Source organism: Physella acuta, unplaced genomic scaffold, assembly GCF_028476545.2.
Source record: "Physella acuta isolate Inbredline_101_S28 unplaced genomic scaffold, ASM2847654v3 ptg000688l, whole genome shotgun sequence".
Classification (NCBI taxonomy): Eukaryota; Metazoa; Mollusca; class Gastropoda; family Physidae; genus Physella; species Physella acuta.
Genome location: NW_026732207.1, coordinates 1 through 61,098, shown reverse-complemented (window position 1 = coordinate 61,098; position 61,098 = coordinate 1). Strand labels below are relative to the sequence as shown.

The 61,098-nt window shown below is 34.9% G+C and overlaps 6 protein-coding genes across 11 annotated transcripts; 3 read left to right on the top strand and 3 right to left on the bottom strand.

Moving 5' to 3' along the window:
• Positions 1-3,373: 3,373 nt before the first annotated feature.
• On the bottom strand, positions 3,374-7,702 carry LOC131949310 (cytochrome c oxidase subunit 6B1). The gene is made up of 4 exons (XM_059311128.1): positions 7,588-7,702; positions 4,103-4,177; positions 3,673-3,787; positions 3,374-3,542 (listed from the first exon to the last, which is right to left on the bottom strand). Coding segments are annotated over exons 1-4 (246 nt in total). The 5' UTR covers positions 7,590-7,702; the 3' UTR covers positions 3,374-3,488.
• Positions 7,703-12,753: 5,051 nt separating this feature from the next.
• On the top strand, positions 12,754-17,281 carry LOC131949315 (uncharacterized). The gene is made up of 4 exons (XM_059311142.1): positions 12,754-13,025; positions 15,870-15,968; positions 16,353-16,467; positions 17,139-17,281. The coding sequence occupies exons 1-4, from the start codon at positions 12,907-12,909 to the stop codon at positions 17,196-17,198; spliced, it is 393 nt and encodes a 130-aa protein (XP_059167125.1). The 5' UTR covers positions 12,754-12,906; the 3' UTR covers positions 17,199-17,281.
• LOC131949313 (folliculin-interacting protein 2) lies at positions 17,278-33,038 on the bottom strand. Of its 2 annotated transcripts, none has more exons than XM_059311137.1 (20): positions 32,900-33,038; positions 30,145-30,268; positions 29,329-29,433; positions 29,039-29,139; positions 28,822-28,887; positions 28,586-28,683; positions 28,398-28,478; positions 27,394-27,545; positions 27,158-27,240; positions 26,928-27,048; positions 26,549-26,721; positions 26,171-26,288; positions 25,903-25,955; positions 24,691-25,728; positions 24,218-24,328; positions 19,855-20,023; positions 19,676-19,737; positions 19,436-19,571; positions 19,012-19,124; positions 17,278-18,847 (listed from the first exon to the last, which is right to left on the bottom strand). In XM_059311137.1, exons 1-20 carry the CDS (start codon positions 32,983-32,985, stop codon positions 18,772-18,774), a joined length of 3,066 nt encoding a protein of 1,021 aa, XP_059167120.1. In that variant the 5' UTR covers positions 32,986-33,038; the 3' UTR covers positions 17,278-18,771. The 2 variants fall into 2 exon arrangements, with proteins under 2 accessions (XP_059167120.1, XP_059167121.1); XM_059311138.1 differs by lacking the exon at positions 32,900-33,038 and adding an exon at positions 31,677-31,965.
• Positions 33,039-33,158: 120 nt separating this feature from the next.
• On the top strand, positions 33,159-39,703 carry LOC131949314 (uncharacterized). 2 transcript variants are annotated; one of them, XM_059311140.1, is made up of 4 exons: positions 33,159-33,306; positions 35,070-35,453; positions 35,655-35,837; positions 36,230-39,703. In XM_059311140.1, exons 2-4 carry the CDS (start codon positions 35,231-35,233, stop codon positions 36,502-36,504), a joined length of 681 nt encoding a protein of 226 aa, XP_059167123.1. In that variant the 5' UTR covers positions 33,159-33,306; positions 35,070-35,230; the 3' UTR covers positions 36,505-39,703. The 2 variants fall into 2 exon arrangements, with proteins under 2 accessions (XP_059167123.1, XP_059167124.1); XM_059311141.1 differs by lacking the exon at positions 33,159-33,306 and adding an exon at positions 34,429-34,457.
• Positions 39,704-40,086: 383 nt separating this feature from the next.
• LOC131949312 (galectin-3) lies at positions 40,087-44,664 on the bottom strand. 4 transcript variants are annotated; one of them, XM_059311133.1, is made up of 6 exons: positions 44,511-44,664; positions 42,104-42,226; positions 41,899-41,925; positions 41,313-41,688; positions 41,046-41,108; positions 40,087-40,943 (listed from the first exon to the last, which is right to left on the bottom strand). In XM_059311133.1, the coding sequence occupies exons 2-6, from the start codon at positions 42,215-42,217 to the stop codon at positions 40,930-40,932; spliced, it is 594 nt and encodes a 197-aa protein (XP_059167116.1). In that variant the 5' UTR covers positions 42,218-42,226; positions 44,511-44,664; the 3' UTR covers positions 40,087-40,929. The 4 variants fall into 4 exon arrangements, with proteins under 4 accessions (XP_059167116.1, XP_059167117.1, XP_059167119.1 ...); XM_059311134.1 differs by having other exon boundaries at positions 44,423-44,641; XM_059311136.1 differs by having other exon boundaries at positions 44,428-44,641.
• An 8,469-nt stretch (positions 44,665-53,133) lies between these two features.
• LOC131949318 (proton-coupled amino acid transporter 1-like) lies at positions 53,134-60,390 on the top strand (the record flags this gene model as incomplete). The annotated part of the gene is made up of 3 exons (XM_059311146.1): positions 53,134-53,238; positions 57,749-57,860; positions 59,787-60,390. Coding segments are annotated over exons 1-3 (787 nt in total), but the record flags the coding sequence as incomplete, so codon positions are not given.
• Between the last annotated feature and the right edge of the window lie 708 nt (positions 60,391-61,098).

Genomic DNA, 61,098 nt, shown 5'->3' with positions numbered 1-61,098 from the left:
ACAGGAAAAAAGTCACGGGAAAAAAAATCACAAATGTGTACAGAGTTTCTTCCAGGCATCTCTTCGGGGGGGCGAAGCCCCCCCGAAAATTTTTTACCGCCCCCCCGAACGAAATGAAATTTATATAATTTATATAGAAAATATATACTTTTAACAGTGTCCGCCCCCCCGAAGAAAGTTTACCGCCCCCCCGAAAATTTCAAGTGCCCCCCCGGAGAAAAAAGTCTGGAAGAAACACTGAATGTGTATTTGCGTGGAATTTGTTAATACTTTTATGTTTCAGATTTTAATTGTAATATACAATAGAATTAAGTAGATTGTTCCAACCGACTCAGTTTTGATATTGTTTTTCAAATACAAAGTTAGAATCAGCGTGAAATATACCAGTAATACATGATTTGTTGTCCACAACTCGTCGCAGCAATAGTTCAGCCACCTTTACTGCCCATATTTACCGCCCTCATTACATCACAAAGCATAAGATCAAGCCGACACGGTGCAAAGGCCATCATTGAAGAAAAAAAAACGTCAACAAAACGTTAACGGTAAAAAAAACAATTAAAACAATTAAAAGCCACAAAACACAACGATGTGTCTACATTTCTTTAATACTTAGGTTTTCTAATATGTATTTAAATAAATATGTAACAAAATTTGAGGTGTAAATCATCTTTTGTAGTTTGACTTATTATGAAGATCAAAGTTTAATTATCATTAAAAACCATAATGTTTTACAGTTTATAAATATATTACTAAATACACCACCCATACTTATACACAGCCAAAGTTTTACAATTCTCAACAAATAAATAAAAAAATTTCTTAATAAACATTTATGAATTTCTGTGAATTTTTTCTTTGACTTTTTTTCCTAACAAAACATGTGACTTTTTTCCGTTCACCGTCGTGTGACCTATGGCTCCTATAATTCGTTTTAATTGGCGCCATACACTAGATATAAGAAGGATAAAATAGGTGCCTCAGTCGTGTACAGTTAAGCGCCCCGAGTTTCTCAGTGACTACCTGCGTTCATTGGGTCTGCTGATTGGGGCGTTCTTCAGGGCCATGAGTACAACTTGATTCAATTGTCAGACTGCAACAGTGGAACCCGGGCGGTCGGGTGACATGAAGCGCTCCCATATGAGGACCATGACACTACATTCGTTTGAAAATGCATCCTACACAAAGTGGGTCATTATATGGTCTGTATGTGTGTGTTTTGTGCATCAATACATCATTAATCCGCTCATTATGAAATGTAAGTCATTTAGATCTATTCGTCAGGCTAAACGTCGCTAAAGTCTCAACGCAATAGTGCCAGTTTTGATTTTTTAATTACGCGGTATCTCTCTCTTTAACATTAGCCTAATGACAAATGACGTCACGTGCGCCGCGAACTTGGTGACGTTGTGCTTAGTGGGGGGATGAAAAGCGGGGTTGAGAAAAATGACGTTTTTTTTTAACAGACGAATAAGTGATAGATTCTAATTTTCCTACGAACTATAGGTTGATCTAGTTTTAGAACAGTTTCTATAATAGTAGGCCAATATTGCAATTTTGAATTATCAGTTAGGTTGAACAAAGTAATAATCAGTGCAATATACTTATTTTCTTCTCTCTTAAAATTTTGGCAAAGAGTGTCTCTTCCCATCCACCCGCTCCGACAGTCTATTTTACTGATCGGATAGCGATACAAGAATCCATCTATATATATAATTCTCTTATGGGAGACGTTAGAAAACAAGCTGCAAGCGCGCCTTGCAGTCCCCTCTCTTCCTCTCTATCGTTACCATCCCCCCTCTCACATATTCTGGTGAGCTGTGGTTCACGCTCAATGTTTACAAACCGTAGAGACGGGTTTAGTGACGGCTATTAGGAACAGATAATTTAGTTTGAAACGATTTTAAACTTAAGGGAGGTAACTAAGAGGAGGCTGCTTTCACGAGGGGGTGGGGCAGGGGTTGGGGGAAAGGAGGGTTTTAGTGTTTTATAGCAAATATTTTCAGTGGCAGCATTGGTACTGTCGAATTCACAAATTATAAATTACTGAAAAGTAGAAAAAACAACTAAATAGCGGCGTATGATACGCCGCGGGTCGGCTCGTTATATTTATTTCTCTTTAATGCAGTGATCCAGGCAAGATGTAATGCAATCAAGTAAAGTATCTGATCTCTCACGATAAAGTTGAGAGAATCGTAAGAATCGTACAAAGAACTAGTCGCGTTATTACTGAACAAAACTGGGTAGTGAAATCGTACATTAAGTGTTAATACAATTGATTTCTTTTCTAAGTGTTAAAAGAGTTATCTAGCAGCCGATCCAGTACAAATCCTGCGGTTTTTGGTTGGTGAAAAAGCCCCCCCCCCCCCCCTCCTACCATCTTGGACAAAAATGGTAGAGCGGATTTTAAACGTCACTAACTCTTTTTATGTTACACAATCGTAAAATACGCTTTAGTTTAATGTGTTTCTTTTCTGACTGATATCGGTTATTTATTCCTTAATCCGGTGTGAATTTTTCCGATTTTAGTCTTCGGAAAAGCGCCCCCCCCCCCCTCCAGGAAAGCGGTTTTTCCGGTCACGGTTTCTTGAAGATATACGTTTTACAGTTGGAACCTTGGAATAATATCTAAATAACGTCTTAGACTTAGAAGGATAGTAAGTTTTGTAATTTGAAACTAAAAAGATGATTCAAATGATGTAATAATTATTATAATCTTGTTATCTATTAATTATACATTATATTTAAATTATAATAAAGTTCATTCTGTTGAGTTGGCATTTTTTTCGTCAATACTAATCAACAGTTCTTAAATCAGTGTGTTCTAGAATTAGTACCCATCCTACATTTTTTATTTTGTGCATTAAAATCAATGAGAGCTTATTGTAGTTTACAAACTTTTCTCACCAGATATAGCAGCATATCCTAGCAGTGTCAATGTTTTAGCAATCAGCAATGATGCCAGGAGTTACAGAAACCAGTAAACTCATTGCCTACTGACTGTTAAGTACAAAAGGGTAGCTAACTCAAAATAATTTTGAAAATATTTTCAATAAAGTAGCTTCACAAGTTAATGGAGAAGTTTAGGCAATTTCTAGAGTATTCTTCGTACACAGTCAAAAATTGCTTTTTAAAATTCAGACTAAGCTTGCTGGTAGGAAAATATATTCATTTTTTTTTAAATATTTCTTACATTTTTAATGCACAATAAAAGGAGCTGTGTGCATACAATTTAGGAAGTTTCAACCACATTGTCATAGGCACTCACTGGTGGACCCATCTTACTGCTATACTCTTACAAAGTACATGAAAAAAATTACTTCTTTACTCATATTCATTTCACACTTCAGTAAGCAGGTAACAACAAATTGAAAACTTAACAAAAAAATTTATTCACTTATCCTGAAGACAATCATACATAAATTCTGTACTAACAGTATGCTGCTGATCAGACTATACACCAAACTTGAAAGGAATACAGTATGTTGTTAAATTTTGCCAGCAAAAGTACCACTTGCACGTTGATCATCCCATTGTTCTACCTAAATATTGAAATAGAAAATTTTAATTACAAGTCAAATAAAAGAAATACAACATAATCAGATATTTTACTTCCAACAATATAAAATATATACTACAAAAGATAATCTAGCTAACTTTAAAATATCTTACCCAGAAAGAAGGACATAGATGTGAATATACTTTTTTAAAGTATTCACAAGGGGCATAGTCTTCACCTTTTATTTTCTGACAACGGAAGTAATCAACATAGTTTTGCCAGCAGTTTCTGCAACACACAATTGAAAAGACATGTACACATAAATTTTAAAATACTGACATCTTGGGGCAGATGAAGTAGAAACCTCAGCATATGAAGGGATAGTGTGGTCAGCACTATGCCCAGCTACCTTTATTTCCCTAATGTAAGTTAGGTACCCATCAGAGCTAGGTGGATTCAGGGACGTTACACTGAATAGAACCCAGATTCAAACTGGAGACTCTCAGGTTAGCAGTCTAGCACTAGGCCACGCCATCATTTAAAATATTAACATACTTAGATAAAATTATCTAATAAAACTGTAAGCACAATAATAAAACCAACCTTGTCTGATTTTGATTAGGGAATCTAGCATCAAAAGGGGGTGACCAAGGCTTATTTTTCAACTCAACTTCTGACCTGAAAATAAATAAGTGGCTTTAAAATGTGTGACATTTCAATCAATGGAACTTTATAATACCTTCAAAGTTTACAAATATAACACAAGATAAAATAAACTAAGATGGAATTCACTAAACAAACCTAACATGTCTTATAAATATTTTATTATTATATTAAGCAGAAATGAAGTTATATTGTTGAACAAGGGAAAAAATTATAAAATCAAGACTTAGGATGTCTAACAAGAAAATCTACAGAAATAACCAAATAACCAGACATTTTTTATTTTAATTAAGAAACTTGTTTTCAAGGACAGTAGCCTACCTCTTTATGAGTCAGATAATAGAGTGAACAAATGTTAGTGCTAAACCAAATATCTTCTAAACGAGGGTCTTAATCTGTAGTTAGGGTATGTAAGGCTGGCTAGGCTTAATGTTGACCACATCCTTTATATGCCTAGGTCACAGAAATAGGTGAAATCTACTTCATCTGCCCCATGGAAACCAGGTTCTAAAACTTTTTTGAAATTGTGCTACATGCGCAAAACAATTTGGAGATAAATATAGTTACTTTGTTATTCAGAGTTTAGCTAGGCCTTAATGAGATATTTGTATAGTTTCTGAGAAGACTATTAATTGGGCCTTCAGAACTTTGATATTGGTGTCATTGATATCGGAAAATACTCTCCCATAAATAGGAGTGTTAGGTTTTTTTAGATCTATTGTGATTTCAGGTTTGGCGTTAGGGTCAGATATAAGGGTTAGCACTATGGTAAGACGTGTTAGGTTTAGTGTTGACATTAACAAGTCATATTTGTATTTACAAAATACAGAAAATATCACTTGCTAATGATTTTTTTAAAAGAAAACTCAATTTTTCGTTAAGCCTATTGATTTTATAATTACACTGTCATACTCGGGGGGGGGGGGGGGGAGGGGGGGGGCAGAGAACAGGTACAAACACAATTCCTGTTGCAAAAGTCTGTCAGTTTAGTAGCATAGATTTTTGTCTTAGATTAGATCTAGACTAGGCAGTTATTCTAGAGATTGTAGGCCTATTAACTTACTATTAAGTATTAGATCTAATAAATTACTAATAATTCATTTTGACTTAGGGGCCTACACAAAAGTAATACATTATAGCGAGGCTCACTAACTTGAAAGCGTCTCTGGTTGCTAACAACAACATGGCGTCCTACACCGGACGCTTAGTTTCGGACATTTTTCTTGTCTGCCCAAGTGACTTTCTAGGAATTCGTTTTTAAAATGTTTACCTCGTGAAAAATGGCGGTTTTTTTCACATAATGTAAACAAACTATAAATGGCAGTGCTAAATATGCCAGAGAAACGCTATAAATTGCTTTGGATAATGAAGACCGAAGCTCAAAAAGTGGTGCCGACAAACATTCGTAGATCTTTTTAAATATTAGCTTCTACGATGTAGATCGGAAACCGAAAGTACATCAATATTAGATTTAGCAGTCTGTGTAAAAATAAATCGAATATTACATGCGCTAATTTTTAAAAAAATTCTCCAAAACGGTCACCACCAAAAGTAAAAATTCCATAACCCACGTGACCGCTATTGGGCGGGAGACGTTTGCCTAGGTGGCTCTATCGACTCTTTACTACGTTTGTGTTGTTATTTATGTTGACAAGCGTTAAGTGAATATTTTCCAATTTTGATTTTTACATTGGTGGACAAATTAATTAAGTATTTCGATCTGAACATGGGAAGATAGGAATTAGTTGGTATTTCTGTAAAAGCCCGTAAACCGGTGATCTCGTGGTGAAACGCGATCTCGATACGTCTAGTAAAGTCTAGGTGCTAAATTATTTACTTGATTTTATTATTACTAATTACGACTTGATCGAATTATAGTTAATATTATTTTCATTTGCTTTCATTTTTTATATAATTGATTATTATGATTTAGATCCAGAAGGACTAGGCTAATAAATTATAATAATCATATTAGAGGACAGCCTGCATAAACAAAAGTTGATCTAGATCTAGTTGACACAGTACTTGGACTTGCGCACACGCTCGCGTGACGAAAGAACGCAAGCGGGCTCGTGACGAATTTGCATAATTTTTCACTCACAAGTGATCAACGTTAATGTGATAGGCGTAGCCTAACAATCTTTAAATAGATCTATCTAGATCTACACACCAGCTCTAGATACAAATTTAAGTATTAAAACTCCACCTGGATCTAGCTTCGGACGGGCGATGTTTCTCTCGTTGACAAAACAACGCGAGCGAGCCGTCACTACGCACAGCCTATGAGTGGCGATGTTTGGAATGCATTTCTCGCTCACATGTGATGAAATTTAATGCAACGACAGTTTTAAAAATAAAAACAGATATTTTATTATGTCTATATAGATCTACTTTTTTTTAATATTTAAAACTCAGCCTGGACAAAGCTTCCATGCTGGATAAGGGAGGAGGGTTAGATTCCGCCGTTAACTCAATCTATTATTATTAGGCCTAATTGTCCTAATTAAACATTCCTATTTACACTGATTAATCAAGACTGAATAAAAGTGAAAATGAATACCTTTAAAAAGTTTAGATCTATATATTTTTAAACATTTATACGTGATTTTTTTGGTTCATTCCTTTGGCGTTTACTAGAAATACAGTAAATAGATTACATAACCAAGTTACGAGTATCCTTTCGATTTCGTTTTATTGCAGCATACCTCCACTTCCCCCTCCCCACACATGATCCTTACGAACCTCCTTGGTCGTTTTCAGGTCAACTTTAGGAACCAGATCTTTGAATGGTTGTCATGGAAAAATCTTTCCCAGCTAAGCTGTATGGCACCAATAATTAAAATCATGTATTTTAGTTCAAAATGAGCTAAAATCATCAAATGTAGTGCCTGGTTAGTTAGAGAAATATCTCTAGCTTTTATTGGTATTGGTTAAAAAAATAAATAATTAAAATTAAGATTTAGTGAGCCTCGCTATAATACAATAGTTAACAATAGTAATAGATAAATAGAGTAATAGACTTAGGCAGTACTAGTACTAAGTACTGAGTAGTACTAGTAACAAACTAGATAGTAGGCCTAGGCTACATTTTCACAGAATTTAAAGTTAAAACAGATTTAGACTACCTTGAACTAACACCAAACTAAGTAAACTTCAATATATTACACAAATATTACCTAACTAGACCTGCACTCAAATTTTTTTAAGTTTACGTGACTCGAGTCGAGACTCGTGTCCTTCCATTTATTAGATTTTAGATTGTTATTTTACCGAGGCCACGGAGGGCTAATTTCTAGAATCTATAAAACGTAGATTCTAAAAATTTTGCCAGATTATTTAGATACCTCCATTTGTTACTTAAAAAGGAAAGATAAAATATCAAACTGAAAATAGATTGATGAGGAAATCATTTTATGAGAGCTTACATTTTCAGCTTGACCTTGCAACAGGATAAAATGGGTGAAACTTATCTTATAGCTAAAGATCACTCCAAATATCAGAAGTTGAGTGTCACGAGTTTATTTTACGGAACACATCCTAGGCTTTTAGTTGGTTTTTTTTTCTTAATCAAGATGCAGACAAAATGCAATAAATGTATAAAATTGAATTTTTACGATTATGTTTAAAATTTAGCTTTACCACTATTATTTTGTATATGCCTAGACGACTAGCATACCCGTTGCGCGTTGCTGCTATCTAAGATTAAAGGAAAATTCATTTTAATATTCAATAGATTTCAAAGTGATGATAATGCTAGTGTCGTTTTAATTCAATTCGCGTGCTCATCTATAAAATTAGTTTATTTCCGGCATCTCTTCCTGAGACACTGCCCCCCCCCCATGATCGAAGGTTGAAATAAAAACGTAGTAAACTTATTAAAACTATAGGCCTATAGAACCCATAGGAAATATGTATACTTTTACAATTGTTCACCCGCACAACCCACCCTCCTCCTCGACTGTTTTCATTTGATTATCGAATGTAGTAGCTCACTGTGTACCAAGTGTGGGGTGCTCTTTAAATGAACGGAGGCGCCAAAGTGTTCAGGGGGTTGTCCGGGAAGTTCCAGGTTATACAACTTGAGGGTGCCCCCTTTAAAAAGTTTCAAAGTTGATTCAAGAAGAACTCATGACCCCTCTGTGCAGGACTACCAAACAATGGACCTCGGATCTTGGGTAACGGCGGGGGAACTCGGGTGCCTAACTATACACTACCGTCGGGATTACGTTCCTCTGATATTTATGTAAAAAAATATATTGCCAGAAAACTTTGCGGTGTTGTACTCAACAACTTTCCAAAGTTTAATAACGATCGGCTGAATGCCAGAAACCCTCGCGAAAGTAAGGCCTATATGATAAAAAGGCATGTTGTTTTCGAACGGAAACAATCTATATTTTAGGCAAAATCATCTAAACTTGAGAACTCGAAAATATTTTGAGGACCAGGAGTTGGCTATATGAACCCTAGCTGGAGGGCCGATTATTTTTTCAAAAAAGTATTCCAAATACATTCGGGGACTGTACTTCAAAATTTCATAATGAGCGGATGAATGACGTATTGACACACAAAACACAGACATACAGACCATATAATGACCCACTTTTCGTAGGATGTATTTTCAAACGAATGTAGTGTCATGGTCCTCATATGGGAGCCCAATTGAGCTTCATGTCACCCGACCGCCCGGGTTCCACTGTTGCAGTCTGACAGTTGAATCAAGTTGTACTCATGGCCCTGAAGAACGCCCCAATCAGCAGTCCCCATGAACGCAGGTAGCCACTGGGAAACTCGGGGCGCTTAACTGTACACTACCTATTTTATCCTTCTTATATCTAGTGTATGGCGCCTATTAAAACAAATATAGGAGTCATATGTCACACGACGGTGAACAGGAAAAAAAAACAGAAAAAAGTCACATGTTTTGTTAGAAAAAAAAGTCAAAGAAAAAAGTCACAACGGAAAAACGTTATCAGAAAAAAAGTCACAAAGAATTCATAAATGTTTATTAAGAAATTTTTTGATTTATTTGTTGAGAATTGTAAAACTTTGGGTGTGTAAGTATGGGTGGTGTATTAAGTAATATATTTATAAACTGTAAAACATTATTTTTGTATGGTTTTTAATGATAATTAAACTTTGATCTTCACAATAAGTAAAAGTACAAAAGATAATTTACACCTCAAATTTTGTTACATACTTATTTAAATACCTACTAGAAAACCTAAGTATTAAAGAAATGTAGCAACATCGTTGTGTTTTGTAGCTTTTAAATGTTTTTTTTTAAGCGTAGAGCTTTTGTCTGTTAGCCTAGTCTTCCACATTGTGTAGTATTGACGTTTTTTAGCGCAATTTCCATACGGACAATTGCGATTATTAACTCGTCATTTCTGGATGTATGGATGTGTGTCCGCAGCTTTAAGTGGTATCTCCTCCTCAACGAAGCAATATCGAGGACTAGTTCCAAAAGCAAATATGTTACGCAAGTTCCGAGGATGATTGTGGGCCAAAAATTTCCCGGAATTCCTTCCTAGATTTCCCGGAAAAGCCAAAACAACTCGAAAAATGCAGTTTTTGGCCCATATCTCGGCAACCAGACCACTTAGCGACTTGAAACATTTACCAATCGATTTCTGTTATAATTTTGAACAATATTGCCGAAGAAAGTTTTCCAAAAATATCCTTTCGTTCGGTCACAAAAAATTAATAACTACTTTTTTTAAACTGAGCATCGTGTAGGCCTACTCGTTAAAATAAAACTATTTCCGTTGTTTAAAAACAAACTTGATCACTATCTATTTTTAGATAACATAAGGAAATTGCGCTTAAATTGTCACTAGACTTTTTATTAACTTGTTTTTTCTTCAATGATGGCCTTTGCACCGTGTCGGCTTGATCCTATGCTTTGTGATGTAATGAGGGCGGTAAATATGGACAGTAAAGGTGGCTGAACTATTGCTGCGACGAGTTGTGGACAACAAATCATGTATTACTGCTATTTCACGCTGATTCTAACTTTGTATTTTAAAAACAATATCTAAACTGAGTCGGTTAGAACATTCTACTTAATATTACAATTAGAATCTAAAAACTTCAAACTAGATATTTTCACGTGTGGTACCATAAAAATACAACCTACACACAAATATATAAAATGTTTGCACTACATTTAATTATTCGTATGTTGATTAGCACTATCTGATAATATAAAATTTTTAACAAATTCCACGCAAATACACATTTGTGTTTTTTTTTTCCTGTGTTTTTTGTTCCTATGACTTTTTTCTAACAATCCACGCGACAGCCGGGATGCCGACTGATGCGCTTGGTGTAGTTTGACCGTAGTACCCCTTACCAGATGTTCAAGACGCTCAGTCAAAGATCTCAGGTGCTAAGATATCCGCTAGAAAACTCTGGGTGGCGAATTGCACCCTACCCCCGGGGGTACCGCCTTCCGAAATAAATAAAATAGGTAATGGCAGAAATCTTCCCAGGAGTCACATTTTAAAGGCATCTCTTGCCCCCCCCCCCCCAGAGAAAAATGTCTATGATAAAAAAAACACTGTCAGGAGAATTCTCAACATTTTTTTTTCCCAAAGTGTTGTGGCGATCGGACAGCCAAAAAAAAAAAAGTTATATTGTAAGCAGCGTCACAATTAAAGACAAATTTGATCAACACACACACACACACACAACCATTGACACGTTTTCGACTTAGCTTTATGCTAAACGGCTTGCCCGAGAATACCTGCAGATTAGATTTAGAGCTAGATTCTATATCTAAATATTAAATAAATAGGACCTATTCCAATTAAATTTTATTATTACTTTTGACTTTCGTCTATTGCTATTAATATCTGCCACTTCGAGTATCACAACCTTTCACAGTACGGATCGTCATTTTAAATGCGGACCTGTACACCGCGATGGTCATATGCAAAGATTATACGATGATACGGATAGGACTGTGCAGCCCACACCATTCTCTACATGCTACAGCCTTTACACTATTGAAGGACTGGGGGCCCTTTATGGATTTTAAAATATTTTTTACAGCAGAAAAGACACTGGATTTCAATATTTAAAATACAATATTTTAAATAAAACGAATTTCAAATTTCCAATTTTAAATTTTTCAAAGAGAAGATGGCCTTTAATTTTATCCGCTCTATTTTCATTGGGTCCTTATGCCTTGCTTATGATTGCTATGCGGTAGCTACGCTGCCGCTGTCTACAGCCATTGGGCGCTTTAGAGATGCTTCACCATTTTCTTTTTTTTTTCTATTTTGTCAAATAAACCGGGAGTGATCTCCCCTAAACTTTCTCGAATATTCTTATATAAAATAACAGGGGATGGGAACTCGTGCTATAGACATGATTTTTAATCCATTTTAAATACTTAAAGTTTTAAAAATAGAATAAAATCTCGTAGACAAATTAATTGCACACCAAGTGAACGCCAAATAAAAAAGCGCATAATGGTGCGCAATATTATTATTACTTTTAAAATTTACATTAGTTTTTTGAGAAATCGGAAGTAGCGTAAAGTACTACTTCCAGTCAACGGAAATGACTCAAAATTTGATAGAAGGTAGAGAATTAGATCTTTTACTTACATATGAAATTTCATTTATCTATCTGAAATAGTACTCAAGTTATAGGCTTATGAAAAATTCAAAGTAGGAAAAGTACCACTTCCGGTTATCGGAAATCGCTCAAAAGTTGATACGGATCTACGATTTTGATAAAATACTTATATATGAAATTTCATCAACCTAGCTGTAACGGTTCTCAAGTTATCGTGTTTACACACGGACAGACAGACACACAGACACACAGACACACAGACAGACACACAGACATACGGACAAGATTGCAAAATTATGTTTTTCCGTATCAGTGAGGTGTGAAACGTCGAGATTTGTAAAAATCTCGATTTTTTTTTTTGCACGATTACAAGACTTTCTCTATACTTCGTATATACGAGAAAGTAAAAAAGGAGCGGGTGTTTGACATGCCACGAAGGAGTGCTCTTCCACGTATTAATTATTATTATCGTCGATACTAAATTGACTAAATGAGTTCTGAGTAGACGTAACAGACGATCCCTGTTTCTTCCAGAACTTTTTTTATTCGGGGGGAGAGGGGGGGCACTTGACGTTTTCGATTTTCGAGGGGGGGGGGGACTAAATGTTTCCGGAGGGGACGGACATTGGTAAAAGTGTATATTTTCTATATAAATTACATTTCGTTGAGGGGGGGGGGGCATTAGAAGTTTTTAGGGGGGGGGGGGAGGTTGGTCGGAGCTCCCCGAAGAGATGACTAGAAGAAACACTGCTTAGGCCTACTTTGTCAAGTTAAAATGGTGTGTGTACTGCCAGAAAGAATAAAATGCAATTAATTTAATAGAAAATACTTAATAGTTGTGACAGTACATACGTGTGAGATATATAACGCTAATAATCTGAACATAAGCCATCGCAAAAGAAAAATCCAGCTAACCCTAAGCCCTAATGGCGTAAGTAATTACTAAGCATATGCGTTACATTTTAAAATATGCATTAAAATATTGGCTAATCTTTTTTTGATCTGCATTTTTACCTTGCACCTGGCCATAGCAACTTATTTAGCGGTTTACTTTCAAGCCGTAATTAATATTTGATGTTGATGATCACAGGAGTTCCGAACTAGACTAAAGATCTAGAATCTAGATTTACTTAGCCCAGTGAAAGTTTGATAAACAAAATATGGCAGAAAATTCGAATAGAAACGCCGCTTGTAAGCCTCAATTTGAAAACCCCTGCCCTCCCAACATAAAAAAAGCTTGTCCTGCACAGAATGAGAAAGAAACAAAAACTGAGACCGAGTAAGTTACTAATACTAAGATTAAGAAGTTTGCTTAGTTATTTTATTTAGTTAAGTTTAGTTTAAGTAAGTTCTAGATCGGTAATCTATCGTTTTGGGTACGTAAAATCGCCCGCGACTAGTAATGTGAAAAACAGGTGACTCCTTACATTTTAATAATTATTTCACATTTTGAGGTGGATTTATGTTTTAAAAATACAAAAATGTTTCCTTGTTTCATTTATGTACCTGTTTTTAAACAATTGAATTAAAACTTTTCAGTAATAAATGAAGACTAGCGATGTTTCCAACAGATGCAACCATGCTCATTTACTATAGCAGCCATCTCTTGTTAAAGTTTTATTTTTATAGACTTAAAGCGCAAGATTCAGGCGGAAGTCACTCTATTTTACAAATGGCTGCTGTTTATATAGCAAACCTTGCTTGTAGACACTGCTGTTTAAAGTTAATTTCTGGCCTATATTGATATATTTAGCCATTGATTTAGGTTTATTATTCATTTATCTAGTTTTATTTGACACAAACATATCACAATATACTTCTATTACAGCCTTGACAATGAGGTAACGTTTTCGTACATTAATAGCCGCGGGCGATTTTACGTACCCAAAACGATAGATTACCTCTAGATCTAATCTAAGTAACTTAGCATCTGAGCTAAGTTCAACAAGTTGTTGGTTCAGTTGTATGTTAGATAAAAATTGGTTAGAATCTAAAATTAGGGGAGAGTGCGTGCGTGAGTTGAGTTTACCCTAGAAGAGCCCTAGCTTAGCTAGTAGCTAGCTGCTAGAGTTTTGTTAACCCCGGTGTGTTTATGTATTGTTATCCCAAGGACGAATGAGGTATAAAAGCTGGAGTGAATGACTGTCAGGGGTTAGTTGATTGCGGGTAGGACGAGGGCTACTCTGGAATGTTCTAGACTAGTATATATTTGAGACGGAATAAAAGTAGCGAACGTAGTCACGAAGCGATGTTGTTTATCTGAAACTAACCTGGACCTAACAGGTAATCTATCGTTTTAGGTACTTAAAATCGCCTGCGGCTAGTAATGTACGAAAAAGTTACCTCATTGTCAAGGCTTTAATAGAAGTATATTGAATTGTGATTTATTTGTGTCAAATATAGATAAATGAATAATAAACCTAAATCTGTAAAATCACGATATAGCGTCTGTTATTATTCCGGAATTGTACAGCAGTAAAAAACAGTAAGACCATGGCGTAGTCTGTAGAGCCGTTCCGGAAACAACCGGAAATACTGTAAACCATCATTTATTTTCTGCCATATTATTTTTAATACATAATTTTTAAAATGTGCAAGGATTGATTTTATTTGCATTTTAAATACTGTTTTGCTAATTATTTTGTATTTCTAATTATTTTAAGTGTATGTGCTAATTATTGATGCTACTAAACATTTTTCTAGTTCTTCTTACTACTTTTAACTTAAGTAAATCAGTAAATCTAATCATCTTATTTTACTAACAGAACTAGAGCTAGTAGTCACAAATCTTCTGCAGGTTTTTTCTGTGTTTCTTAAAAAAACATTAATTACTACTCGACTTTATTAATAATATTTAGATTTACTAATTGTTGCTAATTTTCTGTCAATTAAACATCAAATTAAGTTAAAACATTAATTTAATGCACTTGACTCTATTTTTATTTCAACGGTCAAATAAACTATGGTTTAACGAATGTTACAGAAACTCAACAAACATTACCAGATATCGTGATTTTACCCTAAATCAATGGCTAAATATATCAATATAGGCCAGAAATTAACTTTAAACAGTAGTGTTTGCGAGCTATATAATATATAAACAGCAGCCATTTGTAAAATAGAGTGGCTTCCCCTTAAATCTCGCGCTATAAGTTTACAAAAAAAATTTTAAACAAGATAGCTGCTATAGTAAATGTGCATGGTTGCATCTGTTGAATACATCGCTAGTCTTCATTTATTACTGACAAGTTTAAATTCAATTGTTTAAAAACAGGTGCATAAATGAAACAAGGAAACATTTTTGTATTTTTCAAAACATAAATCCTCCTCAAAATGTGAAATAATTATTAAAATTTAAGGAGTCTCCTGTTTTTCACATTACTAGTTGCTGGCGTTTTTACGTACCTAAAATGATAGATTACCGAACAATGTTAGGTATTAAAATTATTAATTAATTGTTAGTATTAGGTAAGTATTTAGTAAGGCTTAGACTTAGTAAAGGCTAAGGCATTCTAATTCTAAGGTTAATTAATTAAATAATTGATACAAATTACATTTAAGTACAAATATCTTTAGTTTAGAGTTTAGAATCTTTATTAAAAGTTTTAATACATATTACTATGATATTACATTACTCATGATTACATTTAACCGATAGGCGAGGCGAGGGCGGGTAGTGTCAACCGCACTGGGTGACACCATTTATGAGAATGACACCAAGGCAAAAAAATTTCAAGATATATAAAATAAATATTTTTCTTGCCAGTTCAATGAATGGTTAATTAGAGTTAAAAATTATTTAAAGTTCATGAGATGATCCAGACTAAGGGGGTGGTTACACCATGTGGTAAACATGTTATTGTTATTGTTGTTCTGTAACCGCAGTGTAACCCCTTAGCCTTTATGCCTGATATTATTATATTATTATATATAGGCTTAACCCTATTCATGTATTGTTCATTTCCACTTTTTTGACTTTATCTCATTTTTATAAAGTTAAACCTCTGCTCTGACATCTAATGGCAGACTAATGGTAAATTAATTGTACAGTCCAGATTTCAATTAACATCAATCATCAATGCAGATGAAATGAGGTTGTAAAATCACATTATATTCCCCACAGGTCCTGTCCTAAAACGGAAGATAAGACAGAAGTCAAAGAAAAAAAATGTAGATTCAACCCTGGTTTTGATGCTAGATTTCCTAATACAAATCAGACCAGGTAATTTGATATTACCAAGTGAATCATTGTGTAACTTGCAATGATTTTGCTGTATGTTGAAAACAAATTATTAACACATACATAATTTACCACATTAAAAAGGCTTGTCTTTGGAATAAGAAACATTGACCTGTACTGAACAACATGTAATTGTTTTAAAACTTTAAGATAGTGGGTTTTTCCGATTAAAAGAAAATGCTGTCACCTTCTGTTTAAAGTTCTTGAACTTGTATTGATTCTGTTAGCCTGATTTTCCAAACAAATGCATGCTTTATGATACAGTGCAGTTTAGCACAATTGCATGAAACCAAACATGTTTTTTTAGTGAAAATAATTTATTTTAGGATGATCAGTTCTTTGTTCTAAATGTCACGCCCTTTTTAGGAGATGTTGGCAGAACTATGTTGACTACTTTCGCTGTCATGAAAGGTATGGAGAAGAACATGAGCCATGTGAATATTTCAAAAAAGTTTATAAAACTTTATGCCCAGACTTTTGGGTAAGATTTATTTGATCTATTACTCTATTTTACTGTCATATGAATAATTTGATTGATGTACAAGTAAGCCTCATATTTTTTGTTACTTGTGGTAACAAGCTTCAGTTGTTTCTATTTAAAGTTAATTTCTGTTGTGCTGGGCCAATATATTTTATATTGGTCTCTAGTAAAAAACTATCTAGTATAATAATCTGTTTTCTTAAATAAAAGTATGCTAATATGCATTCACCATATACTTTAGGTACCTGGTTTAAAAACAAACAAATGAGTATGTTTTTAAGATGTACCTATGACCCTCCATGACAAAATACAACTTGAGTAATTTGAGGCTAGAGTTAACAGGGAGGGGGGGGGGGGGCGCTATATGTCACACATGTGCACATATTGGTGCAATAGGCTAATATAAATTATCGCTAATTTAAAAAAAATAATCTTTCAATTTCTATTTAATAAGCTTAAAAAAAATATAAAGCTAGTCAGAAAATAAGCTTTTTCTAAGAATCACATATTGTACTGAAATTATCGACATCTTTTGAAATATTTTTCACTAGTAAAAGTCTAAGATCTTAATGAAAAACAGTATTGCCATACAGTGAAGCAGCTATCATGGAGGTTCATACATAAATTTAAATTTTGTATCAACAAATGAAGTTTTCATTTATTATCTTTAGAATGAACAGTGGGATGATCAGAGAGAGAACAATACTTTTCCATGGCCACACAGGAGGTAGAGAGTAACAGAAAGAACCAGCAAGTTTTCACAATTTCAATTACTTTTTAACTTTTTTCAGATTGAATAAAGACAAAATATTTTCAATTGACTTTATTAAATATTTTCCTACCCACATGTAAGAAAGTTGATTTGATCATTTACCATTACACCATTGTACTCTAACTCTCTAAACTGTTGAGCCAAAAATTCTGATTTCTCATGTCTTATAAATCAAGGCCATGAATCTATGTACAAGTAAGATTGGTATTGTTTCATTTGTTTTCAGAAAATTTGACCACTGTTCAGAGTAATTAGAGTTACAACATTGATGATAAACAATAGACCGGTACATGAAAGAATTCAACATAAACATTATAGAACATTATTTACATTAAGTTATCACATGGGATTTGAAACAATTGCACCACTCCCTCAATTAAAAGGTTATATTTGTGGGTAAATACTATTAAAACATTTGTTTCAATAAACCAAGTTGAAGAGGACAAGATAAATACACTACAATCATTCTTTTCATCACACAGACACATTTTCCTGAATGTTAAGGATATTTGTAAAAGTCTATAATAAATTAGCTGCATTACTATTATTAATAGTGGACATTTTCAAGAAGCTCTAATTAAAGGGTATGTTATGTTGATCATTTAATTCCTTAAAACAGGAACTATATTTTAACACCATTAGGCACAATAAAAAAAATGTAAATTTAAGCATAAATCTAACTGCACATGAGCTATTTCTTTTAAATTATCTATGTAGATTTGTAAATTTCCAATCTGAATTTTAATCCCTACAAATATTCAAAATATACATTGAATTCTTTAGTAGGTGTTTATCACACTGTGAATCACTATGAAACTAATGCTTCTATAAATTATAAGTTTGTTCCATTTCTTAAGATTAGTTTAGATATCTGCTATCAAAACCAAATGTTTGTTATCATCAAGCAATAGCAGGAAATATTTCACCCATACACTTTAAAATAGTGTTAGTTCACACTTCATGACTATGACTGCAACAGATAATTTATAATAAATATAAGTTGAGATGGGGATAGAAAAACATCTTTTTTAATGTCGGTTTTTCCTATGGACTAACATGTATGACTGATGGTGTATGCAATGTCAAACCTAGCTATATACAAAAATCACAGCCATGAGCTTTGACCATAATGCACATTTACAATTTCTTGGTGAACTGCTTTAAGTTGGCAACCGAGCAGTCAAAATGTGCTGACAGCATCAAAATATACATATTGATGAGCACCTTGTAGCATGAAGCATCATATACTTCGTGAAGCAGGATTGTGAAGATTATCAGAATGCATTCATATCAGGAAGCATATTGTGTGAAGGATCTTGTATTAAGCACTTAGAATAAAGAAGAATCCTGTATCACAAAATAATATTATACCATGGATAATCTTGAACGATGATAAATATCTTGAACCATGGATCATCTTGAATGATGATAAATATCTTGTACCATGGATCATCTTGAATGATGATAAATATCTTGTACCATGGATCATCTTGAATGATTTTGTATCATGAGAGCATTTTGTATCAAGTGTCCTATGAACTTGACAACAGGTTTGGATTGTGCGTCCCAGCAATGGCCAATAATAAAGGCATATCACTGCTTTCAAACCTGCATTTAAGAAAGTAAATTTTAAGAACAGTCAGTAAAAATTTTCTTTAAAAAAACGTCACATTAAATTATGTTTTTTTAATTGTAATTTTGGCACTAACAAGCAAGATTCTCTTATACACTAGCTTGGATGTGAGCCGGGAATAAAATGGATTCTGCCTTACCCGAGCATTGATGTAAGCTCTCTCTGGTTGTATGGTGCACCTTGTAGATACTCAGACAGCATCGAGCTTTTAAAATAAATTTCTTGTAGTCTGTCCTCTAAATGCATCAGGCACTTAAAAGAAAAACAATCATCACCAGTGAATCTTTATGTTTTAACAATATCTTTAAAGACAATAAAATGTTTGCAGCTTAAAAGCTAATAATAAGATCCTATGAAATTACCATGAGAGTGACTATTATATGCATAAAGTTTCACATGTGTGAATACCTTGACTTAAAAGAAACTGTCATAAACACCTCTGTCATTAAAGCTTACTAAAAATAGAGACGAGGGCGGTGGTCTGGTACAACTTGTGACACATGGGGAGGGTGTGTAATTAACAACTTATTGTACATAGAGTAATGGGAAGAAAAAAAACTCACAAATTCTGCACTCATTTTGAGCTTGGAAATTTCAACAACAGACTCAATCATATCAGCTACTAGTTTAGATGCTGTCCAAGGGGTGCAACCTGAGGGGGACATTCCCATCACCTTGCTACTAGCCACTTCAACAGTCCTGTTTAAAATAGTAGCATTCTTAACAATAACATGAAGCATGAGGGAAATTTAATTACTAGAGTGTGGGGGGGAAAATGTGTTGTGTTTACACATAAGCCTTACCAGTGATCTGTATCTGCAATGACACACACAGCTTCATCAATTGGTTCATCTAAAATTGAGTGCTGAAAAAGTAAAATTTTATTTTATTGCCAACTGGTCAAGAAAAGCATGAGGTGTAAGTAAAAAATCCAAAGAACAAGAAGAATATGAGATGGTAGAGATAAATATGAGATCCAAACCTTAACAGTCATTTGTAGGTCATTGAGCAAACGAGTTTTATACTCAGTATCTGAAGTTCCATGCAGGACAAAGTCTGACATGTAATGGTCAGTGTAGCTGGCAAGCAAAGATCTGCCAAAGTTGCGATCAAATGCCTTAATCTGCCACTGACCACAATCTGTGAGTGCACTGCAGGGAAAGAAAAAGAATTAATTAACAAACAGGAGCATTATGTATGTATGGTCTGACTGTAAGTCAGACTATAGTAGTTAGTTGCACGCAATTTTTCAATTGATGAAAATGACAAAAATAACGACAGGGTTGTATAAAGGGGACTAAATGCTGCAAAACAATACCAAACTTATGTTTATTGGATAAACGGTTCTCTAGATATGACGGTTTTAGTGTAAAAATTGCGGGGACAACTAAGCCTATGGAGAATGAAACCAAAAGTTGGTCACGTCGAGAGTACGAAAAAAGCGAATGGGAAAATCTTCTAATAAAAGGCATAATTATAATTTCTCAAAATTATTACATTATCGCAGTTTAACTTTGCGCGCGTCTAGTCTAGAGCGAAGAGAGTAGGTTACGTAAGACTAAATAAATTGTAATAAAATGTTTTTAAACAATCTAGTTTATTAGCTTTAAATATATTTACGCTTAAGGAAATACCAAAGCTAGATTAAACTGTCAATGAAAGCTTAATAATAAAAAAGCCTAAAATTAAGTAGGTTTACCGTTTAACATTAGATTCTAATTACTAATAAGACAAAATGTAAAGTAAATACTAAGTAAATAGATCTAGATCTAGATATCTAGATCTAGATCTAGTACTAAATTCTAAATAGCTAGACTCTACCCTAGAATCTAGACCTAGACTCAACCCCCATCGCCATCATATGTCTAAACTCTAAAGTTTAACTAGAGATCTAGATCTAGATTTAAATGAAATTCACGATTATTGAATTTTTTACGGACACCTGTAGTGTGCATGGTGCATTAAAATTAAATTAATTAAAAACAACAAAGATCTAGATCTAGCTCTACTCCAAAATTCAACCCTGATTGTTCATGATCTACGATGAGCCCTGGCCTTACGCGAAATCTATTACGGGTTGGTGGAATGCAACCAGCATCGATGTTTTAAGGGCGCGTTCTAGATCTAGATCTATTGAGTATTGAGAGACATTTAAAAAAAATATGCATCATGACAAAACTTGATTAATTAAAAATAGGCCTAAACAAGTAAACATGGATATTATTATTAATGGTTTAAATCATGGCTCAATAAAGAGTAGTTTAAAATGTTAAGAAACAGAACAAGTTACAGTATTTATTATAGCAAATTATAGCATACATGGAAACTTATGCCTACATTAAAAAATAGAATAAAACAAATTCACAAACAGAGTGTGTCTGTTTATTTTATTAAATATAAAGGAAAGTCCCAAAGTTTACAAGCTTTTAATTTTAAGAGTCACGTGTTAATAGAAGCAATAATCTGGCTAGTTTTGTGTACAGTGTAGGATGTGTAGTCTCAAAGTCAAATTAATAAGCTAAAGGCTGATTATTTATGAATATATTAATACATTTAATACATGCATCTGATTTGCAGGAATAATCAGATATATCATAACTACATATCTGGTCAGTCCTGCTAATCAGATGCATATATTATTATTAGATTTATAGTTATGATTTTGACAAATATGAACTTAGAATTTTATTTTGTTGAACAAGGAGCAGTCACAAAAATGTATATATAAATTGTTTTATAAAGAGACTAACTTTGTGCAGTGCAATGGATATAGCTTTAATTTATTTTAAAAATTTTACAATATAACTTCTAAAGGAGCATTGCAATGGATATAGCTTTAGTTTATTAAAAATTATACAATATAACTTCTAAAGGAACTTGTAAATTAAAACTCAAACAACAGATGCTTACTGATCATATCAGTTATTAAAGTAGCTACATTGAGTTCTGAGTCTTCACTATTTTCCTCATCAATTGACCAATAACTTTCAATAAGCAATTACAAATCTATCAAGTTTTGTCTCACTAGCTGAGAGTCTTAAGACTATTCTACCAAAAAACAAGGTGTCATTTTCATTTATACATTCCCACTTAGCAGTTGGCCAGTCATATCTTCTCCATTGATAATTTTAGCTAACACTTGTTTTTGTCTGGTCTCCACATTGCAGAATATTTTATCATTAATAAATAACTGACCTTTTGCCAACTTATCAACATCTATCTTTAACTTCTTTCTTTATTTTCTTTCTTTTTAATTGATTCTTCTCCTCTTTGTATGATTTCACTTTCAATTTCTCGCTTTTGGGTTTTGTGTGATCTTCGCCTGCGAGCACCTTCAGTTATAGCAAAATCAATTAGCTGATTTTGTTCATTGATACTTTTTGCATCAAGCCACACCATTAATTTATTTAATTTAGCTTTAACCTTTTCTCACAGATAGTAGTGTTGCCTGTGTGTTTATTCCTAAATAAGGTTCATTGAAATAACTAACCAGCTGTTGCCAATTTCTTTCAGGGTTTGATTTTAATAGCATGAATTTTTTTATGATTCTGTTTACAGAGTTTCTGTTAGCAAAATAATTTTTTGTTGTTTTTATATGTCTGTTTCTATCTAATAGCTCATCAAGTACCTTGGAGATATTTTTATTTTTTATATAGTACAAATAAACTACATTGCCTATTCACACTTCACCACTTACACCAGAATACCTTTGATAGAGATTGACTACATTCAAGGCATTCTTCTTCCCCATTCTGTCTTGCCTATAAATAATGAAATCATAAGTAGTTAATTATAGTTATATTATTTAATTTTTGACAATGGATAGCTAAAAAAAAATTAATAGTTCTACTTATAATATATTTTATTATTTAAAAAAAAAATACACGGACCTTTTGAAGAAGGGCATCGATACCACTAATTAAAAGAGTGACTGGTTTTTGTGTTTTGTAAAGTCCGCAAAAAATATGTTACTACTAATATATCAAGTTATAGGCTTAATAAAGTTAATTAAACTTTAATAATATTAAACATATTAATATATTTATTACAGTTATTAGTTAAACAAAAGCTAGTGTGTTTGTGAGTGCTTAAAAAAACAACTGAGTAGTAATAATCTAGTAAGTCGAAAACAACGATATGCCTATTTTAAAATATATAGATCTAGTATATTTAATAGGCCTACTTAATAGGTTGACAGACATTGCAATATGGTGTTTTATTAACAAGAACCTTACAGTTTAAACAATAATTGAATAGCTTATTTTAATTTTATAAATATTAATCATATATAAAGCCTTTAGAGCTAATTAATTAACTAGTAAGTTCGGGGCTTAAAAACTAGATTTAAGGCTGAACGGAGATGCGTGTTAAGCGGTATCGATATTACTAGTATTGGTCTACTTTGTGAGACCATTTTCAATATTTTCTACATTGCTAATAATTAACAAAAAGAAGTCTACTAGTGCATTTAATTAAATAGATAAATATATTACACTCGATCCATGTTTAGTTTAAGTGTGTATCTTTTTACAGTATTTTATTTTAATAGCTCGATTCCCAGTTCGATCATGATTACAGCGAATTAGTTACAACTAGAGCGGGCCTTCAAAACGTTACATAAATGTGTTTTGTATTAACATTTAACACAAGATAATTACGTTAGCAACATTTAAACTCCAATTTTGTAAGTATTCTTTTTTTTTTAAAAGCGTCAATGTCATAAAATTTATTATATTTTACAATCAATCAATCGGCGCGGAAAGGGGTTTAAAAAGTATCGATACCGTTTAAATAGTGTCATTCGGAGGATTGCTTTGTGAGACGAAGTTCGTAGTCTGCTAAAGCGTAAAATATTACAAAAAATTAGACTTAAGCAGAAAAATGGATTATTAAAATAATCCTAACAAATACAGAGCTAGTCCGAGTGTTAAAATATTTTAATACAATTTTTGAAAACTTACCTTTTTAAGTGGCTTTTGTTTTGACATATAGAAAAGGGGTCTTGAAGAAAAAATTAATCTGCCGTAAGCGGCCGCATCAAGTCGTTCCGACTAAAGTTAAAACGGGTTACGGAATCACGTGATATCTATTTTAAAGCCGTTTGATGCGCTATGCGTAGACGGCTGTAGACGTAATTATTTTCTTTGTAAACGAAAGGTTTTGAGACTGTGACGTCATATTTTCTTGGTTTGTGCAACTAACTAGACTATAGAGTGTTGTGTAAGTAGGTCTAACAGTAGAGTGTTGTATCTGTAGAGTGTTGGTATGTAGGTCCAACAGTGGGGTCTTATATGCAAGCCTAACATTTGGACGCTGGAGATGTTGGTTTGAACCTCATGTCTCACCTAGGTAATTTAATTTCTGTACAGTGTATCTCTGGGTCAAAGGCCTCATAATCAATGCTGCTATTAGAAGACAAATGGCGCCTCCTACTCAGCTCTGTAGGAGTTATAGACCTGTTGAAAATATGTGTATCTTATTTTAAAAGTGTACAAAAGTTACTCTTAAAATACATTAACTAAATTGTTATATGATTATGACAGAACATATGGAGCTTTGGTAGAGTTTAGTATGTTAGGCATGCTTGAAAAAAGAAAGAATTCATTTCACTTAACCAGTTATGAACCCAAAAGTTAGTAACACATAAGAACGCACAAACTCTCATAAATCTCATCCTGAGCATTCCAATGATATACTGCTCGAGAACAACAATTTATCATGGTTTGGGATGATAGCATGACAGAAGTAAAAAAAAAGTGTTAAGTATAGCTTTAGGTTCCCAATCTTTAATGAAAAGTAGAAAATGAAACAATCATACCTGCCCCTTGTTAAAGTGGTCGGTCGAGGTGGTTTATGGTCTTGACTTGTCTGTCTGCTGATGCTCAGCTTTGCTAGAGGTTCATTTTCTTTTCTGCTTTCATTAGACAGCCAAGATGAGTTGGATCCTAAAGAGAATTCAGCTTCACTGGAGGTAACTTTTGTTTCAGCGTCCTCATTCAAACAGCTGTGAGGGCTGTCCGTCACTGTTGTTCGCGTGTCAGCTGAGCTCTCAAGTTGTTGGCTCAAGCGAGATTTGCGAGTTGACTTGCCCTCCGAGAAAGACTCTGCCCTCACAAAGCTATGCTCTGATGAGAAATCTATTGGACTGCGAGGGGCCTTTGAAACATTGATAACTTTTTCTATTCTGGGAGATTCAACAATTTTGGCAGATGTTATGCTGCAGACAGGGAGGGAATTTGGAGTGTACGTGTGTAGCTCACTAATACCAACATTAGCATTACTCACAACGCCATTTGGGTTGGCCCATTCAGGTCTTTGTACCGCCTCATCTGACGGACTAATTAATTTATTGCTGCCAAAAGCCTCATTTTTTTGATTCAGCACTGAACAAAAAGAAGAGCTACTAAAAGAGTCAAACTCTCCAGCACTGGTAATTAACCTATTAACACTATTCCTGTCCTGGAAAGAATCACTATGTTTCTCTTCACAGTTGTAGCCTGGAGATGTTAAGAGTTCACTGTTTGCCTGGTTCCCGCTTTCACAGTTACCCCAGGTGAAAGTTTTATCTGTTGGTTTGATTTGTCCGCTGCTTGTTTGCCTGAAGTAATGAGTACCAGCTGGGCTAATTTCTTGGCCGTCTAATGTCTTTTCGCTACTGGTAGGAGAGAGTGAGACGCCAAACTGGGGGTCATTGACAATCTTACTCAGGCACTGGGGATCGGAGTTCTCATGGACTTCACTACAGCGAATAAAATAACTTAAAACATACAGGAAGCGTTTTACAATGTCAGCTTTCCTCCCAACTACAAGAGTTCTTGAAATTTTTAGTGGAAGGCCAATAGCACCAAATAAATCTCTAGATGAAAAAAGTAAGACCAAATTAATATTTGAATAACAGAAAGTATAATACTTCTTTAAAAAAATTTCAACACAATTGTTTTATATAATTTTCTGCTTCTTAATGCAAATTTTTAATTTAAACTGATTATTAAAGAAATAAACAATGTTGAGTAATAAAATGGAATAATACCCCAGTTGAGCCCAGAGTGGATTATATGGATGTGCTTTAGCTAATGTATCAACCTAAAAGGAAGAAAATGTCCTCAATAGCTACATCAAATAAAAACAAACAAATATAACATTGTAAGTGAAATAAAAAACTAATGCACAGCTAGTTTTATAACAAGAAAACAGCAGAAATTAGTTTTTCTTCTTTCATTTATGATAAGAGATAAACGAGTGCCTGTATTAAAATTAAGAAGAGTATCTAATTATTTAAAAAAGACTTCTCAGCCTACCCATTTGGCAGTGTGTTTGTCTAGGTAGGTACGCGAGGGTGTTCCCCCAGCAGGTGTAACCGTGGCAACCCAAGCCAAGTGCTGAGTCAACACAGCAGACAGCAGTGTACTCACAAAACTATGGAGGAGAAAAAATGCTAAGGTTATATGGGTTTATCATGTATTACAATGGTTCAAAATTCTACAAAGAATGTAGCTCTATTGTATAAAGTAAATAAAGTGCAACAGAAAATGTAATAATAAAACGTTTTTTATTAAGTAGTTTCATATTTTATTATTGATTTTCTTAACTAATAAAAAGAAACTGAACAGGTTTAAAATATTTAAATAAACAAAGTTAATTGGTAAAAATTAGTTATACTTTATAATTTAACTTACAATTTACAATTTTTGTTATCAAACTTTGTCACAAGCCCCACAAATGTATCCATGAACTTCTCACACAATTTTGTCTTGTATGTGGTTGTAGACATCATAGTAAGCCATACGGGCTCAGTCAGCCGAGGGGCCATGTACAGATCGTAGATGGAGTCACGGAAATTTTCCAGAGCCTTGAATATAGCGCAAGTGGAATTACTTTAAGCCTATCAAATTTGTGATTCAATAATACCACGTAATTAAGAAACTAGCTTTTCAGTTTTTGAGTGGAAATTCTCTTAATCTGTACATACTGTGAATTTATGATAAATAAATAATTTTGGGACAAATTTTTAAATTGAATTTTATCTCTGTAGAAGAATACACAACACAAACCTACCTCCATTGTTGTGGGTATGAAATTTCTAGTATTGAAATATGCCTTCTCCACAACAGAACGGAGTTTTTCCACATGACTTTCAATGAGCGCAAAGTGCGAGAAGAAAAAACTCTGGAACAGGCTACAGATAAAAAAAATATATTTAAATTAAAATCTTAAAGAATAAATTCACCAGAAAGTGTGATAATCCTATAAAGGTGAGTAATTTTTGTTAGAACAATCTTCCTTACTTGTTGCTTTCCTCATCATTCTCATCATTTCCAAACAGAATTCCAATAGCTAACTTGCTCCTGCTTGGCCTACTCAATGAGTTCTGAAAAGGATAAAGAAATTGTTAACAGACTTCATTTTTAGTTGAAAACAACCATTACACATTCAATCCAAACAGCCTAAGTATATTATAAGTTATAATCTCATAGGTTTAAAAGATATAAAAGCTCCTTGCTACAGCCATAAAGTGACTTACATCAGAGGACTGAGAACTTTGATTCAACCGCTTGTGATGGTGTCCATCCAGTGATGTGGTTTGGGCTCTCATCCATCTGCGATGTAGACTGTTGTAGCTGCTGTTGTTACTGGGAGAGGGGAATGATGTTCTGAGACTACCGCTTGATGTAACTGAGAAAAATATATATCATAACAACTGATTAAAACCAAAGAAATGATACATTTTAAGAAAAAAGCCCTTAAAGACATTTTACAAATACTAATAGGTCGGCATTGTTGAGTAGTAGAGCATAAGATTGTTAAGAGGAAAGTGTTGGGTGCTGCAACTGGGCTCAATGTCCTCCCTGCTGGGTATCTGTCAGCAAAGTAATGACAGCTGGGCCTTGTGCTGAATACAATCCCTAAATATGCCTTGGTATAAAAAACAGATGAGGTTGCGTGGTTAGATCAGTTAAGCTTATGCTTGCTGAACCAAGAAGTCCAGAGTTTGAACCCCCTGGCAGATGGGGCTTGATAGCTGCTGACAGCAACTCATCTAGGAGAGACAACTCCATAATCAAATAACTGCTGCCTTCTGGTTTGTTTTTGGTTGGACAAAGGCTATGGAATCAAAATCCAAAAAGAAAAGCAGGCTGAAATCTGAGTTAACTGTCTATTTGGGGCTTGACAAGTTGACACGTAATACTTAATTGTGTTGGAAGGAATCCCTTCCAACAGTAGAATTAAGGAAAAAGAAAAAAAGGAACAGATATTCCTATTTCATCTTGCCCTGTAGTATTTTTAAGGTACTTTTCCTTTTTTAAAATAACTACCATGCAGCCACAAGGCCATCTCTTACATTTATTCATCTGGTTTGGCAAGCAAGTTTTAGTTTTGTGTGTGTGCAGGAATAAGCCTGGTCCTACCAGAATAAACCAAACTCAAATATGACAAAATAATTGCTTAAGGACAGACTCATTCAAATTTTTGTAACTTTACTGTAACATTAAGATGAAAGATAGTAAAACAAAAGGTTTAGCTCACATGAAGCTAGTCCACTGTCATCATCAGTGCTGTAATCAGAGAGTAATTCTTTGCTTGGGACATCTACAGGGATGCTCTTCACTTTTGAAAAATAAAAACAATTTTAAACTCAGCACATTTTCCCCCAAGTCTTTTGCAAATCAAAATAAAAATAAAACTAAAAACAAATCTGCCCCAACTTTACTAACCATATTTTTCTTTTGTCTTTCGAATTGGTAGTGAAAATTCTCCAGAGGAAAAATCAGCAGAAGATCCAGGTAAACTACTGTTGTCTGATTCTAATTCTCTGAGGAAAATAAAATCATGTCCCAAGTTAGTAGATTTCAATTTACACCAAAAAAACAACAAAGTCTTCATAACAGGGTTTTAAACACAAAACTGATTATATTATTTCTTTTAAAAAAATATACTGATTTTTTTTTACCCAAAACTATCTCGACAGGGCTTCTCTGGAATAAACACTTTTGAGACCATCAATTTTGGGGGAGATCTGAAGATGTGTACAATTTTCAAATTTATCTACAACATATACTAACTTAATATTTTAAAGTCATTTGATTACCTATTGGTTTAACAAAATATAAGTAATCCATCAAACTCAATTAACATTATACTGGTTAAGAAAAAGACACTGAACTCACCTTAGTACATGTACTTTGAGAGTTGAGCCCTTAAATGCCATGGCAGCAGTTCCAAACATCATTTCTTCCAGAACTTTAACATCACTTCCAAGTCGACTAAACTACAAAGTTTTAAAAAGTAATTAATTCTCAAACTAATTCTTTTTTAAAACGTCATGAAACAAATATTTTAAAAAATAAGCATTACATGTTCAACCTTTGAATGGTGACTTTCATAACTTATTCATTTTTCTGGTTATTAGTTTGACATAATGGCCACATATATTGTGGTTGTCAAAACTTTGACTCACATGATATTTTGGTAGTGGTTTCTGTGGTGGTAATGATGATTCTTTTTGTGAAGAGTAGTTTAACCCTTTAGCTCGCAATGTCTTTGGTGCTGATTTCATTATGTTCTAAAAAAAAATGTAAATACTTATAGAATGAGATTCTGTTAACTTTAAATAAAGAAAATTATTCTTTTATGTCATCAGTGTCTGTTGATAACCAAAGAGTATGAGCCAAACTTAGCAAGCACAAGGAAGATGCCAGAAGAGGCACTATATTACTACTTCCATGAGACCATAACAACAGAGGCGTAGCGACCCTTCCCGGCACCCGCGGACAAACTTTCGATTTGCACCCCGCCCTCAAACTTTTGATTTGCCCCCCCCCCCCCCCCTTCAAACTTTCAATTACTTTTTCCAACCCATTTTGGTGCCCCTAAGGTTGGCGCACGGGGACATATGTCCCCCCTGACCCCCCCCCCCCCCGCTTTGCCTCTGCATAACAATAAGACTTAGACCTGACACCCCCCCCTCCCAACCACTCAATGTATTAAAAAAAATTAGAAATCCCAAATAAAACCTAACAATGTCTATCTCATGATCACTCTAGCATGTCAAATCACTAAACATCTAGAGCTAAAATGCACTAAATGTTATATGTACAAGGAGAAAATTATAAAATTATTTTTTAAGCCAAATACCCCACTCTAACCCCAGACAATGATCAAGATTTACTGTAGATATCATCCTATACATTTCTAAAAGCAATAATACAAAATTGTTACAATACCAAAATGAATTTGAAACTTAAAACAAAAATTTCATAGAAACTTTTTTTACCTTATCAGTGTCTTCCATTGGTCGAATGGCATCGGAATCATAATATGGTGTTCTACCTCGATCGGAATCAGAATATATAACCAATCGTATCTTTGATTTGTCCAACTTTGGTGGGACAGTTTTTCTAAATTTGGAAAAGATTCATCCACATTAGTAATAGGCAGAATCGAAAAAAAAATCTGGCATGCTTGTGCAACCATGGAGATAATCCCACATTGAAGCTATCTACACAACTATTGCCATGCTATTAGATCCATTATTATTTAATCACCATTTACAATTATTGATACAAGCACTTCCTAATGAAAATAAAAACAATAACTGTTTTAAATGAAGGGGTAATTTCCTATATGCAATCAAAAATCAAGCTTTGATCATTTATTGGGAATAATTTTAGCAAAAGAAATATTTAGGCTATATAATTTTATTAATTTTTATGTAATTAATAATTATCTCTGATGATTCTACTCCATCCTAATTTACTAGATGAGAAGTTACAAAAGCAGCCAGGAACATGACTAAGATATGGCAGAAGGTCTAAGATAGTACATAAAAAATTATAATCAATCTTCAATTTTACCTTTTATCTGGCGCATGAATGGATTTACAATTAGTCCTTTCATGTGAACAGTTACAAACCATAATTGTTTTAAAAAAATGTTGACTAACTTGAATTCAAATATATTGTCAGATAAACAAAAAAAGGCTAAGTTAAATCCAACTAAGATAAGGTGAATTATAATCCAGTAGCTGTAACTAGGTGTAGACAAATGTAAATGAAAAGCTAATTCAAAAGTTAAAACATCTTAGACAGTGAATGAAAAATGTAATCATACCCTTTAAGTGTAAAAGTCATTTTTTTTTTATTAGGCACATGGTAATCATATGATGATAAGTGAGCATGTGATCACATATCTCAGGTGAAAACATGACAGTTATTTATCAGTTTTCTATGGATTAATAAGGGCATTGCAATTTTTATCTCTTTCTTTTTGGTTTCATCAGAAGGGGCATAAAGTCTATTGTAATAATTTTTACCAAACAATAAATAAATGCAATGTTGATAAGAGAGAAAAGAACATAATCTTTAAGTATACCAAGAGGAGAGGTTGAATTATAATTTAAAGGTACACAGTAAAACAGATCATAGAATGTCTGTAAGTGTAAACCAAATAATTTCTTTACTACCAAAAAAATATCTCACAGCAGCAAAAAAGCCTATTGTAAACTTATCTCCACTTTATAAAATTTGACTCTAAATTTCTCAAGTTATTTGATTGTATTTCCAGTTAACACTGATTTTTTAAATTTTTACATGTTCAGAAAAAACAACAACACAACACTTGCCTAAAAACATTACTCACTCTGTTTATAAGATTTGATAAAATGAATTGAATGAACTAAAATGAATAAATAAAAACACAAAATTTGAAAATATGATTATGAAATAAATGTGCAATTACGTATTTTGGCCTACACAAATTGAGAGGATCAACTGAATAAATTCATGCACCAATTAAAATTAAAATTACCTGTATTTGATGGTGATGAAAGAGGCATATCCATTTTTAAGCAAGGCATTTATATCAAGTACCATGGTTAAATTTTATCTGATAGAGGACAGGTTTTAATACCTATCTGAAAATACTATAATCTATTCTAGAATATTGGTGTTCCATCTATCCTATACTGCTCATAATAAAATACTAAAGTAGGTCTAGCTTACTACTCTACTACTACAGAACTTTACTTTAGAAGAACTGAACAATTAACTAATTATTAGGCCTACTGTTACTAATCCATTCACTTATCACTGATCAGTTATCAATTACTTATCATATCTAAATTTAAAAAATCTAGATTTGTATAAAATCTATTAATCTAATAACCAACTAATTAGTTAGATCTATTCTAATTAGATTAATTAATTAGTGAACTTATTTAAACTAAGACAATAACTGTAACAAATAAAAATGTCTAGTCTCTCTAGTTAACTCTAGACACTCTAGTAGTACTACTTCGATTTTAGTTTTTAGATCTTATCACTATGATGAGAAGTGCTCTAGTCTAGTTACTCTAGTAACTTAACTGCCTTAACTTTAACTATATTTATTTATTATTTATAACTAATTATAACTAAACTAGTTCTAATCTAAATCTAATTCTAAGTGTTAGATCTCAGCCTAGTTACTTTGTCTTTATTTAAAATAGTTAGGCCCTAATGAGTTAATGCCCTCACTATAAATAAAAAGTCACTAGCCTAGGCCCTAGTCTAGAATTTAGATTCTTAATAATTCTGCAGGTTAATTAAAAAATTGTTAGGCCTATTAAAAAAATATTTAAATAATAATAATTCTAGATCTAGATCTAACTTTTAAACTTAAACAAAAGCCTTTAACTAATATTATAATAATAACTAAATTTAAAGAAGTTGAAGTCTTAAGATTTGTACTGTACTAGTTAGCTAGAATATCTAGAATCCAGATCTATATGACTATATGTCATATGATTTATCATAATATTCTAATAATCCTATATGCATAAGCGTTTAATTTCTTGGCCCATCATACAAAAGATAAGTGCGTGTTAGTGTTTGTTTACATCAAGCACATGACAGTCATTCATCGTCATGTGATAGAGAGCATTGTCTATTTTTTTTAAGGACAATGTCCTCTCCTAAAAATGTGTGTAGGCGATACTTTTTCTGATAGTGTTATAAATCGAGACACGTGTTATGATTTATATGTAATCTTACTGTAATTGGTCATTTCTGCGATTTCCTCCATTATTCAATACATTTCTTTGAGTTTTTTTAGAAAAAAAACGTTGAATCAAGGCCATGTCAAATTGTGTGACTTGTATAGATCGCCATCACATGATGTTAAGTGTTATGGAAGAAAAAGACAATTTGATTGGTTGCTCTTAAAAGAATATAAGACACGAGCTGTTATTGGTTAAGCCAAGGTCCTAAATTCTTGGAATAGTAAAACTAGGTCACAGTTGAGGTAGTTAGCCTAAAATATTTAATTTGTTCTGAATATTGCCCAGCCAATTAATAGATCTAGATCTAGACTAGATCTAGAGAATGTTTTATTTTTAGACTGGCCGTCTGGTATTACTTTATGGACGTCGACATTATTTTGAAGAATGGGTACTTCAGAAGTGTGTGTATAGGCTATGAATATAGATTAATTTACTATACTATAAAACTATATATAGTTACTATTAAAAGACTGAGTAGGCCTATATTTAATTACTGAAGTGGCTATTTAATTATATAACTATGCAATGGAATTTAATAATAACTTTAATTAATAATTAATAACAAGAAATAGAAAACAATTTTTTTCCTTTCGAACGGTTAAAAAAAAAATCCTGCTGCTGTTTAAATTTCGTATGGTAATGATTGTTATTTACTTATTATTTATTTGTCAATTGTATTTTATTAGTAAAATGCTTTTATATAGACATAGTTAAGACGAAAGACAAGCATATGACTATGATACAATTAATAGTTTATAGTAGAAGCAAAGTACGAATGGGATGGAAACGGGTTCTTTAGCTGATTACAAGCTTTTATTAACTGTACGGAGAATTCCGTTAAGGGCGTCATGCCACAGTAATGGAACCTTTTCAAAAGGAAGTGTTACGTTACTGATATTGGGTTCTGTTCAGTTTATGGTAACCTGTATCCAGTAGCGTAGCGGGGGGGGGGGGAGGCATATGTCCCCGGGCGCCGACCTTAGGGGGCGCCAAAATGGGTTGGAAAAATAAATTGAAAGGTTGAGGGGGGGGGTGCAAATCGAAAGTTTGAGGGGGGTGCAAATCGAAATCTTGAGGGGGGGGGGTGCAAATCGAAAAGTTTGTACCCGGGCGCCGGGAAGGGTCGCTACGCCTCTGCCTGTATCTTCAAGTCACAAAAATAAAGTTTTTAACTTTTCAAACAAATCCCATCATGAACTTAAGCGAATAAATGGCTTACCCTTGCTGGCAAAAACTAGAACAAGATCAAGATTGTCATAAGTCAATAGTCTTGATAAATAAATAGGTCCAATGATAATATTAAAATCAACCGCATAGACATGGAAAGGAGGGGGGAGAGGAGGGGGAGGTCCGCCGTCAAAACCTCATTTCACAATTTTTCTGCATTTACATCTGGCAAATCGAGGATTTTCATGACGTACTAAAACAAATTGACTCTAGATCTATAAATAGATTCTAGAAAGTCTAGAAACTAGAAGCCAAGATTCTAGACCCTATAAACTATAAACTTACAAAGCAGCCTCGTATAATATACTACTTTTGTTTAAAACGTAAGGACTGATTGTTCATATTGTGATAACATAAAATTAATAAATAAGTTATTAAAAATTAACTCAGTGCCTGCAGGTAACAAACCAAAACAACGACACTCATTCTTTAATTCTTAAATTTCTTTTTCGGTAATCTAAGACTTAAGTATTATTAAGTAAGTATTAGTATTAAGTATTACTATTAAGTAAGAGTCTAAGTGACCAAGTCTCTAGAATGTAGAAGTATCTAGATCTAGATAGTAGATCTAGATACTACTAGTTAGATGCTCATCAAAAATAGTCTAAATTCTAAATCAAAGATTTTTTTTTTAGTTTTCTGGGATGATTGAAGATACCAATGTCCACTAATAATTAAATAGACTCTTCCAAAAATAGGGTTGTTAAGTTGTAACTAGATCTATATTAACTTTTACTAGTACTGAGATCTAGTACTACTAGTCCTAGTGACAAGCAGTAGTACTTGTAGTAGTTAAGCCTACTATAACTTATAACTTATAACTATTTAGATCTAAGATCTAAGTAATACTAGACTAGTAGTTAAGAAGTGTATTTATAAATTTAGTTAACCATTCCTTTTTACAATATTAAACTAACCTCTTGTATTATATATAGGCCGTAATTAACATTATTGGTAGCTGCTTTCCTACAAGACCAAGGTCCAAGAGGTAACCTGAATTTTAAAATTGCCTGGATGACAATTACTGACAAGCTGAAGCTGCGCTAAAAACACCTTTTTGTCCTTCTGAATATGCAAGTTCTTTTATCCTGTAAAGATGGATAGAAATTGGAGTCAGCGACGTGTGCCATATAAGGCGTGTCTGATCTCTTTGATCATTGGCGTCTGTCCATTTTTGATTGGATTTGTTGCTCCTGACTGGTTGTGGTTTAGTCGGAGAGAGAACCAAACAGATGTTGATGGCTCTTTTGGGTTATGGGAAATTTGCAAGGATTATAAATGTTCGAGCAATGATGTACTTGGGAATGACATTGTAGAAGGTAGTAGTTTTATACCTGTTAACATATTTATACTGTAGTCAGTTTTAACTTTTTATTATATAAAATTAAAATCACAATTTTAATGTTAGCCCATATAGTTAAAGTTTAATAAAACATCAAACACAAAGTTATTTCTGTGTTGTTAAAATGAACACAAAAAAAGCAAACCTTATTTTTTTTTAAAAATGTCTTATCTTCTAGATTGGTTTTTAGCTGTTGTTGTATTTCAAACCCTGGCACTACCATTCTACATTATATCTTTGGCAATGGCTATCCTGCAAAACTTTACTCCTAGAAGATGGATACGTACACTTCATATTCCCACACTCCGCCATTTACTACATAAAGACAGTGAGACTCCAGAAGATCTTGCTTTTATTGCAGGTAGAAAGAGTTTCTGTATACTTAGAAAATTAATTTCTTGTTTATTGTGTGTTAGTTGTTTATTCTTGCACTATTTAATCTTGTAATTTCAGCAAATTTAACTTAAAATAGAGTTATAATTCTTAAAATCACTAGTTGGTTTTTAAACATTTCTAAATAAAAATTTTGTTTGAATGACCATACTTGTAAAAAAAAAAGAAGGAAAGAAAAGAACAAGATAAAAAGAAGCATATAGCATTTTTTTTAAGCTTTCATAAGCAATTTTAAATATCAACTACATATGGATTAAATTATTATAATTTTAGTTAGATTCAGCCAGAACCGTAATAGCTTGTTTCCATAAAAATTAACTTTTACCATTGATTTAAACAATTTTTTTATTTATATTCCAGGTTTTCTGAGTTTTTTAGCTATCATCATCTTCATGGTGATGACTGCTGATTTAGTGGCGAAAGGTGCATACTACTCATGGGGTTTCGCCATGTCATTTACTGGCGCCAGCATCCCAGTCATTGCTGGAGTGCTGATGTGTAAGGCTCATACACCAACCATCATCCCTCCTATTCACCCACCTGAACCCCGTGTGATACACACATTGTCTCACTCATCTAGCCGCAGGACTGAGAGGAGACCACAGAGACAGCATGAAAGACAATCCAGAAGATAAATATTCTATGTGTGAAATGCTGCTGTTCACTTTTCCCCCCACAACTACTGTACTGCTTTCAATCAATTTGTAAAATGATTAGTCACATTTAAAAATCTGTATGGTTGGAAAACAAATCTTTACTTTTTGAATTTTTTTTTGTAATATTTTGACATGAAGATGAAAAAGAATCAAAAACTCTATTCCTTTAGTGATGATAAATATCTAACAAAACTTATTACAAAGTAATTTGCCTTTAATCAGAATTCATTTTTAAATGTTGCTTAAAAAACTGGTGGTATAAATTCTAGCTGCAGATTTGAGTATCATAACTAGTATTTCATGTAGGTATGCTGTGTTAAAAAAGACATTCGATAAATAAATCATACATTTGTTAATTTTAATATGAATCATAATAATACAAGTTTTAGATGGCATGTAGCCATGCAAAATTAGTCAAGTGGCATATATATATATATATATATATATATATATATATATATATATATATATATATATGTGTGTGTGTGTGTGTGTGTGCTTCTTTGTGGATACTTTGTTATGATTCTCATAATAAATTACTATCACTTGTTTACTGACATGTTAGGAGTAGTCTGTGCCTTGTTATGTTTTATGTCATAATAAATTACAACTGCTGCAATTATTAGCCTTTATACTAATACATACCAACAACTCCTCTAATAATAGACTTTTGCCCAACCAACAACCTATCTGTCATCCTTGACATAAGTGCCTCTTGTTATTAATGTATTTTATTAAACTTTTATTTTTGTTGTACAAAGAAAGCTTACATTATTAATTAACTGTTTTGAGATGGAGGCCTATCTATAAATAATAACCTCAAAAGGCATGTCCTTTTTCTGGAGATAGATCAGTGAGATAATAACTAAAGTAAATTAATTGGTTGTGTGTAAGATTGTTTTTTTTTTTGTTTCAAAACTTAAATGTTAATAGATTTTACAAGTAGTTTGTTGTTCTTAACATTGTCAGTTTCATTTAACTTGCATTTACTATATAATTCATAAATGGTTTATATATTGAAACTGAAATATTGTATTTAGTCACTTGTTGTGTCTATATATTTATTGATATATAATTTTTTATTAGATGGAGTTCTATATTATGGAATGTATTCTGTATTTTACAATTGATTTTAATTTTGTAGATTATAACAGTCCATCAAACAAACAACTTGAAAAAATAATTTCTTACACTTGTTATGAATTGAAAGCTTAAAATTCTTCAATTATTTTAATTTAAAATACCTTTTTATTTTTTTAATTGAATATCCATATATAAGTTTAATAAATGATAAGCAGAAAAGTAGGCACTGATAATTTTCTTATACATTCAAATCACATAATATCTGGACAGATTTAGGACATGAAAATACAGTTGTATTTAATACAGATTCACTTTGCCAGTAGTTGCAAGACTTTTGATAAATCACTACTTCATGTTGCTGTTCAGGGTCTCCGTATGCAATTTCCTTGAAAATAATTACATATATTTTAAGTATGTAAATATAGTAGTTTTTGACACTTGAACATATGAAACGGGAAATGAGGTTTCTTTTAATGTTTGCCCTTTCAACATGTTGGCCATGTCAGTCTTTAAGAACTTACATAAATTGTCTTTCTATGTTTGATTCAGATCACAGTGTACTGCTGTTTGCAGTTTCTGGCCAGTTCATGGTCAACATGTACATTGTAAATAACTTACATAGCATCTGGGTCACAAATAAATTAAACAATTCGGCTATTAATTCAGAATATGGTTGTTTTACTAACCAAACTTATTAAATTCAGTTTTTGGGTGTTCAGTATTTGATAGTAAATTAAAATTAAATTATACACTATTATTACAATTTAATTTTGAAACATTTCTATTTTTAAAATCAAAGAGAAATTTATATATTTTTTTTCTGGAGTTGAGAAAATATTTAATGTGATAAAAAATATGAAATCTAAATTATGGTTTATATAATTACAAAAAATTTGTGTACTTTTTAAATTTAAGTAGTAGATCATCTTTATTAAGATTTTTATATATAAAATGATCCTAAAACTTGTCAGTTAATAACTTGTATAGTATTAAAAAGTCTTGTTAGTTTAGTAATATTCTTTTGGCATTATTTAGAATAAGAAGTGGTAAAGCATTCCATAAAAGATTGTAATGTCTGTTAATGTTTGAGTAAATAACAATGTAAGAAAACTGAAAAACATAAAGCAGTGTTTTTATAGCAAGTTTTATTAAATATCTATTGAACTATGTGATTTTTTGTAACTGATAATCTTATACCTTTATATTAAATAACAATATATTTTTTAAAGTTGATTTTTGATTAAGTAAATTGATCTGAAGTGTAAATAATGTCATTTTTCAAAAATTGTAATGAAATGTCTTTTTTCCCCACATCAATGAAATGTTATTTATCTAATTTTGTTTTGAAAAAAAAATTGTCTTCTATTGAAAAATAAATTCAACTTTTGTTGCTAAAAACCATTTCTGGTTAAGAAAACTTAAATAATCTGTAATACCACTGTCAAACCTGAAACATAATTTCCATGGTAGCTCTATATATTCCCCCTGTACCACTGTTATTTAATAACTAGCCAGCAAAAACATTTGCAAGTAATACTAGCTTTTTCTAACACTTTGTGCTGTAACCCTGTAAGAATGGGTGTGTTGTGGGCTAGCCAAAGTTTATGTCAGGTTCTGCCTGTTATTAGCACCAGTGTTCTTCTTTTCTCTCTCCTACATGTTCCCAATTGCCTCTTTTGTTTTCCAGGTGAAGTCTCATTGCCATGTTTAGGGCCTTTTTCTAGACATTTGCATGACATAATGATTTAAGCAGCCAGGTCATTTACTGTTACATGTTACTGGCCCAGTGCTAGTCTAATAAAACCTGCCTGTTTCTGTAATTAGCATATGAAGGTGTAAACCCTTGCATACCTCTGGTAATAATATTACAAGTGTAAGCTACAGAGGTGTTAGCTGCTCTCTCCACTCTAGCACTTACAGTTTGAAGGCTTCCCAAGCAGCTTAACAAGTTGTGAGTCTAGAGGTTTCTTCTATAGTTTAACTCAAAAAAAATATGTATAGAAGTTTCTTGTATTACTTAATGTTTTCTCTATCATTTAACTTAAAATGAAGTCCCAACATTTCTTCTATCATTAAACTTTAGTAAGTTTAGAGGGTTTTTCTATGTTATATCTTTTTTCTTCAAGTACTGATTGACTGTTTAATCAATGATTAAAGCCTAAACAAATATTGTTACTGGTAGACTAACGAGTAAAGTAAATATAGAATGGTAATAAAACAGACTATTTATTAAAATAATATATTTTATTAAGGTTAAAATACTTCAACCACTATATAATAAATGTTATTGTTCTAATTTTGAACATATTACATACAGTAAATTAATATGAATAGTAATAAGAAAACCCAATAAATGGAATAATTGATCATAACACAGAAATTGTTTTGAAAAACAAAACAGTACAGCGTAAATAAAATCTTAAGCTTCTGCAAGCATGAGTATCTTTACCTATACTCCAACTAGAAACACATCTCTCAGAAGAACAATGCAACAGAATTTGCAGCCTTGGGACATTTAAAATATAAACATACTTGTTTTCAAATCCATTGTTTTAATTAAGACAAACACAGTACATTTATTTATCTTAATTTTATTAAATTCTTATTTCTTAGCAGCATATAAAAAATAATATAAAATTAAGCAATAAAAAGTAAAACTGTCAAAGATTGGCTTGTCATTTACAATGTCAAAATATCACAGCAAATTAATTTAAAACCAGACATGTTAATTTTCCTTCATAATACGAGCAAATATAAGATACTGGCACAATCATTAGTTTAAACCATGATAATCACTAACTACCAGTATTTCAATTTGGTGTAAAAATATTGCTCATAAAGATGTTTAACTTTATTTGACTAATCAATGCTATTGCTAATTGATGTTTAACAAGTGAAAATGGCATCCATTCTTACTCCATGAACAAACATACAGAACAATAAGTGAAGTTGTTTCATAATGTAAAAAAAATAATGAAAGGTAAAATTCTAGATAATAACATAACATCAGCAAGCTGTATTTGAAATAGAATTGTTTAGTTTACATAAATAGTTATGATAAACAACAAGTTTGCATCAAATTTGCAAGTGTCTGTCTATAACAGAAAATAAATTGTATAACAATATACATCATCTGAGAATCAAAACAGAAATTACGAGTGAAATACACAGTATCATACCAGAAAGAGCACATCTTTCAATCTTTAAGGAGGTGAGGCTTAATTTAAATGTTACAATAGAAACCCCAGATTAAAACAAAACAATAGGATAATCACTTGAAATAGAAGGCTAAAACCTGGATGTGCATCTCTTTGGGATCATCTAACGTGGATACTCTGTAAACAATTAAAAATTAATTAGCTTAAGAATGTGCTGAATACAGGGTTAAAATACAGAACAAAGAGAAAGAGTCAATTAAAAATGTATGTTATACGTACGTTGTGGGTAGCCTCCACCCTGTGGGTAACCTCCACCTTGTGGGTAACCACTGCCAGGTGGTGCTGGAATATTTTAAAAAATGGTCTTCAAGCAGATATATATACAAGTAAGAACTAATACATACAGACAAATGTCATCAGTACTGCTAAAGAAACAGTAGCATATTGGCTAAAAATATGAAGCTAGTGGTAATGGAAAACTGATTTGATTTAGTTTCAATTTGATTTTTAAAAAATGAATTTTTAATAAGAGCGCAAGAGACTTACCTTGAAATGGTCCTGAGGGAGCAACTCCATGGCCATATGGGGCACCGCCTGCAGGGTACTGACCAGGGGCTCCGGGATAGCCTGGTGCAGGGTAGGAAGGATTAGGGGGTGGGACGTGACCCCCAGCAGGATAGCCACCTGGGGGGTAGGCAGGGTTGCCTGGGTAGTGCCCACCTGCAGGGTAGTGACCCCCAGGAGCAGGATAACCTCCGGGCATTCCACCGGCAGGGTAGGCACCTGGCATCCCCCCAGCAGGGTAACCGCCATGCATGCCACCGCCATGCATGCCACCACCAGGGTAGGCACCGTGTCCATGCTTGTTCTTTTTACCATGTTTTCCATGGGGTGGACACCAAGCAGGACCCCCTTGCCAGGGCTGTGAACAAAAAAGTTTTTTTTTAAATTATTATTGTAATTAATTATCAAAATTAGTTAATGGGGTGACATAAAATAAACACTTGTACAAACAAAGTTCTTCAAAACTCAACATTAATAAACTCTAAAAAGCTGCCCAATTTGTTGCACATTATTTTAACTACATCTTGAAATAGCTTGAAATAGATAATATAATCATATTATTACTTACTGGCAAGGATCCATGAGGAATCATCCCCTGAAATAGAGTGACAACACATTAATTTTTTTAAATTAACCACGTAGCTTCATTTCATAACTTAAGACTAAGAGCAACAACAATATAATATCTGTCAGCGAAATCGTGATTAACTGTTATTATATTTTAAAACACCAACATTTACATAGTAGACTATTCAACTTAAAATTCTAGTAACCTTTCTGTGATGCTTCTTCCATTTCTTTCTTAGCTTCTTTTCATGCTTAGGCAAGTGGCGCCATTCATCATCAGAAGAGCCACTGGATGAGCTGCTTGACGAAGATTTACCCATTTGTTTTTACTGCATAAAAGAGTTCAAATAAATGTTTTTAAAATTTAAAAAAAATTTCTTAGAAATTATTTCCTTAAAAAGATAAATAAAAAAAAAATCAAAACCAAACAAGATAAATGAGCAAGTTTTTAAGTTACCATAGGCCTATATACATTTTTTAAAAAGCCTACCCTTTCTTTCACACATGATCAGTTTACATGTTTTTAGCTACCTTTATTACTTAAACCAACATATTTATATATTTTAAAATTGTCATGATTTTCCAAAATAAGCCCCATTGTTTTTAGATTGATGATGTCATATTTATAATCACTATCATGTATGTATATTGTTTACTAAGCAAATTTTAAAATAAATAATTTTATGCTGAAACAAATTTGGGATAAAACAAACACAGGAAACTACAAAAAAATATATAATACGAGCCGGCCCGCGGCATAACATACGCCGCTATTTAGTTGTTGTTTTTTCTACTTTTCAGTAATTCATAGTTTGTGAATTCGACAGTACCAACGCTGCCACTGAACATATTTCTTTAAAACACTATAAGTAGCTCTTTAAGGACCATACCCCCTTTCCTCCCCCCCCATACGTTTAAAATCGTTTCAAACTAAATTATCTGCCCCTAATAGTCGTCACTAAACCCGGCTCTGCTTGTAAACATTTAGAATTTAGAGTGAACACAGCTCACTAAGACCATGTAGGGGTGGGGTGGTAGGGAGCGCGTTTACAGCTTGTTTTCTAGCGTCTCCCAGAAGAGAATTATATATATAGATTTTTAATATGTATGTAGGCCTATATAGGCCTATATTTGATTATATATTAAATCACACACCAATACTTACTTCAGTCTGTTCAGTCCAACAGTTCAGCACTAATTAATTTAGAATTTTACTTAAATTTGGCCTACTAGATCTAGATCTCATCTAGATCCAGATCCATTCTTATAAATAATTCTAGACTCAGTGACTAATGTGTGATTAGTCAGGTGTGAGTCAGATGTCCTGAGTACAGTACTGGTCACTACAGTAACAGTTCACTACACACAATCACTACTGACAGACTATAGGCCTAACTGTACTGTATAACTCATAACTGTATAACATTGATTAGAACAGTGATGTATATTAATATTATTACATGGCACACACAGTCACACAGAGTTAAACGCAATGGACACCAGCCAGTTGACAAGATTCCCTCCGTAATATTGTTGACATGGAATAAAAATGTGCTTTTTTAGATTTAGGACCATAAAACTAATAAAAGATAAAATTTTATTAAAAACTTAAGCCTAAAATTAATTTAGAAATGTAATAGTTTTAGAATCAATGCTATACAAGTTGCAGATCCAGAGAACTTGAAAATAATTTGTTGAGTTTAAGGCTACATTTCTATTTATTTTCATCAAGCCTAAGTTATAACCCGATGTTTCACTTTCGTAAGACAAACAGTGATTGGCTGTAAAGGAACTCCGTGATCGATTTCTGACAGCCCCACTTTATAGTTATTTTGTTTACAAAACTTTGCAGATCAAATTTTTAAATAACTATGCAAATTTAAACACCATGACCTATTGTTTCTATTTTTAGCTTACAATGTGTACAATAAAATTTATTTCGGCCATTGTTTATGTCGCCATTACACGTGAAAACCAAATTGTTTTTTCTTTTTTTTTAATTTTTATTTAGTTACCGAAAATATTAAAAACATCAAATATATCCAATCTTTAGTAAAGTCCGAAAAAAACCAGACAGACAGGATTTTATAACCATATTAATTGTAACTACGCCGTGCAAGATTTTTAAATGAATTTATACACCTCTCAAATACCTTTGAGACTTTTCTCGCTGGTGTCCATTAAACTTGTAAGTAAGTTCTAGTAAGTTGCCCTTACTTAAGTATTAAGTAGGCTATAGGCCCTTCTTATTCTAGCTAGAATGCCCTAGACGGCCTAGATCTAGAATTACAAGATCTAGAGTCTAGATCTATTCTAGGACTCTAGATCTAGATCTATCTTCTAGACTAGTACTAGAATAACTAGATTCTAGAAGTTACTTTAGGCCTTAGTTTAGGTTTAGGCTAAGCCACTACCTAGACACTACTTTACTAGAGTCTACTTACTGTACTTACTACTTAGTTAAAAAAACTTATTAAATTAATAAATTATTAGAATCTAGAGTCTAGACTAGTAAATTCTCGCACCTTACGTACAGAAATGGTCTGCTATACGACAAAATATCTTGGGCTACCGGTTATTTTCGCCCCAACCTGTTATCTGAGTGCGACTTACCACAATTCCGGTTTCCGCTAGATATAAATTTGCACAATACTGTAGAGTGAAATGAAATACAGACTAAAGTTCGACTAATGTTGATGACGCTGGTATATTTTGCTTAGCGTTTCCTCTTTCCGGTAAATGCCAGGTGAAAGCTAGTTATACAAATGAAAAACCCATTCAAACCTATTAGAAAATGTAGATCTAGAATCTAGATCTATTAAATAAGCAAAAAAAAAAAAAAACAATTAAAAAAAATATCGTGGTTTGATTAAAGTATTAAGTGCAATGTAGATTAGTTTTAACGCTATGAGTTATTTCCCCACCTGCAGAAAATAGGTGCCCCAATTCCCTAAAAATTATTAATTGTATTATTAATACTGGACTAGCTAAAAAATAACAATGGACTGTAAGAAGATAAAAAGATATCAAGATATGTTGGGTCAGAGTTATCAATCAAGCCTATAAATAGTATAGTATAAAGTATACGTCATCTAAACATTAAACACAATGGGAGATAACCCGTCAACTTTTTAAAATGTTTCATGCGATTTGAAAGGATAACTGGCGATAAAAACGTGTATAGACATGCATACATAATATAGCCCATATAGGTATATCTATTTATATATTACCATAAGGGACTTAGCATACCCTAATAGCGTGGGCAATCAGGTGTAACAACATTTGCCTACAACTCTACAGTGCACAGTGCACGCTCTAATTCTCTTTTAATAGAAACAGGATTTGCCAATGCCCTATTCACTGGAAAGCCCAGATATGAACATTCACATTCACTTGTATTGGAATACCCCACTATCTAAGGAAGCAAAGACTTTTTTTAATAATCTACTTTTGGAACAAAAATCCTACGTCATCAAACACAACTCTAAGAGATTGCGAAATCTAGGCCTGTGCTATTTTACATGTACACACAGACACACACACGTACACACACACACGCATACGTCAACACACACACACAACGCGGCTTTCTGACGTCTTCCTAATTTCAATAGCCCTTACATTATCCAGATTGGGCAGCGAGCGTCATTTCTTTTCCTGGCTATGACGTGTATGTCATGGTCTATTTACTATTTAGTGTCAGTGTAAGATAGAACGCATTGACAATCGGGTGACTAAGATGGGCGTGGTTACTATACTGCTAAAATTGTTTAATAAAATGCCGTTTTAAAACTTAATAACAACAAAAGAATTTTTTATTTTCGAGCACATTAAAATCAACAAAAAAAATATTTGTGACCTAGATTTTATAAACGGGATTTCTAACTTACACGCACAATACATTTGTACTCCGACTAGTTTTCTTATCTCAAGTAAAAAAAAAACCTGGCCTATCCCTTTTTGAACAGGCATATCAGTAGAAACACAGACACATCAGTTCTACGGTGGAGTTAGCCCAATCCACCGCCTACGTTAGAATCTCTGCGTTAAATTAAAGTATGTTGTCGGTGAAGCGTCTAGAATATTCTGCAATATATTTTGGCAAAATAGAAAGAAGAGCGAGGAAAGACTAAATAGGTTGATGGAGTGAGTTATGCTGAGGGGAAGGGGTCCATAAATGACACACTCGTATGGGGGAACGGGGGGGGGGGGGATCCGTAATTTTGTGACGGTTTGTGATGAGGGGGAGGGAGGTGTTCAGATGGTGTGATGTCACACTTTTGCATTATAAAAAAGCAATGCTAGAAAACTAATTTTAGCCGTTATATTGCGTTTTAGAAAACTGGTTTAATGAATTGTAATAGATAGTAATTAAAACACTCTATGTTGACAGAGTTCGGACAAGATTTGGGAAAAATATATGTTTTAAGAAAAATTAAACTGCAATTTTGAGGGGGGTTGTTAGCTGAGGTGTGACGTCATTTTAGGAGGGGGGGGTCTGGCTTTTTGTGACGATATGTGACGGAGGAGAGGGGGTAAAAATGAAGCGTGACGTCATTTATGGATGACCCCTGGTGTGAAAGTTGATTTGGGAGTTATTTTAGCAAATCGATCAAAGTATTATCAGAATTTTGACTTACGATCGAGGTATTTAAGGCGTTGGCACAGAAAGAGTTTATTTTAGGCATATTTCCGGAGCATGTCACCGCCCCATCCCCCATTAACGTAATATTTTAGAAATATAACGTATCCTGTGTCCATTGAAAATACCAGTGCGGAAGTCTCAAATATCCCCCGCTCCCAGGTGGAAAAAAAATGTCCGACCGAAACCATGGACATAACATATAGAGATGTTGGAATGAGTTTCTATGACAACAGATGTGACTCAATGAGATGTTGGATTGAGTTTCCATGGCAACACACGTGACTCTATAAGATGTTGGCCTGGGTTATAGAAGTACAAGAAGATACAAAAATGAATTGCAATTGTTTTTAAGCATGTCACGTTCGTGGTGTACTGTATCACAGGCCGATACAAATACACTGTCACGTTCCTGCTGTACTGTATCACAGGCTGATACAAATACACTGTCACGTTCGTTCTATACTGTATCACAGGCCGATACACATACACTGCCCTGTGACCCAGCATAGGATATTAATGTAATCGATAACATTCAAAAACGTGATTGATATGATAGGTACACAGGCCTACATGTAAATCTGTGTTCCGTTCCATGTTCTTCAACTACAGTGGATGGTACTTTAAAACTCTAAACCCACATCTCATTATTCTTTTACATTGCGATTCTCGTTTAAACAATAAAATAATAGTCTTTTTTAAAAAATATATTTATTTTTATTTAGCCGACGGTTTGTTGCAATGTGTAGCTGGAGATTGTATTAGCCAGTCGTTAGGCTACCGATAACAGGGCAACGTGGACTAGTTTCTTTTATTTGCCAAGGCTTTGAAAATACTAGGGCCATGGTACAGCAGAAGATTATTACGCCTGCTATGCCTTGTATTTAAAAAAAAATAGAATAAATTCAGATTGAAATTAATGAAATGCAAAAAATGGGAAAGTCCGTGCGAGTCGGCGTGGTCAGGCCATGGGTTCTAGTTCTATCCCCGGCAGATGAGTCTCGATAGCTGGGGACGGCAACCCATCTAGAAGAGAAAACAGGCTGAAATCGGATTCAACGGTCTATATGGCGCATAAGAAGTTGACACGTAATACTTGGTTGTGTTGGAGGAAATCCCGTCCAACATTACAATTTTAAGAACAAAAAAAAGTCCGTCTAAATTTAGTTTTCCAATTTAGACTAGATGTAGAACTACATTTTTTTCATTGAAAACTTAAAATGAAAACTATGATTTGTTACAAATAAACGATGTGGCTGTCCAAAAATTAAACGGGCGATAAAAATGTTATTTTGTTTCGTTGAGACTGAGTACGCTGTAGTCTAGATTAGTTTTGTTGATTTTAATCTAATGCCCAAATCTAAAAAAAGATTTTCTGATATGAAGATTGCATAAGTGCGGAAGTCTACTAATCTATGCGGTGAAACAGAAGGCCCACATTTGGACTTGACGTCAGGAAGACAATATACTGTAATATACATACCTTAATACACAAACATCTAATGCATATGATAACTTCTACAACGAAACATATAAGATAGTCCCAGTCCTTCCTTTAGGCAGGCATGTCTCCAAAAAGTGTTTCTTTTTTTAGCCCCATCGGGGGGGGGGGGGGAGGGGGGGCGGAGCAATCGCTTCTAGGCGAAAAAGAAAAAAAAAGTATGGTTAATATAGAAAAAATATACTTTAACCATTTGCTTTCCCCTCCCACCGAAGTTACTTTTTCCCCTCTCCCCATCCCCGGGAGCTGCAAGTATCCCCTGGGAGAAAAAAAGTGAAACAAATCCTGGATAGTTTTTTGCCCCCTTCCATCATCACCACCACCACCACCACTACAACCATCATCATCATTATCATCATCATCACCATCATCATTATTATCATCATCATCATCATCATCACTATCATCATCATCATCATCATCATCATCACTATCATCATCATCACTATCATCATCATCATCATCATCATCATCATCATCATCATCATCATCATCATCATCATCATCATCATCATTATCATCATCATTCTTGTGGACCCCTTGAGGAGCATAGGGACGCAACCACACCTCTCCATCGTACTCGCTTCAGGGCGATTCCTCCAAGTTGGGCCCACGACATTCCGGCTGCTTCTGCTTCTCCTACAGGGTTCGGATGTACCAGGTCCCTATTCGGATTTCGCTTTGGTCGTCAGAAGATTTATCAAGCTTCCCGAAGGCTTTCACTACTTGAGAGGAATTCGTCCCCTTTCAATTACAATTAATTATATTAGCTTCATCCCTTCTGTTCTTTGACGAACATTACATTTGTGTTCTGCTAACCACAGTTTAATTAAGCAAAATAAAATAAAAATAGCTGCTATGACTAGGTTTACTGTAGCTGACCGACATTACACAAGGGTCAAGATTTTAATCTTAGTCAGGTGTTAAAAGGCTCGAGAGAGTCCACCAGTGACTGGAGTTTTTGTACACGCTTTTTTATCGCACGTCACGTGATGCTGAACAAGCCAGGAATAACTCGTGTCACGTGGGTCATGAGCACATGCCAGCTGGTACATGGCACCTGGCCAGTAGAACAAGGGTGACAAGGCGGCCAGGTCATACACCAGTGAACACGGCCACTCGGGGCAGATAACACGTGATACCCGGGTCGCCAAATCCGGAGAATTTCACGTGATTATGTTCAGCTAATTGGAGTATGTCTGTAAATACAGTCACGGGATGTACTAGGCCCTATATTCAAATATGTAAAGCATCGACAAAATATACACTGTCTTACATAATAAAATAGTAACATAATAACCATTTTAACTTTCTCGTATACGAAGTGTAGAGGAAGTATTGTAATTGTGCAAAAAAATCGAAATCGAGATTTTCTACGTCTTACACCTCCCTGAGTCGGAAAAGCATAGTTTTGCAATTTTGTCCGTATCTGTGTGTGTATGTCTGTATGTTTGTGAACACGATAACTGAGGTACCGTTACAGCTAGGTTGATTATATCAAGTATTATTTCAAATGTGTAGTTTTGTATCAACTTTTCAGCGATTTCTGATAAACTGAAGTGGGACTTATTCTACTTTTAGTTTTTCAAAAGTAAAAGATCTAATTCTCTGCCTTCTGTCAAATTATGAGTAATTTGCGTTGACCGGAAGTAGTACTTGACGCTATTTCCGATTTCTCAAAAAACGCATATGAATTTAAAAAGAATTAATATCCCGCACTATTATACACACATTGTTTGCTATTTACTTGGTGCCCAATTTTTTTCCCTACGAGATTCTGTTCTTTCCCCCCCCCCCCTTATCACCATCACAAAATTACGGACCCCCCTCCCCCCGTGGCGACATTTATGGACAAGTCGAACGTTCACATAAAAATGTTAGTCAGCATTGCACACGAGAATATAGGGCTTTCTTTAGAGAGAATTATATCTTTTTATATGTGAAATTTCGTTTATCTATCTGAAACAGTACTCAAATTATAGGCTTTTGAAAAAACTAAAAGTAGAATTGCACACGAGCATATAGGGCCTTCTTAACGACAATGGGATCTACGGGAGGTAATCCTTTTAAATTAACTCTGTCTAAAGCATTCGAGTAGTGGATCCTGTTTTAAAGTTGTCGGAAAACTGGTGGAAAAACAGATATAAAAACTGTAAATAATAATGTTGGCAGTTTTACTTACTTATTATAATCTGAACAAGGTTTAGTAGTAGTTTCATTTTGTAAATCTACATTTCTTTTATTTTATCAAAGTGTTTATTTTTTTTTTTACAATTTCGTTTTAACATCTGACAACTTCTTATGATTATAACTCTCATTGTGACAAACAAAAGGCGACTGTTAAAATTCTTATTATTTTGAACCTTATTATACTAAATAAAGTTTCATTTCACCATGTTTGCAAATAGGTCACACTACGAAGAATGGATCTGAGTGAGAGAGAGGGGAGACCATTTCTGACGAGGTGATAAAGAAATCAAGATTGTGAATATTACAAATATTTTGTATTTAATAAAATTACCGTTGCTAAAAAACAATTAAAAAACTGGATAACCCGTATTTTTAATTGGACACATTTCTATCAGCAAAAAAAGCACACCTAGAGGAGTAGGGACCCTCCCCGGCGCCCGGGGACAAACTTTCAGTTTGGCGTCCCCCACCCCATATATTTTGTATATTTATAATGCGAAACTGAAGCTAAAATTCCAACCCATTTTGGCGTCCGGGGACATATGTACCGCCCCCTCCTCGCTATGCCTCTGCTATCAATTATGCGCCCCCTGCTCAAATTAGGCATAGATATAGTTAATCGTGTTGGTGAAAATGAAACCCTCCCTCCCCCCCACTCAATTTGGAAAGGTCGGGGCGCACTTTACCCGTCACTTTGCCTTTTTTATTTTGGTGTTACACAATTGATGTAGAAAACAATCTAACAAGTCCGTAATGTCAACTATATATATAGTTCTCCAAATTGAAAGTTGGTTTCCGGGGGGGGGGGGGGGGGGGTGGGGTGGGGGGGGGGGGGAAATTGAAAGTTTGTCCCCGGGCGCCGGGAAGGGTCGCTACGCCTCTGATTGGTAGTTCGTCCTGGGCACCGAAATAGATCGCTATGCTTGTCTATAGCTTATATAATATAATCAAGGTTATTCATTATTAGATCTAGGTAGGCTACTTTTTAATAATGGCGCTTTTTAAAAACACATTACACTTTTTTGAGCGCCCCTATGGATAGCGCCCTAGGCGACCGCCTAGTTCGCTTTATATATGTAGCGCCGGCCCTGATGACAGCTTCGCGAGCTACGCGGAAGTCAGTCTTGCTGCATGGCTGAGCAACATCCGTGACATATCTAAACGTACGTAGCAACAAAAGCTTCATTACCTGACCACCTGGAAACAGCTGTTCAATATGTCGCCTAGTCCACCATATATAACTAGACGCTGTATACCTGTATACAATGCATACATGTTGTTCGTTCATTTGTTGCTAAGGCAGCATATTGCACATGCTCAATTGACATGTGTCGAGCGGGCTTATCCTTGCACTGGTAATTATATTTTCCCTACCTTTTAGAATAATTGTGTATTGTTGTGTCTGATGGGTGGTTAAAATGTGTAGTTTGTGAAAGTGTTATTGAATATTTTTAAAGAGTGTATTGCTATGTTAAAGTTTTAGTTCATTTTAAATTGTGTAATAATTTAGATATGTTTTGTTGAGTTTGTTTTGTATAGAATGTGACAAGTCTATTGGAAATATTGTGATTGTTTATTGTTTGACAAATGTGGTGACAATACTTTGATCATTGTGTGACAAAGATGGCGACAATAGTGTGATTTTTTATTGTTTGACAATTATAGTGACAATAATTTGATCACTGTGTGACAAATACGGTGACCATTATGTGATTGTTCAATGTGTAATAAATATGGTGACAATATTTTTATCATTGTGTGACTAATGTGGTGACAATAATGTGATCATTTTGTGACAAATATGGTGACAATAATTTGATTGTTCACTGAGTGACAAATATGGTGACAATATTGTGATTGTTCATTGTGTGACAAATATGGTGACAATAATTTGATCATTGTGTGACAAATATGGTGACACTAATGTGATTGTTCATTGTGTGACAAATATGGTGACAATAATTTGATAATTGTGTGACAAATATGGTGACACTAATGTGATTGTTCATTGTGTGACAAATATGGTGACAATAATGTGACTGTTCATTGTGTGGCAAGTCTAGCGACAGTTGTGAGGTTGTTTTTTTCGTTTTAACCATTGATCGAGAAGCAGCTTCCAAATGACTTCAAATCTCCTATGCCATCCATTTTTCTTCCGCCCCTTCGCATTTTTTGCTTACTTCTGTTTCTCTCCCTTTTAGGCTTCGAGAGTTGATCCTAAAACGAGTCAGTTGTTTCTTTTAGCTAGACATGTCTGAAAGAATCTCTCAAACCATAGCCTGATTCAGCTGTCTGTTGTTGTACTTTTAAATGTCACCAGATTAATTAAATAGCTACTCCAACCGACCAGCATTTTTAAAAAAAATTCTAATATACCGATACTACTTTGCCTAATGATGCTGGTTCCTATATATATATATATATATATATATATATATATATATATATATATATATATATATATATATATATATATATATGACAGAGAGAAAATAATGATAATCGACAACCAGACATTAATAGCGCATGCGTAATATTTTTTGTCACTGTAAATTTTTTACGCCATTAAAAGTAACAAAGTAAAGATTCCTCTATAGACCTAACGATCCATTTGGCAGATGAAGTGGAGTTCATGTGTTTCTTGAACTAACTCGGCATATAAAGGGATAACGTGATCTATGCACAGCAGCCTTTACTTTCCTTAACGTGAGTCAGGTACCCATCAGAGGTGGGTGGACTTAGGGACGTTCCACTAACTTGAACCCATACCAACACATAGCAAAGGGGAATTTTTTTTACATAACAAAAGCTGAGCTGCCATCGTAATTAATTAACATTATAATCAGGGCCGAGATAGATGAATTAGACCAAGGAGCGATGACCTGATTAAAATTAAAAAACATAATTAGATGCAGCCATTGCCATTGCTTAGAAATGGACAAGTTAGAACAGAGGATTGTGACAGACGAAGGGAATTTGTTACTCGGTGACTTGACCAATCAGAGGTTTGTTGTTAGTAACATTACGAAAGTTATCAACATTCGTTCACCATAGTCTCATAATGTTTAAATGCCCATAGTTGTTATTTTTTAATGCCAACGCCCACTTGATATTTTTTCTTCTCTATTGTAAACAATGACGGAACTCTTCAGTTAAAATCTTGGTAGATAATACTTTTAAAAATCGGAAAAATAAACCGGGAGTGATCTTCCCCCTAACGGGCGAAAGCAACTCACGGTATAGACATGATGTTTAATCAATTTTTTTAATTACTTAATTAAACTTTTTAAATAGAGTATAATTATTTATAATCTCGTGAAAAAAGAATTGCGCACCAAGTGAACGCCAAACAATCTGTGTATAATAGTGCGGAATATTATTAGTACTATTTACATTCATAAGCGGGTTTTTTTTTGAGAAATCGGAAATAGCGTAAATTACTACTTCCGGTCTACGGAAATCGCTGAAAGGTTAATACAGAATTACAAATTTGATATAATACTTGTTAATGAAATTTAAACAACCTAGCTGTAACGGTACTCAAGTTATCGTGTTCACTGACATCAGTGTTTCTTCCAGACTTTTTTCTCCGGGGGGGCACTTGAAATCTTCGGGGGGGGCGGTAAACTTTCTTCGGGGGGGGGGGGGCGGACACTGTTAAAAGTATATATTTTCTATATAAATTATATAAATTTCATTTCGTTCGGGGGGGCGGTAAAAATTTTTCGGGGGGGCTTCGCCCACCCGAAGAGATGCCTGGAAGAAACTCTGACTGGCATACACACACATACACACACAGACATACGGACAGAACTGCAACGCCCAGTTTTCCTACTCGATTACGCTTAGAACACCAACATTTTGATTAATCTGGATTTATTGTTTTCCCCCCTATACTCTGTATATGATGAAGTACTGAGGTATAAAACGATGAAAACTGTCAACATACTTCCTCTATAACATGGGTTCCCAAATTGTGGGTTTTCTGGGGGGTCGCCAACTAGTAGACTAATCCAAACAAAATTTCACTATACAATTTAAAAAAAAAAGTTTTTGATGATGTCTTGAAATTTGAATAAATTCATATTAAACGACCAAATAGAAAGCCTTTCCTGTAAATATTTCTATATAGGCCTACTTTTCTAATTTTTTTTATTTTATTATTTATTCCGATTTAGCTTTTTTATACGAAATCTCCTGATTGCGGCGAGCGATTGTTTTAAAAACATTATCAGAGTATTGAGGTTTTCAGATTGTTCTTAGTCATTTTGAGACAAGCTATTCGTAACTCACCAAAAAAAGATATGGAGTTCTTTCGTCAGCATGAAGCTAGTTGAAAACGATAGAGACTTGATCGAACAGGAAGTTTTCACTAAAAGAAACACAGCATTAGTGCTAGCATTATGTGAAGTCGCATTAGAGAAAATCTCATTAAACCCTGCATGGTCAAGATGCAACAAATATCTCTGTCTAATAATACTATTCAGCGGCTTATAGCAGACATATCTGTAGGTGTTAAAAAACAAATTTTGAATGAAATCAAACTTTCACCATTGTTTGGTTTTCAAGTTGATGAGTCAACAGACGTGAGTTCATGTTCGCAGTTGCTTGTCTTTGTAAAACATATTCATACCGATGATATCAAAGAAGAGTTTCTACTACACAGTGTAGGTCGATATATAGCTAATTGCATACTCCCCCCACCCAGACGTAATCCCCAGCTAATTGCATACTCCCCCCACCCAGACGTAATCCCCAGCTAATTGCATACTCCCCGCCTCCACCCAGACGTAATCCCCAGCTAATTGCATACTCCCCCCACCCAGACGTAATCCCCAGCTAATTGCATACTCCCCCCACCCAGACGTAATCCCCAGCTAATTGCATACTCCCCCCCCCTCACCCAGACGTAATTCCGCGCTAATCGCATACACCCCCCCTACCCAGACGTAATCCCCAGCTAATTGCATACTCCCCCCACCCAGACGTAATCCCCAGCTAATTGCATACTCCCCCCACCCAGACGTAATCCCCAGCTAATTGCATACTCCCCCCACCCAGACGTAATCCCCAGCTAATTGCATACTCCCCCCCCCCTCACCCAGACGTAATTCCGCGCTAATCGCATACTCCCCGCCTCCACCCAGACGTAATCCCCAGCTAATTGCATACTCCCCCCACCCAGACGTAATCCCCAGCTAATTGCATACTCCCCCCACCCAGACGTAATCCCCAGCTAATTGCATACTCCCCCCACCCAGACGTAATCCCCAGCTAATTGCATACTCCCCCCCCTCACCCAGACGTAATTCCGCGCTAATCGCATACACCCCCCCCCCCTACCCAGACGTAATCCCCAGCTAATTGCATACTCCCCCCCACCCAGACGTAATCCCCAGCTAATTGCATACTCCCCCCACCCAGACGTAATCCCCAGCTAATTGCATACTCCCCCCACCCAGACGTAATCCCCAGCTAATTGCATACTCCCCCCCCTCACCCAGACGTAATTCCGCGCTAATCGCATACACCCCCCCCTACCCAGACGTAATCCCCAGCTAATTGCATACTCCCCCCCACCCAGACGTAATCCCCAGCTAATTGCATACTCCCCCCACCCAGAAGTAATCCCCAGCTAATTGCATACTCCCCCCCACCCAGACGTAATCCCCAGCTAATTGCATACTCCCCCCACCCAGACATAATCCCCAGCTAATTGCATACTCCCCCCACCCAGACGTAATCCCCAGCTAATTGCATACTCCCCACACCCAGACGTAATCCCCAGCTAATTGCATACTCCCCCCACCCAGACGTAATCCCCAGCTAATTGCATACTCCCCCCACCCAGACGTAATCCCCAGCTAATTGCATACTCCCCCCACCCAGACGTAATCCCCAGCTAATTGCATACTCCCCACACCCAGACGTAATCCCCAGCTAATTGCATACTCCCCCCACCCAGACGTAATACCCAGCTAATTGCATACTCCCCCCACCCAGACATAATCCCCAGCTAATTGCATACTCCCCCCCCCACCCAGACGTAATACCCAGCTAATTGCATACTCCCCCCACCCAGACGTAATCCCGCGCTAATTGCATAATCCCCGCCCCACCCAGACGTAATCCCCACTACCTCTAATGCACTCATCCACAAACCACCTGTCTGTATCTGAGTCACGCTATTGGGAAATATCTTTTCTTTCATCTGTGGATTTAGATGCAGGCCAGAGATGCAACTGGTGAAACATCTGTTCTAGACAGGGGGGGGGGGGGGGAGGGGAGGACGGGGAGGACCGGGGGGGTGAAAGATGTAGGTCTAACTAACAAGTGCAACAGCTGATCTAGATCAAAGACGGTGTTAGATGTTTCATAGGTGAAACAAGTGATCTAGATCGATGAGGGTGTTAGAGTTTCACCATTGCGTTAATTGATTGTTAAAAAAAAACAACCCTATACATCAGCCACCCATCCAGTGTTTCCTCTAAGCTGTGCGGTTGCGCGGCCGCGCAGAACTTTTGAGCTGCCGCGCAGTGATTTTCTAAAATACTTATATCCTTGTATAAGACTTTTAGAACACCGCGCACACAAAATACACGTTGCACACTGTTTTTCCTTAGAGGGAATATTGCACCCATGCTTGTAGTTCTACAACCCATCAAGGGATTTGTCCTGCTTCACCACGTTCTTCCATTCAGACCTCTCCGCTGTCTTCTGCTTCCCATGTCTGTACTTCTGTAGGTCTGTCTCCACTTCATCTACCGGTCTCTGCCTAGGCCTGCTTTTTGGTTGGGTATCTTTGCTGTTTTGGATATGCACCACATTCACCCCTCTGTGTTGTGTCTTGCTAAATCGCCTAATCATCACAGTCTTCCTTTTCTAATTTCCGCCGTTACATTTTTAAAATATTTCATGACCCTCTGGATCGATTTTTTTTATTTTTTAATTAACATTAAATCGTGGCGGATATAGTTATAGCTTTTGGTAAACTCGTGTTCTTTCGCGTGGATTTTTGCGTTTTTTTTTTGGCTATATAAATATATTTTTCATTTTATTCTACAAAGAACACTTCGTAGTAGTCATTTTATTTTTTCGTGTGCCTCCTCTTTTTACATAGTAAGGAAATTTCCCTTTTTCGAACCTGATGGTCCATGAGACAAGTGAAGTGGAGTCCAACTGTTTCTGGTATCTCGGTATATGGAGGGATATTGTGGTCAGCACTATGCCCAGCCACATTTACTTTCCCTAGCGTCAGTCAGGTACCCATCAGAGCTGGGTGGACTCAGTGACGTTCTGCTGACTTGAACCCGGATTTGAACTCGAGACTTTCAAATTAGCAGTCTAACGCTCTACTGCTAGACTGCGAGGGAACGCAGTCTCATCTTTTTACACAAAAGAAGCTTTAAAACTTTTAAATATCAAACTTCTTCGCCAGAAAACTAACTGCTGTCGTGATCTAACTATCGGCCATTTTTTTAAAAGATCACTCAAGATTGTGTTTATATTCTCTAGGAGGAAATCAAGATGGCTGATATTGATCAGCGACTTCGCCAACATGGTAAAAGCTTTCATAGGCTCCAACTACTTGAGTGTGGCGTACGCTTTCACCCAAAGTGGGCTTGTGGTACGTATGTTTTGTAGTAACGTCAAACCTGAGCTTGTGGTAAATATGTTATGTAATGCAAAAAAATTTTTTTACCCACATTGGGCTTGTAAAAAAATAGTTCCTCTTTAGACCTTGCGATTTATTGGGAAAATGAAGTTCATATGATTCTTGACCTCGGAATATAAAAGAATGGTGTAGTCAGCACAATACCCAGCCGCCTTTACTTTCCCCAACTTAAGTCAGGTACCCATCAGAGCTGGGTGGACTCGTACAGTTTATAGTCACAAGTCCGAACCGAGATCAGAGCTCGAGACATTTAAGGTTGGCAGCCAAACGCTCTACCATTCGACCACGCCATCCCATAGAAGTGGGGAATGTGGTATGTTTGTTTCGTAGTGCAGACACATCTTTTCCTTGAATTGGGCGTGCGATATGAATATATCATGCTCTGTAGTGCAGTCATGCAATTCTCCGGATGAGTTTGGTGTATTAGAAAGAGGCAGTAAAATAAAATTTAAACTGCCGTGTAATTTTTTTTATTCCGTTTCTTTAATCTATAGGTGGGTTTGGTGTATTAGAGAGACGGTAAAATAAAATTTAGACCCCCGTGTAATGTATATTTGTTCCATTTCTTTAATCTCCTGATGGGTCTGGAGTATTAGAAAGGCGGTAAAACAATATTTAGACTGCCGTTTAATGTATTTTTTTGTTCCGTTTCTTCAATCTCCAGATGGGTCTGGTGTATAAGCCAGGCGGTAAAATAAAATTTAGACCCCCGTGTAATGTATATTTGTTTAGTTTCTTTAATCTATAGGTGGGTCTGGTGTATTAGAAAGGCGGTAAAATAAAATTTAGACTGCCGCGTAATGTATATTTGTTCCGTTTCTTTAATCTCCAGATGGGTCTGGTGTACTAGACAGGTGGTTAAATAAAATTTAGACCCCCGTGTAATGTATATTTGTTCCGTTTCTTTAATCTCCAGATGGGTCTGGTGTATTAGACAGGCGGTAAAATAAAATTTAGACCGCTGTGTACTATATATTTTTTGTTCCGTTTTTTTTTAATCTCCAGATGGGTCTGGAGTCTGGTGTATTAGACAGGCGATAAAATAAAATTTAGACTGCCGCGTAATGTATATTTGTTCCGTTTCTTTAATCTCCAGATGGGTCTGGTGTACTAGACAGGTGGTTAAATAAAATTTAGACCCCTGTGTAATGTATATTTGTTCCGTTTCTTTAATCTCCAGATGGGTCTGGTGTATTAGACAGGCGGTAAAATAAAATTTAGACCGCTGTGTACTATATATTTTTTGTTCCGTTTTTTTTTTAATCTCCAGATGGGTCTGGAGTCTGGTGTATTAGACAGGCGATAAAATAAAATTTAGACTGCCGCGTAATGTATATTTGTTCCGTTTCTTTAATCTCCAGATGGGTCTGGTGTATTAGACAGGCGGTAAAATAAAATTTAGACCGCTGTGTAATGTATATTTGTTCCGTTTCTTTAATCTCCAGATGGGTCTGGTGTATTAGACAGGCGGTAAAATAAAATTTAGACCGCTGTGTACTATATATTTTTTTTTCCGTTTTTTTTTAATCTCCAGATGGGTCTGGAGTCTGGTGTATTAGACAGGCGATAAAATAAAATTTAGACCCCCCGTGTAATGTATATTTGTTCCGTTTCTTTAATCTACACATGGGTCTGGTGTATTAGAGAGACGGTAAAATAAAATTTAGACCCCCGTGTAATGTATATTTGTTCCGTTTCTTTAATCTACACATGGGTCTGGTGTATTAGAGAGACGGTAAAATAAAATTTAGACCCCCGTGTAATGTATATTTGTTCCGTTTCTTTAATCTCCAGATGGTTCTGGTATATTAGACAGGCGGTAAAATAAAATTTCGACCCCCGTGTAATGTATATTTGTTCCGTTTCTTCAATCTCCAGATGGGCCTGGTGCTCCTGACTATCGTGGCCCTCGTCACAGACCACTGCTGTGATCTTATCGTCAAATGTAAATACACCGTCATCCAGAAAGTTCTAGAAAACCGTCACCACAGCGCTCCGTTGACCGGCAAGAAAAAATACTACAACGAAAATGGCGATCCGGTAGAAAACAGACATACACTTGAAGAACAGATGACGAAAACGTTGAGTTACGGGGACATCGGAAAAACGGCGTTCGGTGCTCCCGGGGTGACGGTGGTCAATGCTTGTCTGTTGTTTACCCAGTTCGGGTTCAGCGTGGCCTACTTCATATTCATCGGAAACACGCTGTACACCCTGTTTCCGTACCGAAACACAACCGTACCGACCCATACCATGCCCAGCGGATTCTCTCAGACGCACAACAGTTCTGGAATGTATAACGTGTCCTCGCTGGTCTTAGAGTCGACGGCGCCGGATCTGCGTCTGCTCGTGCTGGTTCCGCTTCCGTTCTTTATCGTTTTCGCCTTTTTGAGAAGAGTCCGGCACCTGGGCGCGGTGAGCGTGTTGGCGAACGTCTCCATATTACTCGGCTGTGTCGTCACGTTGAGTTTTGTTTCTACGGGTAAGTGGTCACGTCTTTAGTAGTATGAGTGTGTGTGTGCGTGTGTGTGTGTGTCTGTGTGTCTGTGTCTGTGTGTCTATGGAGGGGGGCGGCTGGATGGTGTATGACAGCTTCATTCAGCAACAAGGTTTTTTATCAGATATTTTGCTCGGGGGGGGGGGGGGGAAGGGTGATGGTGGGGGGGGGGGGCATTTGAAACTTCTGGGGGGGGGGGGGAAGGATATTGTTGACGCATCAATTTTCAATATAATTTAAATTTTGTTCTTCTATTTCATCAGGTGGGGGGGGGGGGGGAGGAGAAGTGGACTTGTACTCTCACTCCCCCCCCCCCACACACACACTTTTCAAAGGAAAACCTATTTGTCAACATACAAAAAAAAAAATCTAAAAACTATAGTCGTATAGTGTATGGGTGACACAATAAAACAGGGTATCCGGAAGTGGATTTTCATCAACTCTCATATCCCGATATTAAGAAAGTAGATCCCCCATTGAGACCTAGCAATCCATAGCGCAGAAGAAGTAAAGTTCATCTGTTTCTTGACCACGCGTATGAAGGGATGGTGTGGTCAGCACTATGCACAACAGCCTTTACTTTTACTATTCAGATGCCCATCAGTGTTGGGTGGACTCAGTGACGTCATAGAGTCCGAGAATAGAACTTGAGACTTTCAAGTTAGGTATCAAACGCTCTACCAACAGACTACT

What these genes read in the sequence shown, in the direction of transcription:
- LOC131949310 (XM_059311128.1), bottom strand. An exon ending in CCTAATCAAAATCAGACAAG is followed by an intron (nt 3,788 to 4,102) that starts GTTGGTTTTATT and finishes TGTGTGTTGCAG; the next exon opens with AAACTGCTGGCAAAACTATG. An exon ending in ATCTATGTCCTTCTTTCTGG is followed by an intron (nt 3,543 to 3,672) that starts GTAAGATATTTT and finishes TTCAATATTTAG; the next exon opens with GTAGAACAATGGGATGATCA.
- LOC131949315 (XM_059311142.1), top strand. Translation starts at nt 12,907, where the DNA reads ATGGCAGAAAATTCGAATAGAAACGCCGCTTGTAAGCCTCAATTTGAA. An exon ending in CCTAATACAAATCAGACCAG is followed by an intron (nt 15,969 to 16,352) that starts GTAATTTGATAT and finishes CGCCCTTTTTAG; the next exon opens with GAGATGTTGGCAGAACTATG. An exon ending in CTTTATGCCCAGACTTTTGG is followed by an intron (nt 16,468 to 17,138) that starts GTAAGATTTATT and finishes TATTATCTTTAG; the next exon opens with AATGAACAGTGGGATGATCA.
- LOC131949313 (XM_059311137.1), bottom strand. Translation starts at nt 32,985, where the DNA reads ATGGCCTTGATTCAACGTTTTTTTTCTAAAAAAACTCAAAGAAATGTA. An exon ending in CGCAGAAATGACCAATTACA is followed by an intron (nt 30,269 to 32,899) that starts GTAAGATTACAT and finishes TTCCAAATTTAG; the next exon opens with AAAAACTGTCCCACCAAAGT. An exon ending in CTCAAAGTACATGTACTAAG is followed by an intron (nt 28,888 to 29,038) that starts GTGAGTTCAGTG and finishes ACACATCTTCAG; the next exon opens with ATCTCCCCCAAAATTGATGG.
- LOC131949314 (XM_059311140.1), top strand. Translation starts at nt 35,231, where the DNA reads ATGGATAGAAATTGGAGTCAGCGACGTGTGCCATATAAGGCGTGTCTG. An exon ending in TGGGAATGACATTGTAGAAG is followed by an intron (nt 35,454 to 35,654) that starts GTAGTAGTTTTA and finishes CTTATCTTCTAG; the next exon opens with ATTGGTTTTTAGCTGTTGTT. An exon ending in AGATCTTGCTTTTATTGCAG is followed by an intron (nt 35,838 to 36,229) that starts GTAGAAAGAGTT and finishes TTTATATTCCAG; the next exon opens with GTTTTCTGAGTTTTTTAGCT.
- LOC131949312 (XM_059311133.1), bottom strand. Translation starts at nt 42,217, where the DNA reads ATGGGTAAATCTTCGTCAAGCAGCTCATCCAGTGGCTCTTCTGATGAT. An exon ending in GGAAGAAGCATCACAGAAAG is followed by an intron (nt 41,926 to 42,103) that starts GTTACTAGAATT and finishes ACTCTATTTCAG; the next exon opens with GGGATGATTCCTCATGGATC. An exon ending in TCCCTCAGGACCATTTCAAG is followed by an intron (nt 41,109 to 41,312) that starts GTAAGTCTCTTG and finishes AAAATATTCCAG; the next exon opens with CACCACCTGGCAGTGGTTAC.